This window comes from Schistocerca piceifrons, chromosome 6 (assembly GCF_021461385.2).
Source record: "Schistocerca piceifrons isolate TAMUIC-IGC-003096 chromosome 6, iqSchPice1.1, whole genome shotgun sequence".
NCBI lineage: Eukaryota > Metazoa > Arthropoda > Insecta > Orthoptera > Acrididae > Schistocerca > Schistocerca piceifrons.
In genome coordinates, this window is record NC_060143.1 from 392,918,577 (window position 1) to 392,990,665 (window position 72,089).

The 72,089-nt window shown below is 41.6% G+C and overlaps 1 protein-coding gene across 1 annotated transcript; it reads left to right on the forward strand.

Annotated features, from left to right (window-relative positions):
* Positions 1-33,629: 33,629 nt before the first annotated feature.
* On the forward strand, positions 33,630-55,444 carry LOC124802701. Its single transcript, XM_047263648.1, has 6 exons — positions 33,630-33,732; positions 47,795-47,905; positions 51,294-51,434; positions 52,834-53,082; positions 53,464-53,574; positions 53,766-55,444. The coding sequence occupies exons 1-6, from the start codon at positions 33,637-33,639 to the stop codon at positions 54,483-54,485; spliced, it is 1,428 nt and encodes a 475-aa protein (XP_047119604.1). The 5' UTR covers positions 33,630-33,636; the 3' UTR covers positions 54,486-55,444.
* Positions 55,445-72,089: the final 16,645 nt, after the last annotated feature.

Below are 72,089 nucleotides of genomic sequence, written 5' to 3' on the forward strand. Positions count from 1 at the left end.
ACGCACTGGACCTACACCAGGACTTACGGTCTGGGGTGAGATTTCATGTGACAGTAGAGGCACTCTCGTAATTATCCCACGCACGCCGACTGCAAACGTTGTGCGTCAATCTGTGATTCGACCTGTTGTGCTGCCATTCATCAACAGCATTCCAGGAGATGTTTTCCAACAGGATAACGCTCTCCCATATAACGCTGTTGTAACCCAACATGCCCTATGAAGTGTCGACATGCCCCTTCGACCGCTCGATCACCAGATCTGTTTCCATTCGAGCGCATATGAGACGTCATGGGACCATCATTAATCTCTGTACTGAACCGACCAAAGGGAGGCAGGTATGAAACTCCATCCGACAAACAGACATCCGGCACCTGTGCAACACAATGCATGCATCCTCGCATTCAACAATCTGCGGTTACACAAGTTGTTAATGTACCAGCATTTCACGTTCGCAATGGCTTTTGTTGTGCTTACATTAACCGGTGATCTTCCAATGTTAATCAGTTAAATATACTACCTAGACAAACGTATTCCCTAAATTTCATTACTCTACATTAACTATTTTTTGGTGTTGCTGTTTTTTTCTGTCAGTATATCTAAGGCTAGATCAGTAGTTAAATACCCAATATCAAATAATCTCATGGTTTCTCGAGGTACTGAGTACATCACTCTTTCTGTATGATTACCATTACATATTCATAAATCAGTCAAATCATATTGTTGTAACACACCACAAGCTATGCGGAATGACATTGTCCCGTTATAATCTAACTGATAACTTTAGATGGCGTCCCGTGTGACGATAGTTTGCAGGCGTATACGGTTCTTGGTCATACCTGACTATGACCGTCCTCGTTCCCTTCTGGTCATCGCTCAGCTTGACAGGCATAAATCGTAAACAGATCTTCAAGAAAGAAAACATGGTCCATACGAGCTGTAATGTATTTATTGTCCGTGCTAATAGACGTAAACTAGTGCTACTGGATATAATCTAGTCCACTGTTGGATTTGTGCTACACACGCACATGAATCGATGTAGGCCTTTTCATACGTGTTGACTGTTTAGTCAAATATGATGTGAAGCTTGAGGCTTGTGATAAGTACTTGAAAATGATTAACAGTCGAAATCAGCTAATAGCATGGACAATAAACATACATATCAGCCTGTTTGAATCATGTTTTCTTTCTTAAGACATACTAAGGCTGTGGACCATTGCAAGAACATATTTCTAAGATCTTTCTCTGGCCAAAATGTTTGTTAAGAGGGGCGTTATTACTGTCCTCGCCAATCGCCCAGTTCTGCATAATGAGATGTAGTTATGGATTCCACGCCGTGGTCCTGCGTATTTGCGCCGTTTTTTTCCCACGTTGGCCTTATGAAGAAAGATTACAGAAAATGTTGAATGGAATGAAATGTTTGCTGAGCACATGTTATGTATTGAGAGGAAAATAAAGTAAGTCGAGATTCTGCTCTCTCGGAAGTAAAATAATGCGTGATATGCGAAACAATTTTGACATGAGAAGAGAGCTAACGTACACAAAATTATAATACTAATTATAATAAGAGGTGCACTGATATCAAATGTAGGTCTTAATCTGATGAACAATGTTTGAGAATTTACGGCTGGAACACAGCATTATACGTATGTGAATCATGGTCAGGGGGAAAACCAGAATAGAAAACACCGAAACAACTGAGGTGCAGTGTTATAGAAGGATGCTGAAGTTTAAGTACGCTGATAAGGTAGCAAAGACAGGTGGTAAGACAGGAACATTTGGAAAATATTGACTAGAAGGAAGGATAGTAACGCAGTATGCAACTTTTCAATTTTTCCCGACGATGATGATGAGACACTCTAAGGCACAAAAAAAAGACTACTCGCCACGAAGGTATTATTCGAATGGGACCGAAATCATTAGAAATGATGTACACTGCTGGCCATTAAAATTGCTACACCACGAAGATGATGTGCTACAGACGCGAAATTTAACCGACAGGAAGAAGATGCTGTGATATGCAAATGATTAGCTTTTCAGAGCATTCACATAAGGTTGGCGCCGGTAGCGACACCTACAACGTGCTGATATGAGGAAAGTTTCCAACCGATTTCTCATACACCAACAGCAGTTCACCGGCGTTGCCTGGTGAAACGTTGTTGTGACGCTTCGTGTAAGGAGGAGAAATGCGTACCATCACGTTTCCGACTTTGATAAAGGTCGGATTGTAGCATATCGCGATTGCGGTTTATCGTATCGCGACATTGCTGCTCGCATTCGTCGAGATCCAATGACTGTTAGCAGAATATGGAATCGGTGGGTTCAGGAGGGTAATACGGAACGCCGTGCTGGATCCCAACGGCCTCGTATCACTAGCAGTCAAGATGACAGGTATCTTATCCGCATGGCTGTAACGGATCGTGCAGCCACGTCTCGATCCCTGAGTCAACACATGGGGACGTTTGCAAGACAACAACCATCTGCTCGAACAGTTCGACGACGTTTGCAGCAGCATGGACTAGCAGCTCGGAGACCATGGCTGCGGTTACCCTTGATGCTGCATCACAGACAGGAGCGCCTGCGATGGTGTACTCAACGACGAACCTGGGTGCACGAATGGCAAAACGTTATTTTTTCGGATGAATCCAGGTTCTGTTTACAGCATCAAGATGGCCGTATCCGTGTTTGGCGACATCGCGGTGAACGCACATTGGAAGCGCGTATTCGTCATCGCCATACTGGCGTATGACTAGGCGTGATGGTATGGGGTGCCATTGATTACACGTCTCGGTCACCTCTTGTTCGCACTGACGACACTTTGAACAGTGGACGTTACATTTCAGATGTGTTACGACCCGTGGCTCTACCCTCCATCCGATCCCTGCGAAACCCTGCATTTCAGCAGGATAATGCACGACCGCGTGTTGCAAGTCCTATACGGGCCTTTCTGGATACAGAAAATGTTCGATTGCTGCCCTAGCCAGCACATTTTCCAGATCTCTTACCAACTGAAAACGTCTGGTCAATGGCGGCCGAGTAACTGGCTCGTCACAATACACCAGTCACTACTCTTGATGAACTGTGGTATCGTGTTGAAGCTGCATGGGCAGCTGTACCTGTACACGCCATCCAAGCTCTGTTTGACTCAATGCCCAGGCGTATCAAGGCCGTTATTACGGCCAGAGTTGGTTGTTCTTGGTACTGATTTCTCAGGATCTTTGCACCCAAATTGAATGAAAATTTAATCACATGTCAGTTCTAGTATAATATATTTGTCCAATGAATAACCGTTTATCATCTGCATTTCTTCTTGGTGTAGCAATTTTAATGGCCAGTGGTGTATTAACATCGGTTTGCTGCAAAAGTCGTGAAAATAATCTGAATTCGAATATAACAAATTTCCTTGAGACCCATAAACATATGTCGCCAATAAGCAGCGCTTTCCTTTTATTACGTGATATATTGCGACCTATGGATGAATTTCAGCAGGCAGATTCTACATTTCAGGATTTCCGAAAAACGTTCGACACGGTACCCCTTGTAAACTGTTAACGAAGGTACCGGAATGCGGAATATTTTCCAAACGCATGAGTGGCGCACAGACTTTTAAAGTAATAGAATCCAACACGTTGCCGTCGATGGTGAGTGGTCATCAGAGACAAGGATATCGTTAGGAGTGCCCCAGGAAAGTGTCATAGGATCGCTGTTGTTCTCTGTGTACATAAATGATCTGGCGGACAGAGTAGGCAGCTGTCTGTGGTCGTTTATTGATGATGCTGTGGCGTACGGGAAGGTGTCACCGTTTAGAGACTGTAGGAGGATGCAAGATGGCTGAGACAAAATTTCTAATTTGTGTCATAAATGATAGCTAGCTCTAAATATAGGAAAATGTAATTTGATGTGGATGAATAGGGAAAACAAACCCGTAATGTTCGGATACAGCATTAGTACCTGCCTGACACAGTCACTTCGTTCAAATATCTATGCACAACACTACAGAGCGATATGAAATAGAACAAATATGTGAGGATTGTGACAGGGATAGTGAACAGTCGTCCTCTGTTTATTGGGAGTATTTTGGAAAAGCATGTTTCATCTGTAAAGGAGGCCTCGTATAGGACGCCTGTGTGACCAAGTCGGTTTAAAGGAAGACATCGAAGGAATTCAGAGGTAAGTTACTAGATTTTTTTACTGGTAGCTCCCATCAACACACTAGTTTTACATAGGTGCTTCGGGAACTCGAAAGAAAATCCCTGAAGCGCAGGCGACGGTGATTTCGAGGAACACTACTGAGAAAATTTAGAGAACCGGCGTTTGAAGCTGACAACAGAACGGCTCTACTGCCGTCAACTCACATTTCACATAAGGACCATGAAGATAAGATACGAGGCAAATAGAAATTCGTTTTTCCTTCACTCTATTTGCGAGTGGAACAGGAAAGGAAATGACTAGTAGTGGTAAAGCGTACCCTCGGCCACGAACCATGCAGTAGCCTGCAGAGCATGTCTGTAAATGTAGACGTAGATGTAGAAGCAGAGATGACATAGGAAGAGAACTAACGTAAGTAAAGTTATAATTCATAGATAAAAGAAGTCCACTTGTATCAGATGTAGCCCTTAACTTGAGAAAGAAATTGCTAAGATTTTATGTCTGGAGCACAGCATTATAAGGAAGTGAATCACGGTCTGTGGGAAAACCAGAAAAGGAGAGTCGAAACGATTGAGTTGCAGTGTTACAGGAGGATGCTGAAGTTTTAAGAGCACAGATAAGATAAGAAATCAGATGGCTCTCTACAGATCGATGATAAGACAGGACCATGTTGAAAATTGTTGACTAGTAAGATGGACACTATGACGGTAAGCCACTTTTCAGTTTTTGCCAGCGTAGATGATGAGAAATTAGTTCATAAGCGTAAGGCTGGATGTTGAGGACAACGTGGTCATTTGCCGATAAATGGAGCCCGCTGGTTACAGATATCCAACCACATTCCAGTGAATCATTTTCCTATTATTTTCTGTATTGAACGGGATCGAAGATTACCAGACCACTGGCCATTAAAATTGCTACACCACGAAGATGACGTGCTACAGACGCGAAATTAAACGGACAGGAAGAAGATGCTGTGATATGTAAATGATTAGCTTTTCAGAGCGTTCACACAAGGTTGGCGCCGGTGGCGACACCCACAACGTGCTGCTATGAGGAAAGTTTCCAACAATTCTCATTCACAAACAGCAGTTGACCAGCGTTGCCTGGTGAAACGTTGTTGGTTCAAAAAATGGATCTGAGCGCTATGGGACTTAACATCTGAGGTCATCAGTCCCCTAGAACTTAGAACTACTTAAACCTAATTAACCTAAGGACATCATACACATCCATACACGAAGCAGGATTCGAATCTGCGACCGTAGCGGTCGCGCGGTTCAAGACTGACGCGCCTAGAACCCTCGAAAACGTTGTTGTGATGCCTCGTGTAAGGAGGAGAAATGCGCACCAGTACCTTTCCTTCATAAAGGTCGGATTGAAGTCTATCGCGATTGCAATTTATCGTATCGCGACATTGCTCCTCGCGTTGGTCGAGATCCAATGACTGTTAGCACAATATGGAATCGGTGAGTTCAGGAGGGTAATACGGAACGCCGTGCTGGATCCCAACGGCCTCGTATCACTAGCAGTCGAAATGACAGGCATCTTACCCGCATGGCTGCAACGGATCGTGCAGTCACGTCTCGATCCCTGAGTCAACACATGGGGACGTTTGCAACACAACAACCATCCGCACGAACATTTCGATGACGTTTGCAGTAGCATGGACTGTGAGCTCGGAGACCATGGCTGCGGTTACCCTTGACGCTGCATCACAGACAGGAGCGCCTGCGATGGTGTACTCAACGGCGGACCTGGGTGCACAAAAGGCAAAACGTCATTTTTTCGGATGAATCTAGTTTCTGTTTACAGCAGCATGATGGTCGCATCCGTGTTTGGCGACATCGCGGTGAACGCACATTGGAAGCGTGTATTCGTCATCGCCATACTGGCGTATCACCCAGCGTGGTGGTATGGGGTGCCATTGGTTACACGTCTCTGTCACCTCTTGTTCGCATTGACGGCACTTTGAACAGTGGACGTTACATTTCAGATGTGTTACGACCCGTGGCTCTACCCTTCATTCGGTCCCTGCGAAACCCTACACATCAGCAGGATAATGCACGACCGCATGTTGCAGGTCCTGTACGCGCCTTTCTGGATACAGAAAATGTTCGATTGCTGCCCTGGCCAGCACATTCTCCAGATCTCTGACCAATTGAAAACGTCTGGTCAGTGGTGGCCGAGCAACTGGCTCGTCACAATACGCCAGTCACTACTCTTGATGAACTGTGGTATCGTGTTGAAGCTGCGTGGGCAGCTGTACCTGTACACGCCATCCAAGTTCTGTTTGACTCAATGCCCAGGAGTATCAAGGCCATTATTACCGGCAGGGGTGGTAGTTCTGGGTACTGATTTCTCAGGATCTATGCACCGAAATTGCATGAAAATGTAATCACATGTCAGTTCTAGTATAATATATTTGTCCAATTAATACCTGTTTATCATCAGCATTTCTTCTTGGTGTAGCAATTTTAATGGTCAGTGGTGAAACTGTGACTTCATGCTTGGGATTCTACCTGATTTTGTGTTGATTATACTGGAGTGCTTAAACCTGACTAGAAATTATCAAGACAGCTACAATGAGAAGCAAATGATTTCCATAACTGATGACCAAGTCACTGGTTGGTGTCAGTTGTTAATCAGACTAGGAGTCGCACGATCTACTGTTCTACTCCGCCAGTATAAAAAGTTTCGAGACTGGACTAACTAAAGATCGTGAAACGTTAATATGGTGGTTGTAATGCTTCAGGGTTCTAAATATCGCTCGTCCACTCCAAAACAACGCACGGAACGTTCGTACAACCACGTAAACTGTCAGAAAAGTCGTTCTTTGAGACGTTGTTCAATTCACACGTCACGTTGGCTTGAATGTTGTCAAAGCGTTGACACTTGATGTGAATTTCTGCACTTTGTCGTTTTGTGGCAGCTATGTGTTGACAACATCAAGACTCGTCACCAAGAAAAAAAAACTATACGTGTTTTACATTTCAGTGAAGCCGGAGCAGGTGGCCACGCTTCGTTGTTTTTGTTCGGAAGTCAAAGTGTGCGGGATAAAGTTTGACTCAAATGGCTCTGAGCACTATGGGACTTAACTTCTGAGGTCATCAGTCCCCTAGAACTTAGAACTACTTAAACCTAACTAACCTAAGGACGTCACACACATCCATGCCCGAGGCAGGATTCGAACCTGCGACCGTAGCGGTCGTGCGGTTCCAGACTGTAGCGCCTAGAACCGCTCGGCCATTCTGGCCGGCGGGCTAAAGTTTGCACATACTTTTCTCTTCCTCGAAACATTCTAGAGAATGTCTTTAACAACTAATGTAGACATGTTGTTCCACTGCGATTTGCGACGCAACATTTTTGACACACTACGGCTGGACGTCCACTACCTAACACAGCCTGCCCTTCAGCTGACTGGTCAAATGCACATCTGTTGCTTACAACTGTTTTTTCAAGCCGCCGTCGCATTTACTACGCTGACGTCGCTTGCACGCCAGCAGTAAAATCAGTCTCGACACTGTTTGGGTGGATGGTTTATGTTGCTCTTACACTCTTGCGTGTGGCCACTACAGGTTCAACAAGTGCTGTGGCTGCCGATAACTTTGTTCTAAATTTTCGCATCCTTACGGAACCTCCATACTCAAGTAGATAGGGAGGCGACGGAAGAGTCACGTTTAATGTCATTCAATCTTAAACCTTCAGTATTTTGTGGAATATACTATGAAGAACTTGGTACATGGTGTTCTTATGACTCCAAGCGATAATCTTATCCCACATCACGATGCACTGATTGAAAGGCAATGTTTTATGTTCTGCGCCGTGACACATTCTACCAGTTTTCATTTTTCTGCCTCATTTATTCTGCACAATATGTTATCAAGTTCCCAGTGCGCTTTTAACTCTGGCACAGAACTATTAGGTGATGCGATTTTCTGAAATAAAGAGTAGAATAATGTCTAAATAGTTATGTTAACGCAAAAAGTTACACCATTTTCATTGTCACACACAGTGAACAGGAGAGTGTGCTGTACTTTGGAAACTTCTCAGACTTTCGCGTCTAGCCAGCTCTGTGATAGAAGTTTACTAGATTTCCTTATGCTGTTTTCTAATAATAGCATTAACTTTTTGTGTGCTATAGTGTTTTTCTAAAATTATAATTATTATGAAAAGTAAGATTTTTTCTAAACGTGAGAAAACTATTATAAGGTCATGTACCAACGAACAAAATACAATTCTGTCGAAGTATAAAACTGTTGCAGTCGAGAAAAACTTGTCAGCACTGTTACGTCATTACTGTTCTACACACAAAATAAGTTAGTTAAATAAGGAGAAATACTATGACAAACCAGTTACAAGTTAAATACATTTTTTAAATAGAAGCTATTGAAGACTTAAATATATTTCAAATTTTAACACACGTAATATTGCTGAGACATTAAAGAAACTGAGTTCATTTGCATGTGTCATATGTTGCATGGTAGATTATCTTCCGTTTCAAGATAGAAGATGATGCACGACCAACGAAGTATGACTTAACCGTCCGAAATTTATATAATGAGATTTAAAAATTTAAAGAATTTTACTCGCCAAAAAATTCTGTAACTGAAGATATAACAATATTTATCAAATAGCTTCGATATGTTATACACCACTTAAACGTATACGATTAAAACTTTTTACAAATGCTCCAGAAAACACTACAGCATCTCTCACAACAAAAACTGTAGAAGCTGCTGGAAACTGACTATAGCGGTCTCTTCCATGCAGTCCTTCGTGTGATTCCAAAATCGGTCACTAGATTGAAACACCAACCAGGAAATATCATGTCGCACCATAGAAACAACAGTGGCACAACTAAAAAATGCAGTACTTGAGAAAAATCGGCTCAAAAATTCTATAAAACTTGTTGAAATAGTAAAAGTAAATTTCAAGTAATTATTTTCGGCGTAAATTCTATTATATTCTATACAACAGTAATACGGACATGTAGTTCTGTTCTCGTCGAATGTGAGGTTTTATCAGGTAATTAATAATTAGTTTTTTGAATTTTGTCACTTTTCTAGAAACTTTTTTATTCTTGTTATGACCCCTCATGTAATACTTTTGCCTCTTTTCCACTCTAAATAATGTAATACATTCTTTTTTGCTTACAGTCATATAATGAGGTATTTGAACCCCCATCGCGTAAAATTGGTATTAAATTTAGAATAAAAACTGAATTAATTTGAAATTATTTTATTAGAAAAACACAAAATGCAAAATTATAATTTATGAAAATTAATAAAATTTCATAAGGAACAAATTAGGTACAAAAGAAGGAAAACGCTTTACAAAATAATAGAATCATTATTGGGCTTATATAATGTAGGAATGCTTTCCCCCGAGAAAAGGGATTTAATATGAACTTACTTTATAGCAGAAATTTCCATTTTTTCATGTAATTTCCTAATTTTTACAACAGCTGTAATCGTAAAAACAGTGTCTGTCGCTTCCGATATACATGCAAGTCTAAAGGGCATTGTAATGTAAGATACAGAACTTGTATGAAAACAGACATTTGATAATGATATTATAAATTACATTCAACTTGCCTTGAAAAGACTAACAACCGAGAATGTGCCGCTCTTCTTGTATGACCGATGCACACCTGCCAATAGCAACGCAGAAGTGACACTGTTCTTGCTGTGGGAGAGTCATGAAGTAGCCTACAACAGAACTGAGACAACTACTCTGAAGTGGAAAAATTGCGAGATAGAGATCTGGCCTTTTTCGTTCGCTTTGGGACGCTTCACACTTACTTTTTCAGTGGCGTGATCTAAAAACTGACGTTTTTTGACTTGTGATCTCGGGTACACTAGACTCAGGGTACAACACTCTCTCCTATTAGCGAGAGATACAGTACATAACAGCAGATAAAAACAGAGGATGGAGTAAATTCAATAAATACCTGAGGACATGGTGTACAAGTGCTACCCTGAGATGCCGGCCGCGGTGGTCGTGCGGTTCTAGGCGCTCCAGTCCGGAGCCGCGCTGCTGCTACGGTCGCAGATTCGAATCCTGCCTCGGGCATGGATGTGTGTGATGTCCTTAGGTTAGTTAGGTTTAATTAGTTCTAAGTTCTAGGGGACTGATGACCACAGCAGTTGAGTCCCATAGTGCTCAGAGCCAGAGCTATCCTGAGATGAAGACGTTAGCAAAGGAGGGAGAGCGGCGTTAGAGTAGTCAGAGGCTGAAGTGGGGGGGGGGGGGGGGGGTGGGGGGGGGAATGCTTGTTGAAGGCCGACCTGGGCAAGGAGGACTGTGATCAGTTTCATTTGCGCCCCAATAGCATCTGAACCAGTCACGTACTCTAGCATCGAAATCTAGACCTGCGTCGATTGGTTTCGCAGACTGGAAAGAAACTTCGTGACGACCTGCTCCACCAATAAGGGGACCGTACAAACTTCCCCTAATCAATTTGATTTATACTAACAGCGTGTGTAGGAGACGACACATGTAAACAGGACGGCAACTCTCAACCGTTCCGTGGAGATCGAGTCCGAAAATATTAGGCGGCTTTATATACTTTGTATGATCGTAATTAATCATGCAGTCCGCGGCCGAGCGAGTAAGAGGGTAGCGTCATAAGCGCGAGGTCTGAGGATCGAATCTCGTTGCTGGTGCATTTTTTCATTTCCCCGTAATTCCAACAAGAATTTTGTTATGACTGTGCAAATCATTCATTTATTATTTGCTTAATTTTTATCATGAAAAAAGAGAAGAAAATTATTTTCGTGAGGTGACTGGAAATTAAAAAAAGGATACACGAGACCTTTCTATCAAATCTACACAGTCATTTCATGCATATTATTTCTGGTTGGTTGATTGGTTTGGGGGGAGGGGATCAAACAGCGGGGTAATCGGTCCCATCGGATTAGGGAAGTATGGGGACGGAAGTCGGCTGTGCCCTTGCAGACGAACCACCCCGGCATTTGCCTCAAGCGATTTAGGGAAATCACGGAAAACCTAAATCAGGATGGCTGGACGAGGGTTTGAACCGTCTCGCGAATGCGAGTCCAGTGTGCTAACCACTGCGCCATCTCTGCCGGTTATATTATTTCATCTACATTTGTGACAAGTATAATATATAACCTACGGAGCGCTGAACGCATCAGGATGATACTGATGCACAAAAAAAAAAATAAAAAAAATTCTCTCAGAGAATCTGCACGAATTCACGTAAAAACAATTCGTGTGAAAGACAGCTTCCTTTAGTCAAACGCGACATCTTGGAAACAAACAGGTAGATTTGGTTTTCCTAGATTTCAGAAAGGCGTACGATACTGGTCCACATCGCCGGGTACTAACCAGTTACGCTCACACAAAGTATCTTCGCAGATGTGTACTGTCTCGAGGAATATTTGACTAATAGAACCCAGTACTTTATACTGGACGCTGCATGTTCCACAGAAATGAAACTAATATCGGGTTTGCCCCAAGAAAGCGCAACAGGACAACTACCGTTTCCTATACACATTGGGGTCCAAACGTAAGGACGAAGGTAACTATCGCATGCTGCGTCCTCCAAAGTAACACAGCTCAATGAAACATGGACCTCGCATAGAAGAAACTGCTACAATACAGCACATCAGATAACTGAAAGAAATACAATACTTTTGGGCGGATTATGTGTCGGATTACGTGTTCCCACCTCTCATCATATGAGGGTAGGTCCAGCATTGTCGAACATAGTCGTTTTGGCTATCCAGTTGTTACGTTGTGGGGAGGCGTAATGTTGCATGGGCGTACTGACATCTAAATCCTTAAACTCGGTACACTCACTGCTCAGCGTTACTGTGATGCAGTACTTTATCCATGTGTGTGTCCTTTCAAGGCTGCATTTTTAGAATTCCGTACCTTAACCGATGAAAACGGAACCCATATAGAATCATCTTGTTCCCCGTCTGTCATCTGTCTGTCTAAGTGTTAAAATCCCTTTCACTCAGCAACCGGTAGACGTATCTAATTGAAACTGATATCAAGTCTACAGTGCCTCCACAGTGCAACTAAAAATGGAAGCTTTTAAGTCAGTGCACTCACAAGATACGGTCATTTGTATCGCATATTTTGATACTCGAAAACTCACTCATGAAAACCTATAGGGTATTACCGTTGACCTAGAATCATGAAATATGACAACAAACGTGGGTTAACAGTACAACCAAAGGAAAAAAATTTGAATATTGTTATTTTGTGTATGTATCGCGCGAAACAAAAATTCGTTTGTCATTTATTATCCGTCTGTCCATCCGTCTGTTAACTTCACTTTTCCTCAGGAACGAGTAGACAGATCATGTTGAAATTTACGTCTCACACTAAGATCTATAGACCCTTGGCGGTATAAAAAAGTTAGCTTCTAGGTCAATCTAACCAAAATATACGGTCATTTATGCTGTATAGTTTGATACTCGAAAACTCACTTCAAAACGTAAATGGTACGTCTCGTTGGCCTAGGATCATGGAAATTGACAAGAAGTAACGTTTCACTGTACGAGTAAAGGAAAACTCCGAAAATCGTTAATTTGTAATTGTATCTTACGAAAAAAAATTTTTGTTATTTGCTCTCGGACTAAGACCCCTTTTTCTCATGAGTAGGTAGAAGTATCAAGCTGAAATTTAACGTCACATACTGAGGTCAATTGTCTTTTGGCGATCTAAAAAATTTAAGCGTGTAAATCAGCGTAATCAGGAGTTATTGCCATTTATGTCACATATTTTGATATTCCCAAGCTCGCTCATTAATATCTATAGGGTATTTCCTGTTCACGTAGAATCTTGAAAGTTGGCAAGAAGTAAGGTTTCACGATAAAAGTAAAAAAAAGAAGTCATAAAATTGTTAATTTGTAATTATATCACACGAAAAAAATATTTATAACGTTTGTTATACGGTGCCAAACTTGAAATTAAAACATTAGAAAATCTTGGAATTTATAAGACCAGATTCTCGATTCCCGGAATGGATGAATTGTCTTTATACTTAATTATATTTGAACGGAACCCGGAGTGGGCGAGTCCTACTCGCACCTTGACAATTTTTATTAGGTTTCCGTACCTTAATCGATAAAAACGGAACCCTTATAGGACCACTCAGTTGCCCCTCCACTAAGACCCCTTTTTCTCAGAAACTGGAAGAGGTATCAAGTTGAAAGTTATGTCAAGTACTAAGATGTACGGTCCATTGGAGGTGTAAAAAATTTAAGCTTTTAAGTTAATGCAATGAAAAGATACGTCCATTTTGTCACATATTTTTATACTCACAAACTTACGAAAGCCTGTAAATGATCTACACTACTGGCCATTAAAATTGCTACACCAAGAAGAAATGTAGATAATAGACGTGTATTCATTGGACAAATATATTATACTAGTACTGACATGTGATTACACTTGGACACAATTTGGGTGCATAGATCCTGAAAAAACAGTACCCAGAACAAACACCTCTGGCCGATATAACGGCCTTGATACGTCTGGGCATTGAGTCAAACAGACCTTGGATGGCGTGTACAGGTACAGCTGCCCACGCAGCTTCAACACGATACCACAGTTCATCAAGAATAGTAACTGGCGTATTGTGATAAGCCAGTTGCTCGGCCACCATTGACCAGACGTTTTCAATTGGTGAGATATCTGGAGAATGTGTTGGCCAGGGCAGCAGTCGACCATTTTCTGTATCCAGAAAGGCCATACAGGACCTGCAACATGCGGTTGTGCATTATCCTGCTGAAATGCAGGGTTTCGCAGGATTCGAATGTAGGGTAGAGCCACGGATCGTAACACATCTGAAACGTAACGTCCACTGTTCAAAATGCCGTCAATGCGAACAAGAGGTGACCGAGACATGTGACCAATGGCACCCCATATCATCACGCCTAGTCATACGCCAGTATGGGGATGACGAATACACGCTTCCAATGTGCGTTCACTGCCATGTCGCCAAACACGGTTGCGACCATCATGATGCTGTAAACAGAACCTGGATTCATCCGAAAAAATGACGTTTTGCCATTCGTGCACGCAGGTGCGTCGTTGAATACATCATCGCAGGCGCTCCTGTCTGTGATGCAGCATCAAGGGTAACCGCAGCCATGATCTCCGAGCTGATAGTCCATGCTGCTGCAAACGTCGTCGAACTGATCGTGCATATGGTTGAGTCAGGGATCGAGACGTGGCTGCACGATCCATTACAGCCATGCGGATAAGCTGCCTGTCATCTCGACTGGTAGTGATACGAGGCCGTTGAGATCCTGCACGGCGTTCCGTATTACCCTCCTGAACCCACCGATTCCATAGTCTGCTAACAGTCATTGGATCTCGACCAACGCGAGCAGCAATGTCACGATACGATAAACCGCAATCGCGATAGGCTACAATCCGACCTTTATCAAAGTCGGAAACGTGATGGTACGCATTTCTCCTCCCTGCACGAGGCATCACAACAACGTTTCACCAGGCAACGCCGGTCAACTGCTCTTTGTGTTTGAGAAATCGGTTGGAAGCTTTCCTCATGTCAGCACGTTGTAGGTGTCGCCACCAGCGCCAACCTTGTGTGAATGCTCTGAAAAGCTTACCATTTGCATATCACAGCATCTTCTTCCTGTCAAATTTCGCGTCTGTAGCAATTTTAATGGCCAGTATTGTATATTCATAATTTAGTTTGTAGGGAACTCTCAGAGCGCGAGTCCAACTTAACACCTGTTCGTTTTTTTATGGAACTCTCGGAACTAGAGGATATTCAGCGAGTGGACTGGGCTGCCCGTTCTCCTGACACGTTTCTTCGACCATTACCGTGCTGCGTTCCGAAGTTTGGCCAACTTCCTACTAATCAGGTGGTCATAATGTTTTGACATATCCGTACATGTAGGCAGTACAACGAAAACCTTACATCACAGCTTGCAGACCCTGCGTTGTGACAAATGGTGAGCACTTGTTGGTCGAAACCGACAACATTTTGACGTGCTTTCGCCAATGGTTTAAAAAAAAGTGGAACATTTTAGAGAGATGCTTGCGTATACAATTAAGATGTCATCCGAAAACTAGCGAAAATGTAGGGAAAACTGTGGCAGAGGAGATAAATACTGTTTCTTCCGAATTTAAGGCTCAGATGGGAAGCGTTAGTCCCTTCTGCAGGACTACAGATTCCCGAGAAATCGGTGTGGCAGCCGGGCCCTGGAAATCCCCGTGCGGTCGCGCGCACAGTGCCTTCCGTTCAATGGCTGTGACGTCCGACGCCGGTCACGCAACTGGCTGTGCGTAATTCGTCCCCACTTCCGCCAGCCTATCACAAACAGCGGACACAGCGGAATATGCAAACTCCAGTAGTGCCACAGTCGGTTCGTTCACCTCGCTCTGAATGGCACATTAGCAGGCGATGATACGAGAAACAGCACGTCTCTAATTCATTACCCTCCCAACAAAATGTTATACTTTCTTACGGTGTCTGGTATCAACTACAGGGTAATACACTCACCTTGTACGCAGCAGGGATAAGTAGTCAGCACTGAGTAGTAGTGCAAGAGACCAGTGTCGGGAAAGGTATAAGGCAGGACTATTCGTTGTCACCACTCTCTCTAGGTGGTGTGGAGTAAAGTTGACGACTTTAGCGGTTAACCATTTTCAGTAAATTCATTTGTAACAGTTTGATTTTCTTTGCATGTATTAAAAATAATCCCTTATTGTATTGTACCTAGATGTATATATTTTCATTTTAATAAAGTTGTAATTATTTTGCCAGTTAAAAAAAATGGTTCAAATGGCTCTGAGCACTATGGGACTTAACATCTATGGTCATCAGTCCCCTAGAACTTAGAACTACTTAAACCTAACTAACCTAAGGACATCACACACATCCATGCCCGAGGCAGGATTCGAACCTGCGACCGTAGCGGTCGCGCAGTTCCAGACTGTAGCGCCTAGAACCGTCCAATATTTGAGCTAGAGGACGGTTAACGCAGATGTCATCACACGCTGGGCACTACACTTCACTTTCTTTCGAAGTTTTTCTTTGTTGTTCCAGATGTTCTTGTTCCACCTTGTGAGTTCCCATATCAACTTTTTTTTTTTTTTTTTTTTTGCTTTTACAAACGGCCTTCCCTTAGGCAGTGGCTTAAAACAGAAAATTCGTGGCCAACGGTTTGGCCATGTGCCAGTAGCATTCGAAAGATTAACACGCAGTTTCTGTGGGGTGGCCTTTGGATGTATTGCCCGTACCGTGAATACATGATGTGTGGTTTCCGCCGCAGCAAAAAGATGCAATTAAACACAATTCGATCACAAGATTACATCTCACGTTCTTTCAACCCATTACTTGCATTAGCGACTGTACTTGAGTTGAAATAACCCTGCTCAATAGATGAAGCTGGAACCGCGAGACGGCTACGGTTTCAAGTTCGAATCCTGCCTCAGGCATGGATGTGTGATGTCCTTGGGTTAGTTAGGTTTGAGTAGTTCTAAGTTCTGGTGGACTGATGACCTCAGATGTTAAGTCCCATAGTGCTCATAGCCATTTGAACCACTTTTGAATAGATGAAGATTTCGTCAACATGCCCCATTTAAATTGTCCCAATCGGGTATATTAAAAGCGTCTGATTTTTGATGCAGCATTAACAATAATAAGATGTACAGGTTCCAGAATGAAATTTTCACTCTGCAGCGGAGTGTGCGCTGATATGAAACTTCCTGGCAGATTAAAATTGTGTGCCGGACCGAGACTGGAACTCGGGACCTTTGCCTTTCGCGGGCAAGTGCTCTACCAACTGAGCTACCCAACCACACAGTTTTAATCTTCCAGGAAGTTTCATATCAGCGCACACTCCGCTGCAGAGTGAAAATTTCAGTCTGGAAACATCCCCTAGGCTGTGGCTAAGTCATGTCTCTGCAATATTCTTTCTTCCACGAGTGCTAGTTCTGCAAGGTGTGCAGGAGAGCTTCTGCGACGTTTGGAAGGTAGGAGACGAGGTACTGGTGGAATTAAAGCTGTGAAGACGGGTCGTGAGTCGTGTTTGGGTAGCTCAGTTGGTAGAGCAGTTGCCAGTGAAAGGCAAAGGTCCCGAGATCGAGTCTTGGTCCGGCACAAAGTTTTAATCAGCCAGGAAGTTTCAGATGTACGGGTTGGTTATCATTAAACTTACGCTACTTGAGCCAGTATAGCAATAAAACCTTTTACCGTATGAGTACCCAACTTTATAGCAATGATGTTCAAGCCGTGCGCGCCAGGATTTGCGTTCTTGGGAATGTTAGTTCCATGACGTGTGGTTACGCGCGCCGGTACTAGCATGGCGACTTTGAAAGGCAAGCATCAATGTGCATCACAGTTGGAGTCAACATGGATCTGACAAGGAGGGTAGGGCTTTACTGTTAAAGCCTTTTTAGCAGAACCACAGCAGAAATACTGCTGTTCTTCGTGAGCATCGACACAAAGGAATAACGGCGAGGTCCTCTTGACGCACTAAAAGAACATGATTCGGAAGTTGGAATTAGCTGGCAAATTGGGAGTCGCTCCTGGGATAGGCCGACGACTAACTGCGCCACAAATTGCTGAAGTTACCTTCGAAATGACAAAATGCTGGACGCAATGTGTGATCTTCATGCAGCGCACGAACTATATCTCGAAGGCGGAACATTCCATTGTATACCGTTCGAAAAGTGCTGCAGGAAATTATAGAATGATATCCGTAGAACCTTCAAGTTACTCGCCAACTTTTGCCACTTACTGGAACGTAAACATGGTACGCAATCAACAAATGTTGCCCTCTCGTGTGGAAATTAAAATGTGTTTCTTCCAATCATTTATTCTTTATTTCTCTTACGCATGTCCTCACAAATGTTTCCACAAAGTTTCATTTTCCTGCTATCAGTCTTTTCTTGGAAGCCCTCTCAAGAAGTCTTCTGTAGCAACTAAGAACCAAATATCTTATCAGTTACTCCCAAGAGCTATTGAAAGGTTTGAAAAATTCATCTTGTCAAAACAATATAAAGGACAATTACCTAAAGCAGACCGAACTGCTGGCAGTGGATCCACTGTGCGAGTTTTTAGTGTCGGACAGTGTGAAGTGCCAGTGTATGGTGATGCTGCCTGTAAGTGCGAACTTAAATTAAGTCATCAGTTATCTTACCCTGCTCGTCAGCTTGTCTCTGTCTTCTCTATACAGACTGTTTCTCAAATAGAGGGCAGAATTTCAGGAATATAGTCCCCATACGTGGACAATAAAAAAGCATTAATTACAACGTATGTCCGGGAATGATTCGTTTCCAAGTTATGGTCTCCATAACAGTGATACGTACCAGAGCCTTTTTTGCCCCACAGGTAGTTCCCTTTACAACAGTGCTCAAAACGCCATCTCTTATGAGCTGTGCTTCATCTGTACTAATACTAAGACGGGAAATTTGGATTTGTAACACACTGCTGCCAGAACAACTGACAGAACGTAACTCGTGCACGGTAATCTCCTGGTGACAGGGCAAGTACACGTTGCAAATAATAAGGGTAAAGGGATACTGCAGCTGTATATATGCATGACGAAAGAGAAATTTCAACATCAGCTACAATCGAGCAATGCAACGGGGAGAAGTGAAAATTTGTGCCGGGGGCTCGAACCCAAATATGCCGCCTATCGCGAGTGTTTGCCTTAATCACTTAGGCTATCCAAACACGCTTCCCGCCCAACCCAAATTCACCCATGTCATATAAGAGACATACTTGCAATGCTGACCGTTTGCTGATTAGTGTCGAATGCACAGGACCCAGAATCTCCTCCACTACATCTGGAGTTGTAGATCTTGGCCATACCCTCTGCAAACTGTGAGATGTAAACCTCCTATAAGCGCACTGACGGCGATGGGGACGTTCAAATGTCTTCAGCTCTGGACACATTCGCTGCGGATGCCTCTCCTGATATAAACGACGAGCCAGTGCAGCCTTACCATACATTAAGTCACTTCTGCCAGCTCCTCATTTGAGTACATGTCGGACGTCAAACCCCACGCTCAATATACCCATCCTTCTAGTGTTGTACTCCTGAATATCTGTCACTCTGCGCTGTGGCTAATATTCCCAGCTACGTGAAGAGATACCTGCAAGATGTACGTGCCTGTACCCCATAATTAAGTCTAATTACTTTCTTTCGAGCAATGAATTCTTTTCTGGGTAAATGAGGAGCTACGCGGAATATTATCCCGTAACACATCAGTGAACTCACTCGCCTCTACATTCCAAAAGTTGGCAATTATTCTTATCGCAAAAGTAGCTGAACTTAAACGTTTTAATAAGTCAGGTATATGGTTTACCCGGATTACGTTTCCATAAACATGAACCTCTAAAAGCATACAATCTTCTACTCTGTTTATTATTTCTTGTTGTTACATAGGTCAATGTGAAGTGGAAAATTTTTGACGGAACAAAGCTAGATGAGCAACCTTTTTTTTGTGCCTCGTGATTAACATAGGATGTCAGATCATTAACTTAAAGGAAGAACAGTAGTGGGCCAACGATCAAACTCTGTTGGACCCCCACTGTAATTTCTACCGTTGGCCTCTTGACCTCAAACGAAGGTAAAAAAAAATACTTAGCATAAACGGGAATTGCACGAGCGTCCTCCACATTGCTGTCTTTCTTTTATGTACACCAGAAGCCACTGCACAATGCGTGGCGGAGGGTACTTCGTACCAATACTGTCAATCTTCTTTCCCACTCCATTCGTGTATTGAGCGAGGGACTAATGACTGTCAAAACGCCTCCGGGCACAGCCTCATCTCTTATTTTATTCTCAGGGTGCCTACGCGAGATATACGGCAGTGGCGGCAGAATTCTCATACAGTGCCCTCCAGAACCGGTTCTCTAAATTTATACGATAGAGTCTTCCTCCAAAGATCTCCATTTAAGATGACGAAGTTGTTCTTGATGTTGTATATGCAGTCTTGCCCTAAGGAAGACCGTCGTAATACGGACGAAATGTCGGTTTTATAGTTTATAAATGGTAATTTCGTGATGACGATGATACAAACTTTCAGGGATGTGAGAGAAGTGTAGAGGTATCAATTTGAAGTAAGGGAACCTGGTCCGGAAACGACCGAATCAAAAGTTATAAGCTAAAATCGTCCTGACACTTCTGACTGTGGACTTCTTCTATTGGAAGCTCTTTTGCTTTCCACTTTTTGAGATGTGGTAGTATGGACCAAAATAAGATCTAAAATGCATACCTTCTGCTGAGCAAGTGCTGACAGCTCTGAAGGTATGCTTTGTGAAGCCCTTGTTTATTTGATTTTTTCTTCTTATTTTGGTCCATACTACCCTCCTCCCAAAATAAGGAAAGCAAGGAGCTTGCAGTAAAAGAGGTGCACTGTCAGACGTATCCAAACGCACTTTCGAGGCGGTTATTTTCAGACCAGGATCCCTTACTTGAAACTGATACATTTACCATTATCCATCGTACCTGATAGTTTGTTACTTCATCACCGAATCACCCTGTGTTTTAAAGTAAGATATATCTTATACAGTCTCTCAGTACAATACCGATGAATTTTAATCGTCTTGATACCGACCACGGAAGCCTACGTAGTTATGCCATTTCCATTTAAGGTTCCAGAGCAACTCTTACGTTTTCGTGTAGACTGTACCTACCTACGTCTCTGAACTCATTTGATATCTGCTGTTTCCCCCACTGTACAACACTGTAGCGACCCGGACTACTCATGGCCACTACGCATCGGGAGCAGTGAGAGACATGGTGTGGAAGAGGGTTGATTTACTCCAGGACGCACAGTGAAACAGTGGTAGCATTAACAAGTGTTTATTTCCATCAGCAATTTATTTTGCTGAGGCCGTCCTCTAGGCCTCTCAGCAAGTGTGCATGCACAGGCGGCTTGGTATGAATTGATACCAATGGCCCCCGTGACGTCAGCTGCCCTGAGCCTTGTGCAGCTGCTACCAAGACGCCGTGTTGGCCGCCAGCAGGCAAAGTAACGGGCATGACCTCTGGAGTATGGCCGGCGCACTTAGCTCATAGTCCCCGTGTTGCGCGTTTGAATGCAACAGCTGACACTAGATTTTCGATACCGAGCAGCAATTACCCCGGTCACCCACAAGGGGTCGACCAGGATGATAGCCGATATCTACAGAGTGTCTGAAATGTCGCCCCTTTTTTTAAGGGTTATAATCCTATTTATGAACCAACTTTTGTTAGAAAGGTTGTGTCTGACATTTTAAACCTCCATATAAGCTCCAGCATTCTCTACGCATTTTTTAAAAAAACTAACTGGTACTTGCGATACTACTGCCTGCAACATGTTAGCTGGAACATTGGCTAACACATCAGATATTACTGTTTCTCATTCATCCACGTTCCGTGGATTTTTCTTGTAAACCTACTCCTTAACGCATCCCAAGAGAAAAAAATCGAAAAGCGTTAACTCAGGGCTGCGGGCAGGCCATTCGTGTGCACCACGTCTGCCTACTCAACGACGTGGGAAACGATCATGCAGCCATTCGCGGACTTCATTTGCAAAAGGAGCACGTGCTCCGTCCTGTATGAAGTGAAGCTGTAGGTTATTCCAATGTGAAACTGTTTGTCTTGCACGATCTTGCAGCATTTCTAGGCACCGGTCACCATTCAGTGTGTACCTCAGAAAGAAAGGACCAACAACTTCGGATGACGTGACCATGCTGCCACCTTCGGACGCCCCTATACCTTTTCAACACATTCGTGTTGGTTTTTCGGCTGCCCAAAAATGCCTGTTTACAAATCCTCCAACGTAGAAAACTGGCTCATCAATCCCCTGAATGTTCTCAAAAAGTTCAGGCCAATCATCATTCCAACCCAAGAAGATTTCTCCAAACTCTGTTCTTCTCTCACAGTCATCAGAAAACAGTTGCTGCAAATAATGTGGCTTCCTCGGCGTAAAAGAGATATTTCTTAAGAATCGTTGCAACTGTGTTACGTGAAAGACAACTTTCACGAGATCGTTGACGCAGTGATTTCTCAGGGCTCCTCGTAATCATTTCACGAACTCTGTCAACATTCTCTGGTCGTCTTGAAGTTGATGGTCTTCCTGATCATCTTGCATCGACGACACTTCCTATTGTTAGTTATTTGGAACGGTAGTTTTTAAGCGTTTCTTCGGCAGTGTTGCATAATCCATCTTTCAGCCTCCACCACCTTTCTACTCTCGCCACAGATCCCCAGATCTCATAACGAGCTGCTATTTTGGTCCTACCAACAGTCAACACAGGAGGCATTTTCCAACTGAAACAAAAGAAAAAATGTTAAACATAACCTTAACGAGCACTGGTTCTAACAAAAATAGGTCTACGAAATTATAACTTTTTAAAAATAGGGTGTGACTTATCAGACATCCTTCAGGTGCCTAGGACGCCCCCCCCCCCCCCCCAATCTTGATTGGTGACAGCTTGTAGTCCGTCAGCCGAAGTCTCAGAGAGAGGAACCTGGCCGCACACCAGTTTCTTCCATCGCTGACGTTTGAAGTCCAGCACATGCTAAGCTATGGCTATGGCACGCCTCGGGCTAGCACTTGACAAGTTGAGCAAGCAGGTAGTCAGCCAACAGAACATCACCCTGAGCGTTTTTTTAGTTGCGGTTTTTCTGAAACTAAAAAAAAAGTTACTCTCTCTAGTTCAAGATGCAGACAATGGCGGGACGACTAAATACCCTGAGCCCTAGGCTCGATTATTCATATTCTTATTGCTACGCTTCTGAGGTAGTCTTATTGGGAGGGACGAGTGTATTCTATCCACATTACTCGTCCTGTCCGGACCGAGCACGCGTTGCTAGACATGGTATATTTGCAACAGGAGAGTTTCCGGCAGCATGCAAGTACTCCAAATTACAAGATGTTACTTCACTCTTGGCGACACTTCGTTGTGACCTTAGCTATTAAACGGGCTTCGCCTGTGGGTGGTGTCGCAAACCTGTCTGGCCGGAGTGTTTGACAGTGTCAGCAATACTGTCGAGTGGCCTACTTCACTAGCACATCGGGCCGAATTGGCCTCTATTTCCTGGCAGCGGCCGGAATAAAACTTTGAAAAACATTTTACAACTCGCGCGTCCAACATTTTCGGGATGCAGCAATACTTTACGACTGGTCGCACTATCTTCTCTTAAGTAATTTCCTTTACGGATGCATTCCCACCTCCCAAGACTCTTCCAACAGTTTAAAGGTTTCCGAGCTCCCAACCAACTAGGGAATTTGTGCCTTCGTCGTATTTCACATTGCAGCTTCGTGTTACCCGTAAATAAATGATGCAACGTTCTGCACAAGTTGTTACTAAGCTTACAATCTAATACTGTCAGCTTCTGTCTGTTTTTCATAGGCGTTATCTTGCATTTATTCATATTTAAAGAGGGCCTACATTCACTATACTTAATGGAAAATAAGTCTATACTTTCAAGCATTTCTTTACCATCGTCCAGTGACGAAATTTTCTTGTAAACAGCGTCGTCATGGAACAATCTGATAGTGCTGCTGATCCTATCTGGTGCTCAGATACGAAGACGGCTGATACTTTAACAGCCCAGCAAATTATCCGCATTTGATAAATGCTATCACCTCGTAGCGCAAATGTGTGCAAAAAAAGTGGACCTCTTCAACTGAATGGAACTGGATTTTGCAGGAGGTTGCTGCGGTCCTCTGAGGGATATGGAGCCAACATATGTGCAATTGGCGCATTAAATCGCCAAAATCCCGACCTTGTTAGAGGGCCCTGCCCACAATCCTCCAAACTTTCTCAATTGGGGAGAGATCCGGCGGCCTTGCGGGCCAAAATAGGGTTCGTTATCTTCCTGGAATGTAAGCGCAGGATGGCTTGCTATGAAGGGCAACAAAAGAGGGCATATAATATCGTCGACGTACTGCTGGCGTAAGGGAGCCACAGATGACAACCAAAGAGGTTCTGTTGTGAAAAGAAATGGCATCCCAGACCGTCACTCAAAGTTGACGGCCGTATGGCCGGCAACTCTCGGGTTGGTATCCTACTGCTGTTCGCGGCCTCTCCAGACACGTCTTCGACATGGAATCTCATTGAATGGAGTAGATTTGTCTTCATTGATGAGTCCCGCTTCGAACTGAGCCTCGATGACCAGCGAAGATGTGTCTGGGGACGCCCCAGACAGTGGTGGGATACAACCTGACTGACGCCCAACTTACGGCCCGACAACCGTGAATAATGCGCTGGGGTACCATTTCAACTATAGCAGGTGCCTTTTGGTTGTCATCCGCGGTACCCTTACACCACAACGGTACGTAGACGATGTTCTATGCCCTGTTTTGTTGCCCTTCATGGCAAGCCATTCTGGGCTTACATTTCAGAAAGGTAACGTCCGCTCACAAGTAGCGAGAGTTTCTACCGTGTCTTCGTGCTTGCCAAACACTACCTTGGTAAGCAAGGTTGCCGGATCTCTCCCCAACTGAGAACGTTTGGAGCATTATGGAAAGGAAGGAAGCTTGGGTTTAACATTCTGACATTAGAGACGGAATACAAGCGCACGTTGTGTCAAGGATGAGAAAGGAAATCGGCCGTGACCTTTCAAAGAAACCATCCCGGCATCTGCGTGCAGCGATTTACGAAAATCACGGAAAACCTAAATGTGGCTGGCCGGACGCTAGTTTGAACTGCAGCTGGCCGGAGTGACCAAGCGGTTCTAGGCGCTACAGTCTGGAACCGCGCGACCGCTACGGTCGCAGGTTCGATTGGGCATGGATGTGTGTGATGTCCTTAGGTTATTTAGGTTTAAGTAGTTCTAAGTTCTAGGGGACTGATGACCTCAGAAGTTAAGTCCCATAGTGCTCAGAGCCATTTGAACCCATCATAAAGGCGATTATGCTGAGTATGAATGAAGGTAGTGCATGTGCAGTGTGGTATCACATATTGATACCACCCTGCCGGCGTATGAGAGTTGGCGACTTTCCGTCCAATGCCGATAGCGGTCGTGCGGGATACGGCGTACCCAGTGGAACACGTCAACTGAGCCAAACCTCCGGCTGCTCTGGACTGCTAGCGCCCTCTGCCGCCACGATACAGAATGGCCGGCGGCGGCAACTCTGGCCACTTGCACTCGGAGCCGTTGCATTACAACACCGAGTCTCATGCTAGTTGCTTCAGTATGAGCTGGACTCTAGTAGTTCTTGCTGCCGATTTGGAATGAGTCTTCATTCACTTGGAAAAGTACAAGTTAAGTAAATCTTCTGTTTGTTGTGTTAACTTGTTCACTAAACATTTACGCTCCTGTCCAGCTCTCCTAAGATGAAAGTTGCCACGCCACTCTGTAGCCCACCTCTCCTTACTGTTGTGTATGAAGTCGTACACAACAAGAAGTACAAGACATTCAGTTGGTAGTATGCACTCGTTCAACAACTGGCGTTCCACGTACAAGAGTCTGGCAGACATGAGGGTATGCACAGTCTCTATCCTTATCATATACAGTAAATTCAACGCCTTTGGGAAGGAAATTAAGGCACCTGGGCGTCGGCTAACGAGTAGACCCATTAGTACTGCTTAGATGAAGCCATTGTAGTGTCTTTCAGCAGAAGTAATAAGTAGTAGTGACAAAGCCACTGTGGAGTAGTCTATAAGCATCTGCAGTGTGGCGAAATGTGGGTCCGTAAGGGAATTGCGAGGAGAGGCTAGCCACGCTCAGCAGAAAACTGCACCGCGCAGCGTTGGTAATAACCGTGGCAGGTGGGTCGATGTCACCACAGTAGGGCCAATTTCTTCTTAGGGCGACGTGACTAGTTGCCAGGTTTTAGTTAAACAAATGCGCCTCGGAATGATATAGATATGTTTGAATTTTGATGCCGAAGCGTTCTCATTGCCGGAGTCCAGCAGCACAATCAATGCCAGGTCCACACTGGACAGTGAGACATGGGTTCGAGACCGGGCTGCACCTGTCACCACACTAAGTCCCTCATGGCCTATAGAGGCTGCTGGCCAGCCCCGGGCCTTCTGTCAGCAACGCAGGGTGCCTACCCACCATCCTCTCTCTATCGCAGAAGCCACCGCCCCGTACGTTAGAGCCAGCCAGGGTCAACAGGGTGAGACGTGTACTGCCACGCTGAGCCGCGACAGAGCATGCACTGAAGCTGAATAAAGCATTCTTTATTTACAGCAATGTTTCCTCTGGGCCCACCGGCATTAATTCCCTTCAGCTTGAGTCTACAGCTGGAGTAAACTTTTTGTAGGTAAAAATCTTTTTCCTCCTCCGGCTATAAGAAATGACTATCTTTTTAAGACCATCGTTCACTTGAACGCTATCAGCTGATTTCGGAGCACAGTAATCATCAACTGATTCAAAAGTAAAAGCAGTTTGAAGTACATGGTGCTTAGATTGTGTGTGTGTGTGTGTGTGTGTGTGTGTGTGTGTGTGTGTGTGTGTGTGTGTGTGTGTGGTTGGTTTAGGGAGGCTCAAATACTAGGTTATCAGCGCTTTCGATTTTTTGAAGCACTTGATAAAGACCAAGTGCCTAAATCAACTGATGGTGCGTAAGTGGATGACAAAATGAAGAAAGATTCTTTTAAAAACAAAAACTGGCTAGGTACGAGTGGGATTCGCACACTTAGGGTTTCGTACAAACTTAATTATGTAGCTAGACAGTTCATCCATTCCGGGAATCCAACATATTGACGATTTTTGCCTGTTATCGACATTGATACTGACAATTTATCGGTCCAAGAGACTCCAAGGCTCTCGAAAATGTTATAGTTTGAAATCTGAAGTCGGATAACAAATGACAAAAGAAATAGCTTTTCGTGTGATGTAATTACAGATTTACAATTTTTGAATTTTTTCCTGTACTTGTCCAGTGAAACCTTGCTTCTTGCCAAATTTCATTGTAAACCAATGGTTCCCTATAGCTTTTCATGAGCGGGTTTGAATTGACTCAGAGGCTTACATGTACATCGCCAAGGGGCTGTAAACCTTAGTATACGGTACCGCTTTCGACTTGCTTCGTCAACATTCCTGAGAAACGGGTCACAACAGGTGTGATGAGGGTGTTTGCGACCATCAAAATATGTTACATAAATAGCCGTGATTGCATTGACTTAGAAGCTTCACTTTCTTATATCTCCAAGGAACTGTAGATCCTAATGTGTGAATAAATTGGAGCTTGACACGGCTACCTGTTCCTGAGAAAAGTGTTTTGAACAGTCGGTCGGGCAGACAGACGGACAAGAAGGCAATCCTATAAGCGTCCGTTTTTTGCGATACGGGTACGGAACCCTGAAAATTAGCAGCCGAATATGGTTAAATGGTTTTACACATTTAAAAAACGCCGGCCGCGGTGGTCTAGTGGTTCTAGGCGCGCAGTCCGGAACCGCGGGACTGCTACGGTCGCAGGTTCGAATCCTGCCTCGGGCATGGATGTGTGTGATGTCGTTAGGTTAGTTAGGTTTAAGTAATTCTAAGTTCTAGGGGACTGATGACCACAGAAGTTAAGTCCCATAGTGCTCAGAGCCATTTAAAAAGCCTTTGATTTTTGCAGCCACTTAGAGTAACTGACCATACTTAAGACTTACGTACCAGAAAATGTGCCGCGCGGGATTAGCCGAGCGGTCTCAGATGCTGCAGTCATGGGCTATGCGGCTGATCCCGGCAGAGGTTCGAGTCCTCCCTCGGGCATGAGTGTGTGTCTTTGTCCTTAGGATAATTTAGGTTAAGTAGAGTGTAAGCTTAGGGATGATGAACTTAGCAGTTAAGTCTCATAAGATTACACACACACACACACACACACACACACACACACACACACACACACACACACACACATAGAAAATGTGTTTCCACAAATTTTGTCCGTTTATACAATCACTCCTATTATATTATTATTATTATTATTATTATTATTATTATTATTATTATTATTATTATTAATTAACTTAATTAAATTACACTGCAGTGTACTTTCTGTGTGTAAAACCGTGGTCCGATGTGAGGAAGGACCTGGAGGCTGGTCAAACAAATTAATAAATACAAATGTGCGAAACTTACAAAAAATTCGTTCAAACGGTACACTTTTAAAAAATAAGTTCGCACAATTATTTTTAAACAGTATCCAGGAAATTTCTTCGCAACTTTGATCTTCCCTGGCCTTACGGAGAGAACGCTGTTTCCGTGAAAGAATTGTTGTGGGCTTGAGCATTAGATGAACCTATATCTAGATTAAAAACAGTAATTCGCTACACTGCACATTATTAACTAATTGTAATGTTTAAAGTTGCGCCATTTGGATGCTGAATCGAGGGGGCGTGGGGCGGCCTTGGAAGCGACTCCCCGACTGTCATTTTGAGGCTGAGAGTGGACCTCTTCCCAGTCAAGTTCATCCCCCCCCCGCCTCACGCCGCAGCAATGGACAAATCCCTTGCAGTACCGGAAACTGCGCTTGACAGCCGCATTCACCCCACAGCTGATGAGAACAGGTGTGACATAATCCCTTTAAAAAGGTTCTAACCGACAACCGGTAGTATTAGTGATGGTCTTAAATGTCGTTCTGACAACGAACACATATACACTTGCAGACAGATTGATCCATTGTTGAATATTGGAGAAACAACCCCTATCTTCAACTCGCCATTTGATTGCTCCTCTGATTCCACTGTGAATAACGGACTCGTTTGGCGCCTACTACTAAGCATCGTCAAATCAAGTACTCTTGATCGAAGCAAATAGTGTTATTTCGCTGAAAATTAATGAAAAAATAACCGCTGGAAGAGGCGACAGTTACCTTCAACTATTGCATTATTAAGATCTGACTGATAAAGTGTAAACTTCCGTAGACAAACTCGCGGTGGATGTCGTAGCAGACCCAGGTGGTACTGAGCAGACGCACTAAGTAGGTACGACAAGACCAGTTTAACTGTCACGCATCTTCTCTTGCCGTAAGGACCAGGAGACAGTAAGAGTAAAGTGTGGAATAACGAAACAGTTTCTTAGATTAGGCACTGATTGTGACTAGGGATCTAAACGAAGAGGAAGTTTCACATTAACTGTCCTACTGAAAGCGCTCTAAGTTCTACTGCATTGCCGGCCGCGATGGCCGTGCGGTTCTAGGCGCTTCAGTCCGGAAGCGCGAGACTGCTACGGTCGCAGGTTCGAATCCTGCCTCGGGCATGGATGTGTGTGATGTCCTTAGGTTAATTAGGTTTAAGTAGTTCTAAGTTCTAGGGGACTGATGACCTCAGATGGTTCAAATGGCTCTGAGCACTATGGGACTTAACATCTATGGTCATCAGTCCCCTAGAACTTCGAACTACTTAAACCTAACTAACCTAAGGACATCACACAACACCCAGTCATCACGAGGCAGAGAAAATCCCTGACCCCGCCGGATGACCTCAGATGTTAAGTCCCATAGTGCTCAGAGCCATTTCTACTGCATTAACTGACTTAGCAGATGTAATGGAATAGAGGGGCACAAACGGCGCAGGTGTGTTATTTGCGCACCACGATCCCCCTGTGACAGCTGCAGTTGTATAGGAGACTTCTGAGAAGTGGTTCACGAAATAAAGGATCCGTTACATCTTACACTACGCACATTGTGTATACAACTAAGTTGACAGCGCACCTCACTATTAAATACGTGTCACTTTAGAATGCAGGAAGCATATAATAACTGTAAAATTTACATCAACTGAATTTATGTGTGCCACCCCTGTAACGTCGACTTTCGCATACCGAATCTCTTCTGTTTCTTTAACTGTATGCGAGACGTATCAGCACATCTAATGTTCGTATGCAGTATGAAAGTGGTAACATCAATTAAATTTTTTCCTTAAGAAAATGGAAAGTGGTTTATACGTTATCTTACTTGAAACGTTTTCGATAGCGACTGTAGCACAGCTTGCCTTACCGCTTACTCACTCGGCAAGCAATTATCTTGGAGTGGCGCACGTTTCCTCATTTGCTTTATCTCGTACGTGTAAACAGGGGCTTCCTCGTTCGCGATAACGGTCTGCGTAGACCAATGGAACGCCGGGGAAAGCTGTGAACATATGCACACACGTCGCGCTCGCGTGAGATATCCTATTTCGCCACGAGGCCACTTAACCTCGTTCGTGCGTGCAAATAGTTCTCTTAAAAATGTGTGGTACCGGATTATCTAACACGTAATGAAAGCGGATACTGCAGATGTCACCCACACAGATTGCTTCAAAAATGACAACCCACCAAGCACATGCAAATTTACGTTATTAATACAGATTACGTCGTAGGCTGTCCGTGACTAACTTCAAGGCTAGCGATATACTACCTAATAATATTCCGTCTACAGTCACAGTATTTTTATTTCCTAATTACTGTCTAGCGCGTTTCACAACTACAGCTCCAATCTGGACCATATAGACACAATGGGCGTTACATCTGTTTCAATTTTTCAACCAACAGTGACAGCACGCCACAGTTTTACGAGATCAACTGTCTCAAATGGGATTAATGATAGAAATACGGTACTGGAAAGTAAACGATCACATGCCCAGATTGAACCAGTTTTCACACAGGTAGCAAATATAATATAAAGACATAACGAACAAGTCGACTCTACGTTTGAATGTAAATAAAAAATCTGCAATGGCAACTCCTCTTTATTACAGCAAATGCATCCTTCCAGACGTCGATACAGATCTCAATTTACCATAGACGACCCTCGGGCACAAAACGCTAGATACTAGAGGCACTAGAAATACCCAGACTATAAATACACTGGCATGCTGAATGAACAGTTGGCGAATATAACCGATTACTTCCGGCAGTCAGTAATGAAATGACTGTCTCTTTAATACAACAGCCTCACAAGAAGTAATGAACACAGCTCCCTTATCCCTATACAAAACAATAATACACCCTCTAAGTTAAACACACACACACACACACACACACACACACACACACTATCCCCTCCACCGTAAACCCATCCTCCCATGATGCCCTAACTACCATATCATCCTCATTGTGACTTTGCAGTAGGTTATTTCATTTGATCGTCATGCATGAATTAAAAAACTAAATTAATATGATTGTACTATATCAATCTCAGTAAGTATACATCACACACTTAGCATTAGAAGCAGTAAATTGTAACGAGTATTTTGAGCCACTCTGTATGTTAATAAATATGTCAAATCTCGTGTTGAAGCTGTAAGAATGTAAAACAAAAGTTGTCAACTGTCACTCCTCTAAGTAATATTAAATCTATTTCGTCAATCTATCCAAACGCGAATTATACACAGTTCGATACTGTACCACATCACTATAACAGTTTAAGTGTGTCATTTAAGTCATCTAGTATTGTCACAAACATGCTAATATATCGTTCGAAAATACTGTGGAAAATTGCAAGTTTTTCACCAAAACAGAAGACGAATGTTATGTGGCCATTACTCCCGTATGAAACAGATTTTCTCGTGAAAGCAACTATTATATTGTTTTGTTACTATTAGGTAAAAAATGAAGCAGAAGTAACACCCGTGAATGCATACAGTACTTCAAAATGGAGTTGTAGCTCCGAAACGCGTTGAGTAACAACTAGAAAATAAAAATATTGTGATAAATATCGAATATAGTTAATAAAATATGTTGTATAACTAAACGAAACTTTTTTTAGTGTTACAATAACCATGTTTCACTAAGAACCCACAACGGAATCAATTAAAATGAATAAATTACATCCATAAGCAAATACAGACCACCTTTCGGAACACATGTAATCAAAATAGACATAGAAATTTTACAAAATACTGGCGGATGAGAAGGAAAGCAGGCAGAGAACATTACAGAGTGATTTTTTGTTTTGTTTGAAAGTATACATTTCTAAACCGTTAGTAGTCAGTACTCGAAAACATCCGGAGACACAAACCATATTAAGTTTGTAACCAACTGAGTCTCTTGAAATCAGATCGAATTAAGATTTCAAAATAACTTTGGCATGATGACAGAAATATTGTGGCTTTTGTACCACGGCACTAACACGGAACCCCGGTCCGTCTTCACTTCGTGCAGTAGTAACCTTATATCTCGTCCAAAAACCTGCATATTCTCTCACATTTTAATATAGGAAGCAAATACATACAATGAAAAATAGTGTAGAGTTACGAGTATGCGCCACACCGTAGTTATTATGGGACTTAACAGCTGAGGTCATCAGTCCCTAAGCTTACACACTGCTTAACCTTAATTATCCTAAGGACAAACACACACACCCATGCCCGAGAGAGGACTCTAACCTCCGCCGGGACCAGCCGCACAATCCATGACTGCAGCGCCCTAGACCGCTCGGCTAATCCCGCGCGGCGCACTTGTCAACCTATGAAAATTGAGAAAAGCATACCTGATAGCAAACATCGATTAAAAGTGCTCGTTCATAAGATACCCGACTAAAGCTAGGCAGTGATTAGCCTATCGTAGCCATCTCCTACAAAAATTATAGAGCCAGCCCATCGAGCATATGATAATTTTTAATAAATCTATAACCTTGCATGTTCTTTGCTGCTTGTTTGCTTGTATTCTTCAACTCACCAAAATACAAAAGTTGGCCGGTTTAAATTCCCATTTACAATAAAAGAAAATAAGCACACATACACACACATAAAAAACATGGAATATATTGATTAGCGACAAAACCTGAAAAGCAGAGCGTTAGTGACTGTAGCGGTCTTGGTAAAGAGAATTCTTGGCAGCATAATTCGGAGATTTACACATGAATGGCATATGTTTCACGACTACGCAGACTCTTTAGACCATCCATTCCCTCGATAAAATTCAGCAAGTTTGACAATAATACCAAAAAAAAAAAAAAAAAAATGGTTCAAATGGCTCTGAGCACTATGGGACTTAACTTCTGTGGTCATCAGTCCCCTAGAACTACTTAAACCTAACTAACCTAAGGACATCACACACATCCATGCCCGAAGCAGGATTCGAACCTGCGACCGTAGCGGTCACGCGGTTCCAGACTGAAGCGCCTTTAACCGCACGGCCACACTGGCCGGCGACAATAATACCATCGCGAACGAAACTTGTAGAGCTTCGCAGACTCATCGAAAAGATACTGTTTAAACTGTCCGCAATTATTTGCAGGTGAAGCTGCAGTAGTTAGCTTCCTATGTGAATGCACGTAGTGCTCGATCTCTGAATACAGCGTCGAAGACACACAGGTAAATGACAATACTAGGTGACGGTGTCCTCTGCCTCTCGCAACGTGATCAGCTGACTCCGGCGCGTGCTAGCCGCCAGCACTGCAAAGCTTACTCCCGCTGCGGTAACTCCCCGGCAACTGGCGGGCTTGAGATCGCTACGGCTGAAACTGTCGTCGTCAGAGATCGCCGCTATTGGCTGGCTGCCGGACACCGCTCCCCCCTCCCCCCCCCCCTCACCCCAACCCCCACCATACCACCCAATAGGCTATCTGGGTGCTCGGGAGGTTCCTTGTCAGTAGCTTGCAGCACGTGCTGCCATGAAGGTGACGTTGAGTCGTGGAATGGCAGCGGCGCAACGGAGGAAAGCGGAGATCGCGCAGTCACTGTCGCAAAGGCGCGTCAACAAATCGAAGGTGAGCTGCGTCATGTGGTCGCACATGGCGTCATGATGCATCAGTCTTCAGAGCAGCAGTCGACAATGTTGTGTTATTTCTACGAGTGAACATTTTATAACACTTTTTTTTTTCACTGTCCGCTCGACTGTGTCTTTAGCTGTAGTGGACAGTTGCTTAATTTCAAATGGTGTGTCGAAGTGTCGTTTCTTAAAGTGAATATCCGAGTGGCTGCATTAGCTTTCCATCTCAGAAATTTCTCAAATGGTCAACAATGTTCAAATAAATCGTGTGGTACATAGACTCGTTTGTCATCAAACGTCAGAGTAATTTGGATCAGAGTCGAAAATGGCACTAAATGCACATACAGTTTGTATTGTGCTAACCGTTTTCTGTTGTTGATACAGTGACGAATTCTTGGCCTCGGATTTCATTTAGTATCAGGTACGGTAATATTTCTAACAGTTGTTAAGTATGTACATTGCTTGACATTCTTACACATCGATAGGATCTTCAGCATTATTTAATGTTCCTCCTTCAGAGACGACTTTGTGAACTGTAAAACATCATACTGTTTTGTTTCCTCTTTGATGCCCCTTGTGTTCATTTCCGAAGATACAATTCGATACAATGCTGACATTGCAAGATGCACACTAATATGTGGTTAAGGCATCCTAGTACGTAATTTTTTAAAACATAGACCCAAGGGCTTTTTTTGCCGTCGTTTTCATAGGCCTGGTGGAAGGGGGTGTGAGTGGTGGGGATGGAGAGAGATGGAGGGAGGGGTGGGGAAGATTATGCAGTGTGTGAGCCCTATCCCTCTAGTGACTAGTCTAGTCTGTGAATACTGTTGTCAGCACGTAGATGACAGGCGTGAACAGAAAACTTGCCGTGCAATAAAATTTGTACATACCGGTCATTTAAATTGCTACTACCTTATTAATTTACGGGTGATAGCGTAATCCTGCTAAAAAAATTGAATTGCAAGTTCTCAAAACAAGTACGCGAAATGAAAAATACAAAGGATTCATCAATGGCGATGTGGCTGCTGTTTCGAAGCGTTTAAGCACCACGGCGTGAAAAATGGGTAAATCCTTAATCTAGTGTTCCCACAACCAGCTTCGTAATTTAAATTCAGTGTTTCAGATACGCTTCAAAATTCTCTGCCGTCCATTTCTCAATTGCATCTCGAAGAACACTTTCAAACAACAGATAAGAAAAGTCATATACTGGATATGTACTGTCACTAGTGCCTACACAATTGTTCAGTAGTCTTGCATATTCCGTTAATAACTGTCACTAAAGTCTTCTTATACAGTACACCGTACAATGACTAGTCTTGTCATTTGAAGCACAGTATTCTATTACGGTTCTTTATACTCAGTCGTAGTTATGTTTTTTCAAACTAAGTACAAGTGTTCATTAGTTGTCATAGAAAAGTTGGTATGCGTTTGTTCCGCAATAGTCACAATTTTCATTTCCTGGTTTCGCGCGTCATTAAAGACGGAACAATAATTTAATTTTACGAAGATAATGCAGGAGCAGGTAGAGAGAATCGACCTTGTCACACCAAAACTATCACTGCAGTACTAGCCATAAATTATGCTAAAAAAGAATGCATATAAATGTAGACGAACGGAGGAACGACTTTTCGAACCTTTCCTTTGTATTCAAGTTTGTGTTGATTTTCAAAAAAAAAGTAAATTATTCTGTTAATTGTCAGCGAACAAGTTAAATTATGGTTCTAAATATTATACAATTCAACTATTAACTGTGTCATGAGTCGTCCGGCCCTACACCGTATGAGAAGTGTTGCATAGTTAGCGCCTTTTTTAAAAATATTTGCAGCCGGTTGCGTTCCCCATCAACAGTTTCTGAAATAGCCAGAGTTACAAAATACATCGGCATTTCCACGAAATGTTTCTGTAAAATGTCAAACCAAGATAGCCCCGATATTGCGCGCATCATTCAGCTATATTTCCTTAATGTCATATCAAAACTGAAGTTACTTCAATCAGAAGATCGATAAGAGCATTTTTCTTTTTCCTATGGACTACGAACAGCTCTTTCGTCAATAAGGAAAGGTTCAGTTCTTTTTCCTTCTTTTCAGATTTACGAAAGACTTTGTGCTGTGCTGGCGTTTATAATTATTTTCCTTTTGTCTTTAATTAGCTTTGCGCTCTGTGCTTCGTTCGTGTAGACTGTGTGGGTGTGCACAGACAATTTTTTTTCTTTAAACGAATTTGTATATTGTGAAAATCTACACACTAGTCTACGCAAACTAAGCTGTAAACCGGGTATTCAAATTTAATAATGCAATTCTTCGTATAAGATTTGCACATTTTTAAAAGTTTAATTGAATTTATATATTCTTACAGATATGGTACATGTACAAATCAACAATCTAGAAACATTGTACCTGCTCATCTCAAATTGATATTCCTGTACACAGATTCGCATTCAAACGTTTTGTCATCAGTAACTGTTAGTGCCTGGCATTTATTTTACTAATATTCTATTAGAAACAACTACAACGGCGTCGCAGTTGAAAGCTGTCAAAAGCGCTGCCTGATCTTAGGTATTTCCGTAAGATGACTCGATTTTAGGAGTGTCTTAGTAATAAAAAACAAAGGCATTAAAACTTCATGAACGATGCGGCATTTTTCACACATCGCAGTGTTTGTCGTCATATCACCTTAACTATGACAGGTATATGGTTCTTAATCAGACAGCGATTGTTGCAAGACACTAAGGAATACGTGTATCCAGTTTGGTTGAAATCGATCAAGTGGTTTAGGAAGAGATGTGGAAATTACACACAAACATTCATTTATTTGTGTAACATGTATGGATATTAGGCCTACTGAAAAATTAACTTATGGAAGATCTATTTCTTTTTCTAAGCAATTAACAATGCCGATTTCGTGGTGACTCAGATAGCTTTCGTTGATTTAGTTCACAAATCGCAACCAACACCTTCTAAACTTTTCACGCTAATTAAGGCCACAAAAGCATAGTCTTTGCCGAATGCACTTTGACCATAAAGCAATTCTGGGTGCTCGAATCGGATGTTTAAACTGTCGTTTCACTTTTTGTGGTGACATTTCAATAAAAACTTTCGTTCCCTAACACACACTATTTTATTTCTAGCCGAGAAGTCAATAACAAATTTTCGTAGGGTAAGCTTCAAAAATGCTTTCACTATGAATTATTTCCCCCGACTTCCCCGTAAACATCGAGTGAGTGTAGCTTGTCCCCCTGCGGATAGGATCGTGGTCTAGCACGCCACGTCACTTCCTAAACGTGCGTTCACTGTAATTGCTGAATACTGTTAACGGCAGTTGTGCCAACAAGCGTTAAGATATACAGCTCTGTTGGTGGGCAGCAGGAAAAGCGTGGCGGAAAGATTCGAGGTAGTCCCCGGCCCCCGTGCCGTGGGCGATGTTTCCGCGCTGAGCGGTTCTTTCCTCTGCCGACCTTAAAACACTTCCTCTTCCGGTAGCGTCACACTGCCACCGACTGCCTTACAGCTGGACAGTGCTTTACGGCAGTGTGAAAGCACCTATAAGACAAATCACTAAGATTCTTTTTTTAACTACATATTTCTGTGTAAAGTTACACAAGTGGTATTGATCATTACCGGTTTCGACTCATTGCTAGCTACAGGAAAACTTCGCGAAAAGGATGACGCGAAAAATAACGCGAAATATAACACGAAATTGGCGCATTTTTAGTGAAATAATGTGAAATCGCCGATTTCTATTAAATACTGTCGTTTTCTGGTATAAAAATGTTATAAATCTGAGGATAACGGCTTACCAATATCCGTTGAATGTTGAAATGCATTTGCTAAAAACAGCACCGTGTCGACAAACCAATAACGCCGGATTTGTCAAAAAAAATCATCTCCATAGTTAAAATAACACCGAAATCGACGAAAATGATGATGATGATGTCCCAAACTCACGAGGGGCGTAGGGGACGATGCGGGAGACCCACATCGCTGTACTAGGCAAGGTCCTAGTGCAGGTGGTTTGCCATTGCCTTCCTCCGACCGGAATGGGGATGAATGATGATGATGATGAAGACGACACAACACCCAGTCATCACGAGACAGGAAAAATCCCTGACCCCGCCAAGAATCGAACCCGAGACCCCGTGCGCGGGAAGCGAGAACGCAACCGCAAGACCACGAGCTGCGGACATCCGCAAAAAATAACACTAAATTTAAAAAAATTATCGTAACTGGCAAAACATAACAGCGACATTAGCAAAATAAATACTTAACTAGGCAAAAAAGTAAAACCGAATTTAGCAAAGAAGTAACACCAAATCTGGCAAAATAGTAATACATAAAATAGCAAAAAACAGCTCCAAAATGACACCTCATTTAGCAAAAAAATAACGCAAAATTCGGTAAAAAATAACACGGAAAAGAGAAAAATAGAAACTGGCAAAAAATAGTGAAACTGGCGAAAAACGAATCAGACAAAAAATAGCACTGTATGGCAATAAATAGCACCGAAACTGACAAAAAACAGAGTAATTGGTAAAGAATAACACCATATTTGGCAAGAAATAACACCGAATTTGGCCATAAAGTAAAGATTTTTTTCGTGTTCCTACTTATTACCAATTCGTCAGTTAACCTGGTTAAAAAAGATACGAATAAGTGCGAGCAGGACTCGAGCACAGTGTTCGTACAAACTTAATTATGTATACATATAGTTCATTCCATCGTGAGAATCGAGAATTTCGACAATTTTTGCCTTTGTCTACGAGGGCTATCCAAAAAGTTAGGTCCGATAGCGCGCGAAACGGAAACCAATGTGAAAATCAAAAATGTTATCGTAGTGCTCGTCATAGAAGACAGCCATCTTTGCTTTCCGCCATTTCTCTACGCTGGTCTGCAGCTCGTTGCCTGTGGCAAACTGTTTTCATCGTAGCCAGGGTCATGTGAACAGAGATAAAACTCAGAGGGAGCCGCGTCCGGGCTCTATGGTTGGCGATCAAAGACTTCCTATCGAAATCCCTGCAGGTGCGTCTTCGTTGCCCCTACAATGTGCTGCCGAGAATTGTCAGTAAGAAGGAAATGCGTGACAGTCGGGTTATGCTTACTGCATGAAATCGGGCGAAAGCTCACGGCGAGCACGCTCAGAACTGAAAAGGAGCGATGTTGATGCGCTCGATACGCATGTTAGAGACACAGCCCAACATATCCCGTGGAAAGCTTCATCGGGTTTTCACAGTGGTTTCCGTTTCGCGCCCGGTTGGCAAGATATCAAAATACCTGACATAAATGGGCGTCCTTTTGATTGAACTGAATTAGAAGCTTCAGTTTTTTACACCGCCAAGGGACTGTAGTCCTTGGCATGTGCCAAAATTTCAACTCGATACGTGTACCCATTCCTGAGAAAAAGGATTTTTAACAGTCGGAGACACAGACCGTGACCCTATAAGGGTTCCATACCTCTGACGCTGTGAAAGAGAGGTCGCCGTGCAGAATACGCTGACGAGCAACAGATCTTTAACTATTTAAAGCAAGAACCTTTTTGGCTGCATCTACATACTCTCTACTTATTTTTGTTGAAAAAATATGACAAAAATTGACAAAAGTTACAGAAATGTGACATTTAATATTTTACCGGCGAATTAAGTGTTCGAAGACGTTTTGCGACTGCAGCCGGTCTTCGCTGAAGATGACTGGCAGGTGTCCATTCGAAATATCGTGGAGTGAAGTTTACAACGACCGTTGCAATCCAGAAATCTCTTCAAACTTTAACCAGTTTCATCATAAGAAATTCAAAGCTAGTGTAGACAATTTTCAGAGGTTCCTTCTCTTCTGCGACAACTGGAAATAGATATGGTTACACTCAAGTCCACAACTTAAACTTTTTCGCAACGTCATTTGTGCTTCTCTCACATTAATTTCCCGTTTGGTGCAGGTATTTAAAGCACGACATATTAAGAGCAAAGAACAATTAAAGATCTTTATTAATTTCTTCTAATTTCATATCTTCGAAAATACGTTACATTATGCAAGCATCCAATGAATTTGTCTTTCTCACACCTCTTGCAAGATCTTTTTGAGTGCTTCCGCAATTTTCTAGGAAGCACGAATGATATCTATATTATTTTATCAGCAGCGTTACATCCTCTTCGGACTACCCAATCGTTCACGCAGCTCACGTCAACCACGACAAAAGTGGAAGAGACAGCAGACGAAAGCTTTTTGTTGCTAACACCGAAGCGGAGAGAAAGCGAATTTTTCTTGATGGTTCTCTGAAAAACTGTCAACTAGCGAAACAATGAGCGAAGAAATGCGAAAGCCAACCAAACAAAACCGAATGTCGGTTGCACACGCGCACCTAGTTTTTTATGGCGTTTACACAAAGAAGAATTCTCATTTACTTTGTTCGTCCGCTCCGCTGTAAAAGCGGCTTTACATAGTAATTCGTTAACTGCACTATGTTGGAAATGAAGTCTAGATTTGACTACGTAATGATATAACGTTGGTGACTCTGAAAGATCAAAGATATGATTAAGAATATTCACATTGTAAAATTTATTATGAGAAAAAGCCTTCTCAGTCATGACTAGTAAAAAAAATTCTTAACTACTTCTGTAGATAAGCTAGATGTGCACTAGGATTATGATACACGATGCGACTAGTAAACTATTTTCTGGTGGTCTGAAGTGTAGACTTAACAGTCAGTATGAAACAGGAAAAAGACCCCAATGAAGAAAAAGGCAAGAACAGCGAGATAAGGCCTTGTAACAGATCAGAAAGGTCCTCGAAAAAGACATGAATACGGAAATCGCTTTGTTCATCTAACGAGATTTTTTTTTTTTTTTAAAGTTTAAAGTTCTTATGGGACCAAACTGCCGAGGTCATCAGTCCCTAAGCTTACACACTACTTAATCTAACTTAAACTAACTAACGCTAAGGACGACACACACACACACACACACACACACACACACACACACACACACACACACACACACACATGCCCGTGGGAGGACTCGAACCTCCGACGGGAGGAGCCGAGCGGACCATGACAAGATGCCTTTTAAAATTAGAAGAAATTTCAAGCTCTTAACGTGTATCCAAAGACATCCTTTATGAACCTGATGAGACATCAAGGTGTGGAGCTATTCCTCCTAATTGTGCTTTAGGAACATGACAGGTATCAAGATGTTCATCTGTACCTCCTATACTGTGCCAACTTTTTTTTCTTTCTTTTCCCAATGAGAACCAAAAGCTGTTTTATTACTATCTAAATTATAAAGTTTAGTAAAGCGAACTTCAAAAGATCAACGCTTTTGGCCTACGTAATATTTCTGACAGGCACCACGTTTATCTCATACTTGCTTGCTTGACTTTGAGTGCATATTATGAACTACTGTAGTAGTATTTGGAAAGCTAAGTTATTATTTCTCCAGTTACAATTGTTTTTCTTAGCACAGATGTGTGCAATCAGCTTAGACAATTGTCGTAGACGGGAAGGTAATCTGGCCACCTTGTACCACTAAATTCAGAATAAGATGTCGACCCGGTGAGGATACGGGATAAGGCCAGGAAAAAAAAAATTGTCTTCCAACTCGTGTCCTCCGCCACTTTCGACAAAAGTTTACATGTCACGGTAATATACTTAATGTCCTGCGGATTTCGCGGTGAAGTAATTTCACTCTTAGAATTATAAGCGTTTCTGTATCCGAAATAGTTAATTACATGAAATACGATCTGAAACCAGCAGCAACATTCGCCTAACTGAACAGAGTACGTCGACCAATCCCATTTCCCTGGAACACGTTCATCAGTCGGCAGAGTTGGGGGCGTGAAATTGGGACTTGCCATAGCCTCTATCAGTCATGATCCTTACTCCGCCGACCAGTCGGTCGGAAGAATACGATTCGACTAGCCTTACAGCCCTATCAGCCAAATTCAGTGTTGGGAATGAACTGTCCAGAAAAAGGCGTACATCAAACAAGTACTACGTGATGTGGCGAACTGCTAAGGGCAAATTTTCCTATAGTGCCAGCACGAGTCTGCCGAGAAGTACGCTACTACATTCAGCTATCGGAGTGGCATAAATAGTCGGGTGATCGTTGGTAATATTGCACCATGCGACCCACATCGGTGTTGACAATGACAATCATACAAGGGGGATCACTTGTGTGTGAGATAGTCCAAATATTCACCCTAGCTCAGCATTCCGCTCATTGCCACAAACACCCATAGAAAAGTATCACAACGTCCGGAAGAAAACTAATATCCAGTGAAACTGGATACAAGAATTACGTGGATCAAACGTTTAGAAAAGCTATTAGCAAAGAATATTACGATTTTCAATGCTTCAGCACGTGTCAGTTTCATTCGCACTAGAACAACAACAAAAACGTAACACATAAATAAGGCCTACTTTCAGTTGTCTTAAGAGACCAGATGCTTGAGCAATACAGCCGATGACGTATAGCAGGACGTACGTTTGGTTATACGAGCGTTCACCGTCTAGCGCTGTATAAGCACTCCCGTAGAACAGAGTGAGGCAAAAATGTTAGCATTAAAATGATGTTTATTGTCAGGCGCGATGGTGCATCCCGTCAGTCCATGTCTTGCATTTTTCTTGTACAATGCTTTGAGACTGAAAGAACTCAAATGTTCAAATGCGTGCGAGTTCCTAAGGGACCAAACTACTGAGGTCTTCGGTCCCTTTAACTTATGCTAAGAACAACGCACACGCACCCATGCTCGAGGGGGGACTCGAACCTCCGGCGGGAGGGGTCGCACAATCCGTGACATGGCGCCTCAAACAGCACGGCCACTCCGCGCGGCTGAAAGACCTCAGTCCAGGTAGCTATCTTCCTTTGTTCATCAATGGAATATCGGGACGACGTGGTTTAATCTGCGGTAAACAAAAACGAGAATTCCCACTTAATGTTAACAGAAGAAGCAAAAGTACCGGCTGGAGGGGCAAGTAAATTTCATATCCCTTCGACCTTTTCTGCTTGCTTTGCTCCGATCTCAGCCGCTAGAAATCGAAAACTTTCGGTCAAATAGCACATTTGCATGAAAACCCGCTCGCCGACCTCTGACAGCTTACAATATTGTAGCAAAGTCGCAGCAGGAATCCGTGGCTGTACATGAGCGTAAGTACGAAACGTCGCTGTAGAAATGACTGTGACAACAGCTTGCGTTTACTGTCGCGGGTCGAGGGAAAGGCTCACTGGCAGAAAATATGAACACATAGGGTAGGATAACTCACGTATCCCTCTCCCTCCAGTTATTTCGTAAACAGTCTTTCTTTCCTGCGGTCGCTTTTACCTATTCAAAAAAGCAGATAAATATTCACTTGACGCCTTCCTGAGAGAGAATCTCCACTCATTCCAAATTAATAATATAAGTGTAGACCAGATGAGGCTTAAATTCAGAGAAATAGTATCGGCAGCAATCGAGAGATTTGTACCAAATAAATTAACAAACGACGGAGCTGATCCTCCTTGGTACACAAAACGTGTTAGAACACTGTTGCAGAAACAACGAAACAAACATGCCAAATTTAAACAGACGCAAAATCCCCAAGATTGGCGATGCTTTACAGAAGCTCGAAACTTAGCGCGGAGTTCAACGCGATATGCTTATAACGGTTTCCACAACCAAACTTTGTCTCCAAACCGCGCAGAAAATCCAAAGAAAATCTAGTCTTATGTGAAGAACTTCAGCGGCAAGAAATAATCAATGCCTTCTCTGCACGATAGCAATGGAGATACTATCGAAGACAGTGCTGCCAAAGCAGAGTTAATAAACACAGCCTTTCGAAATGCCTTCACAAAAGAAGACGAAATAAATATTTCAGAATTCGAGACGAGAACAGCTGCCAAGATGAGTAACGTAGAAGTAAATATCCTCGGAGAAGTGAAGCAACTCAAATCACTTAATAAAAGCAAGTCTTCTAGTACAGACTGTATACCAATTAGGTTCCTTTCCGAGTATGCCGATGCATTACTCCATACTTAACAATCATATACAACCGTTCGCTCGACGAAAGATCCGTACCCAAAGACTGGAAAGTTGCACAGGTCACACCAATATTCAAGAAAGGTAGTAGGAGTAATCCACTAAATTACACGCCCATATCGTTAACGTCGATATGCAGCTGGATTTTAAAACATATATTGTGTTCGAACATTATGAATTACCTCGAAGGAAACGGTCTATTGACACACAGTCAACATGAGTTTTGAAAACATCGTTCCTGTGAAACACAACTAGCTCTTTATTCACTTGAAGTGCTGAGTGCTATTGACAAGGGATTTCAGATCGATTCCGTATTCCTGGATTTCCGGAAGGCTTTTGACACTGTACCGCACAAGCGGCTCGTAGTGAAATTGCGTGCTTAGGAATATCGTCTCAGTTATGTGACTGGATTTGCGATTTCCTCTGAGAGGTCACAGTTCGTAGTAATTGACGGAAAGTTGGCGAGTAAAACAGAAACGATTCCAGGCGTTCCCCAACGTAGTGTTATTGGCCCTTCGCTGTTCCTTATCTATACAAACGATTTGGGAGACAATCTGAGCAGCCGTCTTCGGTTGTTTGCAGATGACGCTGTCGTTTATCGACTAATAAAGTCATCAGAAGATCAAAACAAACTGCAAAACGATTTAGAGAAGATATCTGAATGGTGCGAAAAGTGGCAGTTGACCCTAAATAACGAAATGTGTAAGGTCATCCCCGTGAGTGCTAAAAGGAACTGGTTAAACTTCGGTTACACGATATATCGGTCTAATCTGAAAGCCGTAAATTCAACTAAATACCTAGGTATTACAATTACGGACAACTTAAATTGGAAAGAACACATAGAAAATGTTGTGGGGAAGGCTAACCAAAGGCTGCGTTTTATTGACAGGACTCTTAGAAAAATTAACAGACCTACTAAGGAGACTGCCTACACTATGATTGTCCGTCCTCTTTTAGAATACTGCTGCGCGGTGTGGGATCCTTACCAGCTAGGACTGACAGAGTACATCGAAAAAGCTCAAAGAAAGGCAGCACGTTTTGTATTATCGCGAAATATGGAAGAGAATGTCACAGAAATTATGCAGGATTTGGGCTGGAAATCATTAGAAAAAAGGCGTTTCTCGTTGCGATGGAATCTTCTCACGAAATTCCAATCAGGAACTTTCTCCTCCGAATGCGAAAATATTTTGTTGAAACCGACCTACATAGGGAGAAACGATCACCACGATAAAATAAGGGAAATCAGATCTCATACGAAAAGATATAGGTGTTCATTCTTTCCGCGCGCTATACGAGATTGGAATAGAGAATTGTGAAGATGGTTCGATGAACCCTCTGCCAGGCACTTAAATGTTATTTGCATAGTATCCATGTAGATGTAGATACGTTCCCTATCTGCCTGGCAGGGGTCGCATCACGCCCACGGGCAAGTCCTGCACAGCAGATTATAAAATTTGCGTAGAATAATTGCAGGAAGGTAGTTTTGTGGAGAGGGGAGACAGCTTTGGGGTTTCTGCCAAGGGCGCAGTATTACCTCGGTACGGCTTTGTTGACTGATCGTGCAAATAATTTGCTCGTACCGCCTCTACCACCGGCACCCAACCATCCCATGCAAGTCAGCCAGAAAGCAGGAAACAAAAGCATGCGGAAGTAGACCACAGCTCGCGGAAGAGGCGTGGCTGGGAGGCAGGGCAGTGGTGGGGGGCAGACACGTGGCGCGAGGCTGGCACGTGTCCCTAGCTGCTGATGTACGTGTGACGTCACGTTGTAAGCACGGCAGGCGTGTCGCAGCGTCTCGCGTTCTAGGATAAACAGACCGAACACTTAACGCGAGTTGCCGTGCCAGTCTGTACTAGTCTTATTCATAAACATTGTCGTTAATAGGATGGATAAGGCAGGCGCGCATTCTGTCGGTTTTCAAGCAAGGTTTAAGGCGAAGAGATTAGGATTTAACAACGAAATTATTAGACTAACGCGAGCTCCAACAGGTCAAGAACTGGATAGGAAATAGGCAATGTACATCTCAAAGGAACCATCCTGGTTATCGCCTTAATCGATTTAGAGAAAGCTACATCTGGATGACCGAATGGAGATTTACTCAGCTTTTCCCGAATGTGATTCATTTTCTTGCCGGCCGCGGTGGTCTAGCGGTTCTAGGCGCCCAGTCCGGAACCGCGCGACTGCTACGGTCGCAGGTTCGAATCCTGCCTCGGGCATGGATGTGTGTGATGTCCTTAGGTTCGTTAGGTTTAAGCAGTTCTAAGTTCTAGGGGACTGATGACCACAGATGTCAAGTCCCATAGTCTCAGAGCCATTTGAACCATTTTTTTCATTTTCTTAACCGCTGCGCGCAACGAGGCTGGAGATCCTTCTTGAGTATTAGGGTTACACATCCAGCACCTTACTTTCCCTACTTTTCGTTCATCTGTACTTAATAACACATCCTTTAATGATTCCAATATTTTGTCAAATGGGCTTTCCACCAAATTTGTACTTGTAGATTACAGTTGTAAATTTTTTTTGTGGAATTCATTATGAAAATTATTTTTTGGTTAGTCATTTGTTATAATTTTTCACCAGTAAGTCAAAACAATAAGGGGGGGGGTTGGAGGGGGGGGGGGTTGTTTGGGGGAAGGAGACCAGACAGCAAGGTCATCGGTCTCATCGGATTTGGGAAGGACGGGGAAGGAAGTCGGCCGTGCCCTTTCGAAGGAACCATCCCGGCATTTGCCTGGAGCGATTTAGGGAAATCAAGGAAGACCTAAATCAGGATGGCCGGTTGCGGGATTGAACCGTCGTCCTCCCGAATGCAAGTCTAGTGTCTAACCACTGCTCCACCTCGCTCGGTCAGACAATAAAGATTCAAAGTATAGTGTATCGAAGTTCATGTGACAACCATCAAGTAATTTCAATCATTTCTCCAATTGATTTGAACACCTAACTGAAGCAAGGTAAAATTATTGTTGACACTCGAAAAAGTACTCGTTTGGATTATTAGCCTCCATTTTTTAATTTAGGCAACTAATCTGTACTTATTTTTAAAATGAAGTTCTCAAATGTGACTGACAAGATACTTGATCTGTTTATGTACTTCCAAAACTGTAATACTTTTCATTTTCTAAATTAGTTACGAATAAACATAAAAACGTGAGCCAATTTCTGTACGAAGTACCAACAGGGTCTAATTGGATTTTTTATGGTATCTATTCTGTCCGCCATGTTGCCCTCAATTCGTTTCCCAAGTGATTGTCTTTCACAAAAATACGTTCTGTAATTCGGTATTACTTTACAAGAAATTCATATGCTGTACGTGATATACGTTACTTTGTTTGGTTATATGATGAAACTTACCACTTCAGCGACAAGAAGGGAAAATACTAAAAAAACTTTCTCGAAGAGGGGCCTAATTCAGAAATCATAATAGAAAAATAGTTTATTTAATGAAATTATGACTGGTTGTAGTGTATTTTCTGATGGCCATGAAACTGCCTTGCGATAAAATACTGCCTTGTGTAGATAAGTCTGGGCACAGGCAGATATTCTCTTCAATTTTTCATTGCTGCTCAGTGGTTTGGTGGTAAATTGCCAAACTACAAATACTATAGTTATCATGTTCGATTCCCGATCATTCCTAGGATTTTTATCTACCACTTTTCCCTTCCTTCACCTGTAGTAATGTTTGTTGATGTGAAAAATGCAGTCACGCCGTGGTTCGGAACCCACATTGCACTGTTCGGTACCTCCCGGCCCCGCTGGCTGCGTCGGTAGGCCGGTCAGTCAGCCAAAGGACGAAGAAGGCAACGGCATACGGTTCCTCTCCCAACAGACCATGCCTGGTTAAGGACTGTGTTAAAAACAAACTTTGGCTTGATGACAGCTTTTCGGCTGGAATGTAATAAATGGCACTACATCCAAAAGAAGATTGCTCACGTAGTCAAGCAAATCGCAAATTTCATATGACTGTGGAACACGAAGTTTATTCTTTTTAAATCATAAAATAGAATGAATATTGTCGTACTCGACCGAATTCCACTTCATAAAGTATATTTACGTCTGTTACAGAATACCTCTGAAAGCAGTTCCGACCTTTTGACCGAAGAATACGACGAACTGAAGAGGAATTATCGGTCAATGCAAGAGGAAAATTTGAAGTTGCAAGCTATCATAACGGACGTAAGTAGCTCACCGAATAAACGTGGCCTTAGCTGTATACATTCTTGACTTCTTCAACGTGTTTAGTGTACTGTCATATAATGTTACAACTCGTGTCACTTTAGCTTTCTGCAGAATCGATTAGACTAATGTAGCATCTTCAGATCGTTAGCTATGATGCTTCTAATGAAAAATCGGATCTCTTCATTGCTTATTCGAAATTCATTCATAAGCATTGTTCCCGTTCTTGTAAGCAGTCAATAGCACCGAAGACAATTACACTGCCCGTCAACTTTGACAAGGGATATCAACCAGTACCTTTTTGGCGACTAATGCAATACAATCGCAGTTAGACTGTGATAGACTCCCGTACAGTGAGAACAAAGGGAGTTTGGGTAGACCTTCAAAAGGCATTAAAAACTTGAAAATATCGTACTACAGAAGAAAAATTGTTTTTATGAGTGACATAAGTATAACAGAACGTACAAAGATTGTGTTGACACAGTTGTTCGTTTTGCCAGCACATAACCAAACAGTTACTTTACTCGAGCTATAATCCGTTTACCATAGGAATAAACCTGCTGTAAGCACTGCACTATGTATTCTTCCGCGTTTGCTGGAACCTCATTGGATTTCCGTTTCACGTGGGACTGGAGCCAAGGTGGCTAGAGTACGATAATAAGGGTACTTTTGTACTGTGCGTTACGCGCACATCAACTTAGCGATAATACGGGACAACAGCTTTACCGGCGCAATTAACTTGGACAGCACTGGCCGGTCAGCTGGTACAGTTAGCCTGCAGTGACGTGGCTGCAAATCTCCCACAATATGCTCCTTAGACGACTAGACGAAAACCGCAACACGTTATCATTTTTTAGCTAACGTACTGTTGTAATTAAAAACAAGGATGATGAAAATTCCTGACTTGACCACTGGGTAATTTTTCTGCATAAGCTGTGCGTACCGTAAGAGAGTATTCAAGGATTTCACCGTATAAATACTGAAGCCATTGAAGGTATTACTTACAGAAAGTTGTCTGGTAATCTCTTAGCTCCTTCCTTATCCGAATCCGAGAAATACATTTCATTTCTGGAAGTGTCACTGGCTACATTGATAACAAGCCTATCAACAACAGAATCCACGAAGCCAACCAGGCGCATCATTTTCTCTTCCATGGCGAGCCGTTCTATATCCCGTCAGCGTTCGGCAGTGACGTGTGAAAAAGCTGAGTGCGTATAGTTCCAGTACGTCTGGCGGCTTAACAGTCTTGTTACTTCTCGGGCCATGTCCCGCAGCTTGGCTCCACATCATTTCTGTTGGGTTTATATTGAAGTGGTGCAGAGCAACTGTAAAAATGCAGCATTTGCATTATGTGCTCGATGCTGTGAAAATGATTGTTTTTCATGTTTCTACGATACTTAATCTACCTCTGGTTTAAAACGATGGACATAGTCCAAATAAAGAGGATTTGGTTTTCATTTTTGCTTTAAAAATTAAATTATGTTTTTTAATTTAAACAACTTTTTTGAAAAGTTATTCATAAAACATCGATAATTAAGAATGTGTATTTGAAATGGAAACAGGAATTTCGCGTCCAATATGTAATTAGAAACAAGAAGACGTGCATTATTTATAAAAATTATTTTTATGATTACGAGATGTAGGTATTTCAAATTGAACGAGAAAAAAAATGACACTGGAGACACACGATAAACCGCAACTGGTTCACATCCCATTATACTACCGACTGCGCTACACGTGCAGTTTGTAATTATTGACCTAGTGCAGTATATACAACCCTGGGAGAACTTCAAAGCCGATTATCTCTGTAAATTTATGAAAAAACATTGAGAGCAGCCTATTTCTCGGCGCTTTTTAACCGTTTTCCACGCGCGTGTTTCACTGTGGATCAGAAAGCCATTTTCATATTGCGCGTTAACAGCGTGACAATCGGTACACAATGCTGCAGAGGTTGTGACTGTACACGATTTTTGAAATAAAAACTTCGTGGCTAAAGCGTGATTAAGGAAAACGTTGATGGCTGTTTATACATCTGAGTATCTTAAAATTTCGTTTAACGTAACTTAGTAATAAGATGTCTTATACATAAGTAGGACCTACTTCCAACAGCGTAATAACACCATTGTACGTGTGCTACGGCTTCTGACCAATCATCGCGTTTGTGTTTGTTTACATTAGGTTTATTCTTATTTGTCACCACGGCCTCCAATTATAAAAACGGTAACTTACTGTCACTGGTCGAAGGAGAACGACTGCATTGTGAATTTCAATATACTCAACAGCTAGAGCTATATAAGAAAGATCCTACTGACCAAACTGACATACGTTGATATAAACAATATTGCAGTATGAAAAAGTATAGATTAGCTGCAGACAGGCACAACGAAAAGACTGTTATCCACAGAGCTTTCGGCGCAATCTTTCTTCTGAAAAGAAAAGTACACATCCACACAAATAAGCACACTGTGCGCACGCGTTAGTGTGTGTGTGTGTGTGTGTGTGTGTGTGTGTGTGTGTGTGGTGTGTGTGTGTCCTCAATGGACTGGATTTGAGTGCATTTCATTAACCTTATTTAACCTTTGTTGGTACCCACTTTTTAACACATTTTCAATGAACTATCCGTTTCCTTCACGTGATCTTCAAAGTCCTTTGTCATCCATGACAGAATTACAATATCAGCAGCAAACCTCCAAATTTTAATAGATATTCCCTGAACTTCAGTTCTCTTCTAAATTTCTCTTGGATTTCTTTTCCTGCTTGCTGAATGTACACTGAATAACATCGGGGACGTCCTACAATCCTATCTCACTTCCTTATCAACTACTGTTCCTTTTCACTTCTTCAACTATTACAATTGCAGTCTGGTTTCTGAAATATGTTGTGCATGCAATATAAAATATATAAATCCTTACAAGCTACTGAATTAATTTTCTTGGTGCACTGACTCCAAAACTTGCATCACTAAAGTGTGATAGCAACATAACCATATTTAACCCTTTAAGTGACAAAAGGTTTTTTTCTAGCTCTACAGTGAAATATGTCAGTAAGTACTCTTTGGGAACAGCAATGAATAAACTTTATCAATTTATTACGTATTTTTAAGTATGCCCTGAGGTATGAAGTGATCAAGGTTCATACCATTGAAACAAGAGAAAAAACAATTACTCATGGTAATTCCAGTTGTTTACCAGTGGTACATATCAGTGCCACTTAAAGGGTTAAATGTATTGTTACACATAGATAGGGGTAATATTCAGTATATTTTTTCCCCACCTATGTTGCACGGATGTTGGAGCAGGTAAATACTACATTGTTTCTAGGGCACTGGTAATAGTTCCATGTACTTTTCATTAAATTTCGGAGCCATTTAACTAGATATTTTTTACAGGTAACACAGGTGAACAAACGGTGGCAGCGATATAATAACGATCGTCAAGTGTATGTAGACAAACTTTTGACAACCATAAAAGAACAACAAGAACAAATGAATAAGATATCTGAGGACTCGGCTGTTAACTTGAACAAACAGGTATGATTCCAGTCATTTGTATTCACTTTCTAATATTACCATGGATTTCTTGCCACTTGCATTGTTAGAATTAGTTTCTCTAAAAGGTAATTGATAATCAGTACTATAGCAGAGGTGCTAATCCATCTGAATATGCAGAAGAGCTTCCGTGGAGCTTAGATAGTTGGGGAGAGATAATGGCTAAAGTGCTCGACAGCTCTTGGTAAGAATATTGCCACAAATGGCAAGCTTTCAGGCTTGAATACAATCTGGTATGTGGTTCTGATCTCCCACCAATTTTCATGCCAGAATACATCAACAAAGACTATGGTATCATATTTGGCAGTACTGTCACATATTTGTTCCTTCATATGTGAAATTTGCCAGGCAGCAAACAAAGATTTATGCTTAAGTTGTTGTATTTATCAGATGATCATTTAAAATATTGTGACTAGCTTTTTGGAAAATTTACTGAATTTTGAAGTACTGAGAACAATCTCTAACAAATAAACACAGTGAACTAACTAAGCTTCATGTTAATAGTATAGAGATAAGTATTTAACTCACTCTAAGGGAGTGTTGTTTTAAGTATTGTGCTTTTGAGAAGAGCGTTCTGAAGGCTGCATTTGTACCATGTCACAGTTTGTAGCCACACAGAATTTCATGTAGTACAAACTGTGAATGTACTAACAATGGACCCGTCCAGATACTTCCAACAGACAAATTCGGACTTCATCCATCTTATTTTAATAAACTCCAGGAAGGTTTCCTACATAAGCTGTCAGCCTCTCGCCTGAGAGAGGTGATATTCAGCAAATAATGGTTTATCTGCATACTAGGGTTTCTTTCACGCTTTAGTTTTGGGCTGCAAGTCATATCCAAATGTGGGATGTTAGAGTTGTAGGTTACTTTGATCTAACAGACCATGATGGAAGTTGTTATAGATAAACAAAACACTTGCTCATATATCTTGACTGATGTTTACAAATATTTATTTCTTCATTAAGTACTTCTGCACTTTACTTAACAGATTCACACTAAATAATAGTTTGTTGAGTGATGGTATATCAGGCATCATTTGAGATTTTATGCACTTAAATATGCTGATAAATAGAACCTAAGGCAAGAGAACTCGAACCATATAATCAGGCATGTAAGTCAAGCATCACATACCAACATAAAAATAATGGCTTAACGGCTGTGTTTCTTATCACACATTTCAGTTACCTAAGAGTGGAGGTTTACTTTGTTAGTATCCTCTCCTAAGAGGCATATCAAAGCCTTGATTAACACTGAAATTCACTTTTAGTGCAAGCATTACTAATGTATAAAATATTACATTTGTAGTACTGCCATCATTATCTGTACTATTTCTACTCCAAAATCTAACTTTTCTTGGAAATCTTTGTGTTACTAACAGAACTCAGCTGGCAGTGAAATTGAAAATCTGAGACAAAAGAATCTGGAGCTGAGAGAAGAGGTTCACCATTTGAGGAAAGAGCTTGATGAGAAAGAACGAGAAGGAGCTGCTCTGAGGGTACAGGCGCAGGTCCACCGCGATGACTGGGAAGCAGAGCGTGCAGAGAAAATTGCTGCCCTGCAGCAGCGCGAACAAGCAGAGAAGCGTGTAGAAGAATTGAAAATGGACTTACGGAATCTTTCACACAAGGTGAGATCTTACAGCCAGCACAGGGGAAAGCTGTTCTACTATTCTTGGAATTCATTAAGTATCTTTATCTACTTCCTTGTACAGACACACATACCGCCCTCCCCTCAGAACTACAGATTAAAAAACACTTGCAGTATTAAATGTAAACACTTATTATTCCATGAGATAAGACTACAGTGTTGTTAATCAAACAAGAAATTTACACTTGCAGGAAAACTTGCATGAAAGCATTACATATAAGCAAAACTCGGATAAGAGCTTACACTATTTGCATAAATATGCTGTCAAAACTATCACAATAGCTATTTGAATGAATATATCCATACCCCACCTTTTTTGTGGTTTTCTACATGATCATAATGTCCTTGTTTTATACCACAGTTGAGAGAAGAACGCTTGCGCAGTCCATTCCAGTGCCCAAGCTGCGGGCACTGTATTCCTTTAGAGGATACAGCAATAGCTCCTAAACCTGTGGAACCATGCAAAAGAAGGGTAAGAATCCAAAATAATAACTACTAGTTAATTCAATAAACATATTTAATCTTGGAGTAAGGTCATGTTGAATGCAACGTTAAAGAAAGTAACAACAGATGTCAGTAGATAAGTATCAATTTATATTCTTGCTGTCTGCATGAACTATTATGTAATCTTACTGATGTATTACTTTCGGTTTTCCTTTGCAGGGATCCTTGATAGCGCGAGGTTGTTACATGACATCAGATGATGATATGTACCTCACCTGTGACAAAGTTGCCAGCAGAAATCCATCATCTGCACTGGTCAAAGATTCAAATACAGAAGACTCTGGCAGTAGGGAAAAAAGCTGTGAAACAACTGAAACATTTAAAAATAATTTTCCTGAAGATTCTCCATGCACAAGCTTCTCCGTTGTATCTGGTGAAGGTGCTGTGACATTGGGGTTCAGCAGTTCTGGGTTGGCTTCCGTTACTTCTTTCCCTGTACATACATATTCTCCAACGGCAGCAAGTGGAGCATCAAGGAAAAGTACTCCATACCGAAGTGGTTCTCCTCCCTCAATTCAACGGCACTCAAGAAGGTCTTCACAATCATGTACCCCAGTCTCAACACAAGAAGAGGAAGATGAAGATGGTGGTATAGCAACACAAACTCGTATGGACATAATTTGCCCTGGGTGTAGTGCTGTATTCCCACCTGGTCACCACATAGACTTCTTAGACCACTTCGAACTCTGCCAACAGCAGAAACCTCCAATCAGTGAGGAACTAGAAGAGCCAAAAACTGTGCTGAAATGTCCAAAATGTAGTCGGACCTTTCCATCTTGTCAACAGATTAACTTCTTAGATCATTTTGATCAATGTAAGTGGCCAGAAAGGAGGTTTGTTGAACAGGATACAGCAAACAATGGCTGTATGAGCAGGTGATATGCCTAAGTTTGAGAAGTGGCTTCCCAGTATCCAGTCACAATCCTACCCAACCTGCAGCTCCTCTTCTGCTTCTCCTAGTATATTTATTGTGCTTCTGTTGCAAAGTGTGCAGTAACAGTATTCTCTCTCTCATATTTCTGAGAGAAAATCTCTGTGGTTAACAAACCTCTCATTTTTACCAGTGTAAATATCACATGCTCCACCTATTAGAAGGCATAGGAAGAAACCTTCTAAACATGGTAGAGAACAGAACAGGCCATTGTGTTCAGTGTAATAAGTAATTTCATTACAGCAAGATGTAGTATGATAAACATTGAGTGAAGAAATCCAAATGTCTGAGACAAGTAAAGTAAAACAGTGCAGGAATGGTAGTGATAACACAATGAGTGAGTCACAATCTTTGGATAATAGAGGAACTGTGTTTGGGAGACTCCTTCTGTTTCCTGCTACAAAGTGCAGAAAGAATGAAAATAGACAAGAATTGTGAGAATGAAAAAGTATCTCCTGTGTTGCAAACTACATTACACAAAACAAAATGAAAGTTTTCTTTTGTTGTCCTCTCTCCTTACCACAGAAGCAAGGGGAATGAAACTTGAAAATAATTTACACTGGCCCTGTGTTCCACAGATTTGAAAATCTAGTCAAATTACAATTTCTATTGATTGTAACACAGTATGATATAAATTGTATTACTTAATGTTTATTACTGTTAGTCTGAAAACAAAAATATTTCTCAACTACACAGAACTTTTTCTTTGTGCAATCTACCTCATTGTTGACAGAAATATGAAATTGTTGTTTTCTTTTATTTACCCAGATATAACACATTTTTCTCATGCAGACTTATTTTGGCAATTATGGTATATCTTACAAAATATTTGCCAAAACAGGCTTGTGGCGAAATTAAAACTCCAATGCAGCCAAACTCAGCAATTGTTTGACAAAATTCCGTAAATGTCACTGGATAAATAAAAGAAAAATGACAGTAATGGCACCAGCAATTAATGTTGTGTTTTACCAAGCATGTCATTCATATTAAGTGTATGATTAAATCAGAGTAATCCTATAAGATAATTATGAATTGGTAAACACTACATCAAAAATCAGGGTTTATTATTCTCATTTTTAGATAAAGCTGCAAAATTTAGTCTTACTGCATTGTAAAGAACTTCATAAAGATTTAATACTTAATAAGGGGTTCAGTTCTTTGGTCAATTAATCTCTACCAGTCAAACAAGCAGTGAACTGGTACAGTGAGAGATATAAACAAAGTGAGTGACATTTTCAGAAGCACTTATGCTGTGCTCACTCTTTATCAGAAAATTCGTAATGGATAGAGAGGAAAGAGGTAGTTCATAAAAAAGAACATAAAGGAACAAAATTTTGAGAAAATTTGTCACCAATTCCTGTAGTAAATATAGTAGAACCTCATTACTTGTGGAAGCTCAGCAACCAACCACTTTTCTGCGCAGCTTTACTTCATACATGGATGTGTTTTGGGTTATCATCCATCCTCAACCTGCAGCTAAAGCTACAGTAGAGATGAAAGACATGTCTTTTTTTACCTTTATATCCATTGCAACCTCCCCATGAACCAGACCTTGCCAGGGTGGGGAGGACCGCATGCTTCAGTGATACAGATAGCTATACTGCAGGTAAAACCATACTGTAGCAGTATCTATGGAGAGGGCAGACTGAACCTTGGTTCCTAAAGGAGAGAAGCAACCTGTTCAGTGGTTGCAGGGGGCAACAATTTGGATGATTGACTAATTTGATCTTATAACATTAGCCAATATGGTCTTGCTGCACTGGTGCTATGAATGGGTGAAAACTAACAGAAACAAGCCATTATTTTTCCCCTGAATGCATGCAACTCTCCTTTGTGTCTTAATAATGTTAGCATTCTCTTGGGCAAAATGTACAGGAAGTAAAATAGTCCATTAGGATCTCAGAATGAGGACTACTTGGGAGGATCTCATCATCAGGAAAAACAAGTCATGTCATGGTTGTTGTAAATATTTTTTAGCATGCAATCCTAATATTAGGAACATAATCTACAGCAACACGTTTTGGGCTGTCGTGAGATAACCCTACATAAAGATGAACTCTGAAAGCACTCAAGGTCAACATACGAAACAAAATTATTTGATCATGAAGTCATTGTCTCAGTTTAAAAATAGTACCACCAGATTTTCTGCTACATTTATCCATGTTACCGCCCATTCACCAAAGTATTCCTTCTGTAAAATGGTAAACACTGGTCACATCTGCTGCTCTATACACCACTAGTTCATAAGCATTTGTACAAACTAGCAGTGCATGGGGAGACAGCTGATGCAGCCAGTTTTTACCGCATTATGGAAGGAAGGCTTTGGTGTACGAGCAGTAACACGGACAAGTGGAGCAGAGAATCTGGTGGTGGATTTCATGTCCAAATAATTTTAATTGTTTTTATATTCTGACCTTGTGAGATTTTGAAAAGACAGTCAAATGATGGGAGCTTGCCTCCCAAAACATGAAGCTTATGATTATGTTCCTAATAGTGGCTGTATGCTAAATCAAACAATGGAAAGTTCAGGATTGAACACTGACAATTATAGAAAGGATAGATTGCTACTCAGCATAAAGATGGCACATTAGTTCTTACACATACACATGTTTATGAACTTGTGTGTGTGTGTGTGTGTGTGTGTGTGTGTGTGTGTGTGTGTGTGTGTGTTGAGGAGGACAATATTAGGACATTATTCTATGGGTTGGAGATGGGAATATTACATCCCTTAATTGGCGTAGTAGGTTAGAGAATTTAAAGGAAAACAGATATGTTGAAGTAAGATATAGGGAGAATTAGTGAAGTGTGGTGGCAGGATGAACAGGAGTTCCAGCCAGGTTATTATGGGGTTCAAATTTTTGACGGGTCTTCAGCCGGATCAACTGTAATCTGCACATAATACTTCTGTGGTCCATCTGGCCACCATGAGCAGGTGAGAAAAGATAATTCGCTCTCACTGATAACTGGTTTAAGCCATGAAGAACGGACCCTTTATATGCAGCAAAAATACTAGGTGCGTGCTCTGAGGTAAAATGCGGAAATGCTTAATTGTTGCTGCTGCCCCATGGCGCAAGAAGAGTTGCAGCACCTCCAGTGGGGAATACTGTCAAAAAATGATATATTGTTAAAGATTATTATTCATAGCTGTCTGATTCAAATTCTGTTGCTTCTTAAAATCTGATCAAATAGGATTCCAAGCTTTACTTAGTGGGTATCCTTTATCATGGTTAATGACATTATCTGTTAGCCTGATTTTAACGGTTGTTGTTGTTGTTGTTGTTGTTGTTGTTGTTGTTGTTGTTGTTGTTGTTGTCGTCGTCGTTGTGGTCTTCAGTCCTGAGACTGGTTTGATGCAGCTCTCCATGCTACTCTATCCTGTGCAAGCTTCATCTCCCAGTACCTACTGCAACCTACATCCTTCTGAATCTGCTTAGCTTTGTTGATGTTCATCTTATATCCTCCTTTCAACACACTGTCTATTCCGTTCAACTGCTCTTGCAAGTCCTTTGCTGTCTCTGACACAATTACAATGTCATCAGCGAACCTCAAGAGTTTTTATTTCTTCTCCATGGATTTTAATACCTACTCCGAAATTTTCTTTTGTTAATTTAACGGATTCTTTTAAAATGCAATCCCAATAACATGAGGCACTTGCAACCACTTGTCTCATTGTATAGCATCCTGTGTCCCTCTGTAACAAAGTGCTCAGCCACCGCAGATTTGTCGTTGTAATAATCACGTACAGCTAGAACGTTCAATACATCTGTCATTGACAGTACGAATAGTTTGGCCAATGTACACTTTACTGCACTCATATGGCATCTTGTAAATGCCAGACTTCCTCAAATCTAAATCACCCTTAATAGAGCCAACAAGTGCTCTAATCTTAGTCATTGGAAGGAATACACATCTGATTTCATATTTCTTAAAGACCTACCTATCTTGGCAGACATATCCAGCATATGGAAGGAAAGCCACAAACTAAAAGTGTCTTCAGCTGGTTTAGGTAGTGGTCCAACCTCAAAAGCATGTCAAATCTGTCTGTCCATATAGCCGTTATGATTAACAATGTCCTTAAGACATTACAGCTCTTGTGGTAAATTCTCAACATCCAAGACAACACATGCTCTTTTGACCAAGGTATATAGGACTTCTCTTTGTTGAAATGGGATGACAGCTGATAGCATGTAAGTATGTACGTGTTGGTTTCCAATGAACTCTGTCTCCATAAGTTCTGTTATCTTTTTTATAAACTAGTTCATCCAAAAAGGGTAACTTCCCCACCTTTTCAATTTCAAATGGCTTTGAGCACTATGGGACTTAACAGCTGAGGTCATCAGTCCCCTAGAGCTTAGAACTACTTAAACCTAACTAACCTAAGGACATCAGACACATCCATTCCCGAGGCAGGATTCGAACCTGTGACCGTAGCAATCGCACGGTTCCGAACTGAAGTGCCTAGAACCACTCGGCCACCGTGGCTGGCTTTTCAATTTCCATTATGAAATTAACGTTAGGATGAAGACAATTAAAATGGTCCAATAACCTATGCAAAGAATTTATTCCATGTGGCCAAACAAGAAAATATCATGAGCATACCTCAGAAAACAAGTACGCTTCAAAAAAGATGTTTTCAGGGTCATATTCTCAAAGTCCTTCATAAAAAGATGGGAGATGGACTCTCCGTAGCCACACCATCAGTATATTCAAATATCTGCCAATCAATAAAAAATAGATGAATGTCAATACATGATGGCAGAGCTTCGTCATTTCGATATCTAGTTTTTATTTATTAAAATCAGTAACTGTTCAAGAGGGACCCAAGAAAAAGACGCACCACATTGAAACTGACGAGTAAACCAGAGAGACCAAGACGAAGCGGCTTTAAACTCTGAATAAAATCCACGGAACTGGAAATATGGTGTTCACATTTACCCATGTGGAGTGAGTATCTACGGTACATATTTTGCCAAGTTGTAAGTCAGCACACCCAAATTAGTAACAGTTGTTTTGTATCTCCCATAGTCACTAATCTTTTTATGGAAGACTGAGAGGATATGGCCCTGAAAACATCTTTATTTTGTAGCCTACTTGCTTTTGAGGTATGTTGGCGATATGTTTCTTGTTTGGTCCCATGGAATAGATTCTTTGCACTTGAAGAAATATGAAATCAGATGTGTACTCCATCTGCCGACTGAGATTAGAGCGCTTCTTGGCTCTGTTAAGGGTGATTTAGGCTAGAGAAAGCCTGGCATTTACAAGATACCATGTGAGTGTGATAAGATATACATTGGCCAAACTATTCATACTGTCAATGACAGATGTGTTGAACATCATCGCCATAAGCAATTATTAGAACCTGACAAATCTGTGGGGGCTGAGCTCTGCCTTACAGAGGGACAGAAGCTACTATACAATGAGGCACAAGTAGTTGGAAATTCCTTGCATTACTGGGATTATGCTCTAAAAGAATCTGTCAAAATCAGACTAACAGACAATATCATTAACCATGATAATGGATATCCACTAAGTAAAACTGGGAATCCTGTTTTATCAGATACGAAGAAACAGAATCTGAATTGGCTGGCTATGAGTAATAATCTTTAACGATATATCATTTTTCAACATTATTCACCACTGGAGATGCTGCAACACTCTTCATGCCATGGGGCAGCAGGAACGATCAAGCACTTGCACATTTTACCTTAGTGCATGCACTTTCGTATTTTCATTGCATGCAAGGTCTGTTCAAAAAACTCCAGAACTTTTCTACAATATTTTTCTACACATGGACTCCTTCAAAATACCCTCCTCCATGATTGATATACTGCTCCCAGTGTTGTTTCCACTTCTGGAAGCAGTCTTGGTACACCACTTGCTGGTGCATGTAAAGTGCTGTCTGCAAATTTTCTGTCATCTTCTCTATCATTGCATATCTTCATCCTTTCAATGGAGTTTTCAATTTGGAAATAAAAAGAAGTCCGCAGAGGTCAGGTCTGGACAGAACGGAGGATGAGGAAGCACAGTGTTTTCATTTTTTGTGCAATAGTCACACACCAACAGGAATGAATGTGTGGGTGCGTTATTGTGATGCAAGAGCATCACTGAGAGCATAACTGAATAATCAATAGCACTTGGTTTATGAATCATGAAAGGAGGTTGTATACATAAATATACAAATGAACCAGGTGAAATGGAATACAGACATCTACAAACTGAGATTGACAAAAAGGGAGAAATGGCTACGGGACAAATGCAAGGCTGCAGAAGCATACATTTAGAAGGAAAATCAGAGACATTTGGAGAAAAAGGAAACAACCATATGAATATCAAGAGCTTTGACAACACATCAGTACTAGGTAAAGGAGGGAAAGGTTGAAGGGATATATAGGGAGTCTATATAAGGGAAACAAACTTGAGGACAATGTTATAAAAAGAGAAGAGGAAGTGCTGACAATGAGATGCAAGACATGATACTGCAAGAAAAATTTGAACACTGGAAGGCCTCTGGAATAGACATATTCCCTTAGAATTACTGAGATCCTTGGGACAGCCAGCCATGACAAAAATAATTCCACCTAGTTTGCAAGATGATGTACGAGACTGGAGAAATACCCTCAGGCTTCAGGATGGTCGCAAAATATGAGTCATTTACAAAGGAATGGAAAAAATGGTAGAAGTCAACCTTCGGAAAGGTCATTTTGGGTTGTGGAGACAATGTTGACTGCAACAATCTCTTTGAAATTTTGAAGGCAGCAGGAACAAAATAAAGGGAGTGAAAATTTATTTACATCTTGTAGAGAAAATAGACTGCAATTACAAGAATCGAAGAACATGAAAGGGAAGCCACAGTTGAGAAGGGAGTGACACAGAGTTGTAACCATCCCCAATGACATTTGTTCTGTACACTGAGCAGTAAAAGAAATAAAAGAGAAATTTAGAAAGGGAATTAAAGTTCAGGACACGAAATAAAAACTTTAAGTTTTGCCGATGATATTGGGATTTGTCAGAGACCACATATGACTTGGAAGAACAGTGTCCTGAAAAGAGATTATAAAATGAACATCAACAAATGTGAAACAAGGATAATGGAGTGTAACTGAATTAATTCAGGTGATTTTGGGCGGATTCATATGAGTAAACAAGAGACTAAAAGAAGTGGACAAGTTTTCCTATTTGGTCAGTAAAACTATTGATGGCTGAAGCAGAGGTGACAAAGATGCAGACTGGCCATAGGTAGGAAAAGATTTTTTTCCAAAAGAAGATTTTGTTAACATCTAATATCAATTTAAGTATTAGCAAGCTTTTCTGAAAGTATTTGTCTGGAATGTAGCCTTGTATGGAAGTGAAACATGGAGAATAAGCAGTTCAAACTAGAAGCTTTTGAAATGTGGTGCTACAGATGAATGCTGAAGATTAGACAGGGAGATCAAATAACAAGCAAATAAGTGCTGAACTGAATTGGGGAAAAATTTATGGCTCAATCTGACTAAAAGAAGGGATTGGTTGATGACACATACGGAGGCATCAGAGAATTGTCAATTCGGAAACAGGAGGAAGTTAGGGGGTATAAATAGTAAAGGGAGACCGAGGCTTGAATACATCATGCAGGTTAAAATGGATCTAGGTTGTAGTAGTTATGTGAGAATGAAGAGACTTGCAAAGGACAGAGTAGCACGGAGAGTCAAATCAAACCTGTCTGTTAACTAAGATGACAATGACAACAACAACAGCAAGAACAACAACAACAACTGTCGACAGCACAAAAACTACTATATTCACAAATTCACTGATGCATCACTGCATTTGCCACATGGCCAACAAAGTCAAAAGTGAAAATACTGACTGAAAACCTTTTGTTTCAGTCAAATTGTAAGCTCAGTTTTGAAAAAACACTGTTGCTAAGCAAAATCACTTCCAGCCATTTTTACTATTCTGTTTATTTCTTTTACTGCCCATGCAGTAGTTGCCTCCAACTGCCCTAAATACAAAAACTCATCAACTGGTTCTATCACTTGATTGTTAATATTTTTACTGCCTTCAATATCTTGGAGACAAAAAGTTTTAGAATACTTAATTTGGTAGTATTGTTACTATTATTAAGTTTTAGGACTATTCTTCAACTTGAAATATGCACACTAGACAAAATATGAGTGACTCCCTTAAAAGTGCACACTGGTCACTTTGGAGTGCTGTCATTGTGTAGAACTGGTACCAGGTGTCATGTGACTCTCCTCAACATATGTAAATATGGAAGTGATGTGATACATATGTGCAAGTCATTCATATGGAATTAGTACAGTTAACATTGTAATGAAACATATCAAGTACTTAAGGAGACAGGCAGCTTTAACATCAGGTGCTGCAGGTATGTTTGAATGTGGCATGCAGGCAGAGGCTGTAGAATGCGGATTGTCAAATTTGGTGAGGACTTAGAGACACACAACAGCCTTTTGTAAAAAGCTAGACGGTGTGTGCCATGGCGTAATTCTGATGGGAATTAGTTTAACAGCTCATGCATCCAAGCTACTGACAGTAATAATACACAGAAGAATGGAAAAGAAAATTGAGAATCTGTTACATGATGATCAGTTTGGCTTTAGGAAAGATAAAGGCACTAAAAAGGCTTGGTAATGGAAGCAAGACTGAAGAAAAATCAAGTCATGGCCATAGGATTTGTCAGCCTAGAAAATGCTTGTCACAATATAAAATCACACAAGATGTTCAAAATTCTGAGTAAAATAGAAAGAAGCTGCAAAGAAAGACAGGTGATATACAATATGTAAGAGAACCAAGAGGGAACAATAAGACAGGAAGACCAAGGACAAAGTGCTCAGATTAAAAGAGGTGTAAGAGAGGGATCAGTCTTTCACTCCTACTGCTCAATCTATACATTGGAGAAGCAGTGACGGAAATAAAAGAAAGGTTCAAGAGTGGGATTAAAATTCAAGGTGAAATTATATCAATGACATGATTCACTGATGACATTGCGATCCGCAGTGACAATGAAGAAGAATTACAGGATCTGTTCAATGGAATGAACAGTTTATGACTAGAGAATATGGATTGATAGTAAACTCGAAAAAGATGAAAGTAATGATAAGTAGCAGTAATGAGGTCACAATGTAGAGAAAGGTTAAGGAATTCTGCTGCCTTTGAAGCAAAGTAACCCAAGATGGACAAAGCAAGGAGGACATTAAAAGCAGACTGTCACAGGCAAAGAGGGCATTCCTGACCAAGAGAAGTCTACTGAAATCAAATATAGGCCTTAATTTGAGGAAGAACAGGAGAGTCAAGGTTTTCAGATATGGTGTGACAGGAGAATGTTGAAAATCAGGTGGACTGATAACAAAAGGGATGAGAAGTTTCTCCACAGAATCAGTGAAGAAAGCAACATGTGAAAAACTTGACAGTCATGTGTTAAGATATCAGGGAATAACATCCATGACAATAGAGGGGACTACAGAGGGTAAAAACTGTACAGAAAGACAGAGATTGTAATACATTCAGCAAATAATGGGGATGTTGTGCTGCTGAGATGAAGAGGTTGGTGCAGGAGGGGAATTCATGGTGGGCCACAGTAAACCAGTCGTAAGACTGATGACTAAAAGAATGAGGTGCTGTTTACTATAAAGGACAATTAAAATATTCACAACATACAGGCAAAGAGGGTCTGGCTTGCACCCAGTCATCTCGAGACATTAACTATTTTTTTAAGCCCCAGTTACTATAAAATGATATTAAAGGCTTAATTAGTGTGGAGGGGAGTACCATTCCGACTGGCTGTCACACCTGTTGTTCTGGGTAGTTTAGAGATAATACTGCTAGAATAACTTCACTTCTTCCTCAGTTATAGTAAACAGTTTACATGCAAGCATGGAAAATCATCAGCTGGGAGATGGATTTGACTATAGTGATACACAACTTTCATGAGGTGTGGTATATCAATTACCTTCTTGGCTTTGGGTCTCCCTAACCAGGATCAGTTTGTGGCCTAGCAACTTTAGTGTAAATAATTCCTTCTGATGTTGTTACACACATTGTAAGCAGTGTTTTGAGTGTACAGTCATACTCAAAAGTATCCAAATGATTTGAATTGCATTTCGCCTGATTCACATGAAACCGGCATACCGCAGCTGTCTAGCAGGTCCTCTAATCGCTCCTCGGTACAGTCGCTTGACTATTGAAAATGGTTCCAACAAGTCACCACTAGAAAACACTGCTCTGTATCGCAGTAACTGAAGATGTAAAGTAATACCACGATGCTACTAATATCAGGGAACACCTTATCACAGATAAGACTGTCCTTAAGTCTTGTAAGCTCACATTCATTACAATAAATGACATACCTGAAATGTTACCACTCTCATTATTACGTCAGATAGTAATGCGCGTTCGTCGTATTCATGATTTCCTCTTCAAAGTAACATACAGTACTTATTATTTCACACAAAATGACATTAAAAATTTAAGTTACCCACGAGCAGTTAGTTGAGAATATGTATTAACTTCAAATGACACGACGAACCTTCTCGTTCTGCATATGGATTAAAACTCAGGTCAGGCAGACTAAGCAAAGATTTCGTGACTGACGCAAACTAAGTCATTCCTGATTAGGCATACAGAGAGTGATATACCTCGATTTTAGACAGTATCAGTTAGCAAATATCAACTTTAAATTACATAACGCAAACATTTTTAACGGACGCGAATTCCTCCACACTATCTATTGTCCCTGTTAACGAACTACGAGAGATGTTAAATATTGCTTCTTCACAAGTAACTTACTTGAAATGCCGTGAGGTAAAGCTTTGTGTTGGAGAGGGATTCGAACCCAGAACCTAATCGGATTGATCTCGAAGCACAGCCAACTGTGACGTATCAGATTTCCTTGGCAGTAGCTAGATGTTTTAACTGAAATGACGAGACGAAACATTAATTTTTTTCATCTCAGGACTCCAACCCGGCACCTATCGCTGTTATATTCTAGAGAAAACGAACGTTAAATATGGGTTTGTTGCACCAGTAGCGACATGTGAGCATGTTTGAACTAGAAATAATATGACGAAAAGTTCAGTCTCACTGGGAATAGAGCCCCACACATATCGTCGTTGACTACACACAAAGAGACGTCAGCTACCGAATTTTTCTCCACCAGCAGCTCGGAATAACATCTTGAACTTACAGTGATCTCGCAAATAGTTCTGTGTCCCACTGGGACTCAAAAACATCAGATATCGTTAGTGTTGACAACGAATGAAAAAACATTAAAAATCAAAATTATTATCCACCAGCAGACAGGTGTTCTCATGCTAGAGCTTGATAATACATAATGAAATCTTTAGTGCTGGACCAGGATTCGAACCCATTCACGCGCCATATGTGTAGACGTTGATAAATCTGCGGTTTTGAACAAACAACAAATTGTAGTCGAGCTGTATTGTCATGAAGGGATCAAATTCTGCGTTAAGGGCGGTCTGAGTTGCATTCTCAGTTCAGAACCAATTTTATCGACATATAGAAGCTCAGATATAAGATGGAATCAGTGTCCTGTGACCCTACATAGTATTTGTTTCGTCACTAGAAATAGATAACTAGTATAAGAAAGGTTACTGGTGATAAGAAAGGTTACTGGTAATAAGAGTTTCGCCGGCCGCGGTGGCGGTGCGGTTCTGGCGCTGCAGTCTGGAACCGCGAGGCTGCTACGGTCGCAGGTTCGAATCCTGCCTCGGGCATGGGTGTGTGTGATGTCCTTAAGTTAGTTCGGTTTAAGTAGTTCTAGGGGACTTATGACCTAAGATGTTGAGTCCCATAGTGCTCAGAGCCATTTTTTTTTATAAGAGTTTCTACATGTCGCCACTCCAGACCTTATTGTGGTTCAACCTAATGTCTACTTGGCAGAGAAGGAACATCATCTTTAATGTGAATTTCAGACCACACTGCCATTATATCTTCTTCACTTGGTGTAGTCAGAAGAGAATGGAATCTTTCTCTCCCTATCTCATATCATTGAAAGAAGTGGGAGTCGAACCCAGACCATAGGTATAAGAGCCTACCATCAGTCCAACAGACCACCAAAGCCCCTTTAATGCGACTCATTTTCCTATCGTAACGCCGTTGCGCCACACTGGATGAGAATTCCGACACACAGGCTCCCTGTAGTAAATTGCAGCATGTTCAGTAAATTCATTTACTTGGTTGACCGAATCACCATGAACTAGCTGTTTCGGCTACCCAGTGCATACATTCGACTCTATTTCGTAATCGCCGAAATAAAATCACGTAACTGCCACCTACACAGAAGTGCCAACAGTTGTAGGATGCAGAAATTTAAATAGGAAGTGTTCCTTTCCACTTGAGCTATTCTATTGCGCTATCTGTTTGTAAAAAACGTCGTGCAGCGCAAAAGAAAAGCTGCAACTGTTTCTTTCAGAAGCCTAGACCCGGCCATTTGTATTATCTCACAGCACTGTGGCATGCAGAAGTTCTGGAGGAATTGTTGTTCAGCTCTGGAGGTGTTGTAGCTATGTGTCAGCTAGTAGTGTAATGGTAAGTGTCGTGCACCATAGATACGATGTCGCGAGTTCGAATACATTTACTGTTAAATTTTTTTAAAACACAATTCTGCTGTCTGCTGAAGTTACCAATCTAATGGAACTTTGAAAATAATTCTCTTCACTTCTCAACCCAAAATAGTCGCATGTGGAAAAAGTGCTGACTTCTGTGACATTTTGTCCTTTTCAGGTTTAATAGACAGCCAGGCAGCAGATGCATCTCGAAGCTTTTGTATTATGTATGGGGAGAGCGCATCGTACCGAAATACGTCAGAAAAGTATTTTCTACGTTAGCTGTTGTGTGGTAGTGGCATTTTATTCTTCTTCAAACATTGTTTGACAGCTATAACTCAGAACAAGTTTTCTACATGCATGTAATCAATAAACTGCATGTGCATCGTCAGACTGTTAGAGATAACATCAGAGGATTCTTATATATCGTTGATGATTAATTTCGCTCTCATGTTTACTATTGTTTCAACAACACTAAAGGAAACCTTACGAAAATTGTGCACTGTATTATAAGAAATGAAATAAAACTACCCACGATAACCTTACGACGAAAGTCTGTTTTAATAAAACTGAGTATCTGTACACAAGCATGCCTCTATCGACACGAAATAGTAAAATACTACTCACTTAGATTTTGATTGGGTCTGTGTTTAATTGGTATGCTGTGTCATACTCAAGAGGTATGCAAATGTGACATTTCATAAATATAGTTATGTATTTCTAGAAACGCAAAATTTGCTTGTCAGCAGCGGAAAGAGGCGTTACCTGTTGTGCAGCATTGTAGGCCTAAGTTTTTCACCATTGCACTATGAGCCGAAAGCATTTTCTTGCGATTTCCTTATTGATGTTTGATCTGACTGCTCGTAGCTCTTTCACAGAAGGGGTAAAAACATTGAAGTCGGTGAGAGTGGAACTGCGAACCATAACAGATGCTTTTTCACAGGTCAGCACGTTACCACAGAGCTGGCGGCGAGGTATGTGTGTTAGTTTCCTCTTACGAGGTGAAAAGTGGCTAGAACTCATAGACCACTATTTAAAGGACGAGATTAGTTGCGATTTCCACCTGCAATGACTTTCCTGGGCTGAAAACCGTAAGTTTACAATCTTTGTTACACCTCAAGTGATAATAACTGAGATTATTCAATGGAAATGACAGGTAAAATCAAGTGAACTTCGAGGCTTAATTTCTTGCACACAAGGAAGTAGCTCGTCGATCACAGAGTTGCCAAACATATGTTGCCTTGTTGCCAAATCTCAGTTACAGTACCAGCAGGAAGAAGACAAACCGATGTGATCCTACAGCGGGCTGGGAAGTGACCATAGCTGGTGTCTCCAAGTCGCAGCTGCTACGGCCTGGAATACGTAATGCGTCTAATTCGCATTTCTGTAACTAGGTTTAGGGACTGGAGTGTAGTTACTAATAATACTCAGAACTGACTGCAAACTAAGCATCATACATCAATAACTCTCATAGTTGTTTTTATATATCTTTCGCAAGTGTACTCAAAACTAAGAAACTCATTCACAGGCGTTTTCGTGCCTCGCCGATAGTCGAGCACAACAAACAAATAAAAAAAAAAAGAATGTGTGCGCGCGCGCGCGCGCTTGCGCGTGTGTGGGACAGAGAGAGAGAGAAATAAAATTTTCTAATGTAAGTAAGTTTACTGGCGACTGTATTTCTGTTTGCCATGACTTCCGCTACGTCATTTCCCAACGTAAACCGGCTCTGCCCAGTTGGTAATGACGGAACGTGATGTTTAATGCGGATTATGGATTATAACGTCTTTCTCTTGAGGTTACCAGAGGTAAAATATATCTGTTTCTGCCTCTTAAAAGTAAATTCCTGAACCCCCGCAGTGCACCTGTGATAATTCGTTCCACCAGACCATTGTGGCCACATTTCCCAGCCTCAAGAGTATGCTGAAATGTATGATGTGCTTAGCTTACAAAATTAGTCACGGTGGAAAAAATGCGAGTCTATTAAATGGTTAAGTAGAAGCAAGCTTCTGACGCGAGATTATGCTATTCTCATGTCAGCAGGATGTAAAGACTCTTCTAGGCATCATAGGCTCGAAGTAAAGCCGTTTTGAATTTTCACAAATTGAGCAAATTTCTTAGTTCGAGAAAATCCACTGTGAAGTGTGAAGTTACCGTTTTGCAACTGTGAAATAGAGTCCAGAGCGAAGTCGACGTTCTAAAGGTGTTCCACTGGGTGCATGTCGGCACTCTTGGCATTCTCTTTCGGGAATGTTATTCTCCACGCACCATTGCCTCGCAGATTGTGCCTTTTCATGATGATACAATCATAGTCTTTGATCTGTCCCTCTACAGAATACTGTACACAATGCTGTAAACTGTGTTTATATCCTTCCATATTTTTCGTGTGATTTTCGAGGCGTAAATTTTCTTGGACTACCAGTACTGTATTATCTCATGTTTGATTCTTTATTATGGCATAATGCCATATGTGCTAGAAGATGAAAACGTGCGCTTGAAATGCAACGAACAGTTGAAACTAGCCAATAGTATGGAATTAAACACTTCGTTTCAAATAAATTGACTGCCTCAGCAGGAAAGCTTAGTAAAAGCAGTCAAAAATTAAAAAAAAAAGCTTTTTCAAAATAAGTTCATTCTGTAGTGCACATCTTTCTGAAGAGTCTGATACATAAAACATATATCTTCGACGAAATTTACGACACGGTATTGGTCTTAAGTGTGCAGTGCAGTGCCACGCCTCTTCAAACAATAGTCTTATACCGCACGTCACTGCATTTCGCTCTGTGGAACTCAAACATGGATATTTTGTAATGAACGCCATCAAATTATTTCAGGACAGTGGAAATTAAACACACAGGGGCTTTAACAGGCCCTGTCTAGTGTAGCGATCTGGCCAAAAGTTTTCTGTCAAAATTTCACTTTCTTGGATACACCGAGAAGATAATACGTAATCTTTCTTACCTGTTATTCCTGTTAGCGTTTATTTCCACTCTGGTAGTCTGAATCTATGGATTTCGCTAGTAATTATAACAACGCTGAACATTCGCAAACCAAATCAACCACATAAATAAGCAACAGTTGGCATTCACCGGTTCGGCTTTATTCCGCTCAGCTCTTATAGCCCGTCCCGTTTTGTCAGCAGGAATGTTTATTTCTAGATGTGATGAGGATTCCTCTGGCAGAGACATCACGAACACTATGCACGCATTCAAAAATCAACTTATAATTCATTCAGAAATCAACTTAGAAAGTGTTCAAAAACCAGCAGGGGTGCGTTTCAAAATCATATGAATAATCGATAGACCGAAGTGCGCTGGATGCTAAGTGCTTTGTGAAACAAGGTTTTTTTCCCACAAGAATATGAATTTGCCCTCTCCCCCGAAATTGCCGTCCGGTTCAAATACCCCAGTTTGCCCTACCCCCCCCCCCAGTAGATCCGGGCCTGCTGCGCACGCGTGAATCTGGCAGCTTGGGCGCGCCAGTAAAATTTTTCCGGGTACCATGTGGCTGGTTGCTGCTTCCACAGCCAACAGCCACATTTATGTAGCCAGAAGCGGGAGAAGGTACTACTCATAAGTGACTTAACTGCGCGTGTGCACGAGCCTGCTCGTAACTGATTGAGTGTACGTTTACACTGCCTGTGATGCGACGCGACGCGAGGCATAATGGCCAAATCGATGCAATGCGATGGAGCGTTCACATTGCGCACGATACAGCGCGCGCGATCTGGCCAGCAGTTATTGAGCAGTCTCGGCACGATGTCATTTTTCCTCGACCCAGTAAATTCTTTTTTATTAGAAAACAGTGCTCTGAGAATTCAACGCAGTCGTGAATGGGTGCATGAAATCAACAAGGAGAGGACGGCTTTAGGAGAATTTCATAATTTGCACAGTGACTTGAGAAAAGATGAGGATAAATTTGGAATTATTTCAGAATGACGACAGAGACATTTGATTATATAGTGTCGTCTGTTTCAAATAGATTACAGAAGCAAAACACAAATTTCAGAATGGCTATTAAAATGGTTCAAATGGCTCTGAGTACTATGGGACTTAACTACTGAGGTCATCAGTCCCCTAGAACTTAGAACTACTTAAACCTAACTAACCTAAGGACATCACACACATCCATGCCCGAGGCAGGATTCCAACCTGTGACCGTAGCGGTCGCGCGGCTCCAGACTGAAGTGCCTAGAACCGCTCGACCACTCCGGCCGGCAGAATGGCTATTACCCCTGAAGAGAAAATTACGGTCACCATCAGGTAAGTACACAATATTAAGTTTACAGCAATCATTTTATTACGAAAAATTTACAAATTGTGATAGACTCAAACTTTCTTTTAATAAATTTTGACGTAGATGACAATGAGAAGTAAAATACAGGGTTATTACAAATGATTGAAATGATTTCACAGCTCTACAATAACTTTATTATTTCAGATATTTTCACAATGCTTTGCACACACATACAAAAACTCAAAAAATTTTTTAGGCATTCACAAATGTTCGATATGTGCCCCATTAGTGATTTGGCAGACATCAAGCCGATAATCAAGTTCCTCCCACACTCAGCGCAGCATGTCCCCATCAATGAGTTCGAAAGCATCATTGATGCGAGCTCGCAGTTCTGGCACGTTTCTTGGTAGAGGAGGTTTAAACACTGAATCTTTCACTTAACCCCACAGAAAGAAATCGCATGGGGTTAAGTCGGGAGAGCGTGGAGGCCATGACATGAATTGCTGATCATGATCTCCACCATGACCGATCCATCGGTTTTCCAGTCTCCTGTTTAAGAAATGCCGAACATCATGATGGAAGTGCAGTGGAGCACCATCCTGTTGAAAGATGAAGTTGGCGCTGTCGGTCTCCAGTTGTGGCATGAGCCAATTTTCCAGCATGTCCAGATACACGTGTCCTGTAACGTTTTTTTCACAGAAGAGGAAGGGGCCGTAAACTTTAAACCGTGAGATTGCACAAAACATGTTAATT

Coding starts and splice junctions, on each gene's coding strand:
- LOC124802701 (XM_047263648.1), top strand. CDS start 33,637: ATGAAGGTGACGTTGAGTCGTGGAATGGCAGCGGCGCAACGGAGGAAA. Junction 33,733..47,794: donor GGCGCGTCAACAAATCGAAG/GTGAGCTGCGTC, acceptor CGTCTGTTACAG/AATACCTCTGAAAGCAGTTC. Junction 47,906..51,293: donor TGCAAGCTATCATAACGGAC/GTAAGTAGCTCA, acceptor TATTTTTTACAG/GTAACACAGGTGAACAAACG.